This window comes from Rutidosis leptorrhynchoides, chromosome 9 (assembly GCF_046630445.1).
Source record: "Rutidosis leptorrhynchoides isolate AG116_Rl617_1_P2 chromosome 9, CSIRO_AGI_Rlap_v1, whole genome shotgun sequence".
NCBI lineage: Eukaryota > Viridiplantae > Streptophyta > Magnoliopsida > Asterales > Asteraceae > Rutidosis > Rutidosis leptorrhynchoides.
The window spans coordinates 333,657,755-333,729,843 of NC_092341.1; the positions used below are offsets into that span (position 1 = coordinate 333,657,755).

Below are 72,089 nucleotides of genomic sequence, written 5' to 3' on the forward strand. Positions count from 1 at the left end.
ATACAAACTACAATGAAAAATAATTATATCCTACACATCCGACACCCATACGTTGACGTACATATCAGAAATTTTAACTACATACATTCATAGGTTTTAAAGTTAAGAGATAAGTTACATCACAAAAGTTGATTACATACATTCATAGGTATTAAAGTTAAGAGGTAAGTTACATCACAGTTCATAGGTATTAAACCTACCATCGTTTACATTTTGCATTAGCTAACTATTACGAGCTTCCATTTACACCATGCTGGAGCTTCAAAAAACGGCCCAAACACATCCATAATTACACCAAAAGAGTCAAATCCAAACCACCTATCAACGTTATGAACAAAAGAAAGCTAAACTTGAACCACCAAAAGACAATTTACCCAAACAGATTTCTAAAGCGCGTGCTTTTCGTCTAGGACGAGGAAAAAAGTTTCCAGCCTTCGGGAGAACCCAATCATCAATGTATCGCCTGCAACGTACCCATTGTCAGCCAGAAACAGTAGCCAGCCCACATAAACCAATAGCTCTTTCTTCCTTGCACCTCTAGCTTAAATCACACCCTACATATGGATGTTGCCTTCGAGATCCAAACATGGATAGCTGCATCCAGCGTTGACCTCTCTAAGCTGATTCAATTCTGCAGGCAGTTCCCGAATCACACCAGGTTTAAATTTGTTAGATAGATGCAAAAAACTAATTATAATATTGGCACCAAATTGATGTTAACTTGCAAATAAAACGTATCGGTATCGTATTTTTTTCAGAAAGCGAAAGCCACCATCTTAAAACTGTTCATGTTTTGTGAAAATAAATGTTCTAAACATCACCACATAGAAACAATCACATTCTAAACTCCACTATCTTACTTGAATAAAAGTTTAGAAATATAAAGAAAATAAGCAAATGTTATTAACTAATCTCTCTTGGAATGTAACTAACTCACCCAAAATGTTCCTTGTGGGATTTTGCAGAAAACATAGGTAACATGCATAGTGCCCCAGATGTTGTATCTCTGAGCAAATGCTAGTTGCTCTAGAGCACGGGTTCAGGTCAGGCTTGAAGATGCTTCATTGTCTGCAACCACAAATGTTTATTCAGTTATTGTAATTTATAATTATATTCGATGTGAAGTTAAAATCATGGTAGCCTTTAAAGCATTCTGAATGTTGTAAGATCATGGCTACTTTAATAATAATGTGTTAAAACAGAAAGTAAACCAACAGTTTCGGTTACAAGTTTATGTTATAATGAAAGCTGAATACAAACATGTATTTTATATGTAACTTAAGGACACAAAATGCATTCATGGGATTATAAAACCCGAGTAAAATTTTTTAGGGTTTCATATCCACAAAAACTGGTTTGAATGTAAAGCATATGGCCAATTGTTAAGTAACCCAAATGGTGTTTGACAAAGGGCATTAAATTGGCTTATTTGCATGTATAAAAGTTGTAAAATCAGGATTTCGACAATAAACAGGTTTATAAAATGGAAACTAAGGTAATAATTATAAGCATTGACACATATTTAATAGGAACCATGTTGTGAATGGTTTATCCTATAAGTTAAGTTTACAATTAAAGTTGAATACAAACAATAAATGTATGTGCAAATTAACGGCATAAACTGCACCTATGACATTATAAAGTTTGAGTAAATGATTTTAGGGTTTCATATCAACAATCACTCATATGAATTCAGAGTGCATGAAGTAACCTAAATGTTGTTTGAGAAAAAGGAATAACCTAAATTCGCCATTGAAGGGGTTGAGTGTAGATGACGATTGTCTGGTAGTAAATGATGGCGTTTGAGAAGGTTTTGCAAGGAAAGAGATGGTGGCAGTTGAAGAGATCTTTCTAATCAAGTGCGTATCTAGTACTTGAGCAACTGAGGGGATGGTGTTTTAAATACTCGGTCTATTTCTAGGCAGATATTTTTAAGTGAACCGGATTCAAGTTTCCCTCTAAAATAGATATTTCCAAGGTATAAAATTTTTCCCCCTTTATTTTAGTGGTATTTGCAATTGTTGAACTGCTTTTTAGTTCTCAACCAAACTGTTTTGATTTATATGTTATTTCACTTCTTTTGTTTGATTCCTTGGTATGTTATAGTGCAAGTTTCTAGTATACTTAAAGCATTGCATAGTTGTGGAACAGGCACATGATCAAGTGTTTTAGGAATAACTACAAAGTGTTTTAGTATCATTTACAAAACTAACAAATTACTGACATTCATTAAACGTTCTGCATATTCCGACTTGAAAAGTCCATTACACTAAGGTTACAAAGTGAACATATGTTACACAATCAAGTGTTTTAAGAATGATTACAAAGCTAACAAAGTACCATAATTTACAACATAAAGTGGCTGACGATAGTCTAAAAATTCATACATAGTTATGACACACATACTTTACATACATTAGAAAAGGCCTTCAATCTATATGAAGGTACTTGAGTTGTTTTGGATTACATGTTAATCCCAAAAGATTGGCACCATGCAACATACTTCTTTTGTCCTTGTTTATCGCGAGGCTTCTTTGTTGTGGCCTCTCCTTCATCCGAATCTCCAGTAAATAGAACCCGCCTAACTGTTTTCTTTGATGTTCCTTGTTTTGTTTTTCGTTGTTGTTCCAACTGCTACGGTGGTGGAGTCATTATGGTTTCCAAGCCTTTTTCTTGTTGTTCCAACTGTTGTGGTGGTGGAGTCATTATGGTTTTCGAGCCTACGTTAAGAAAAATCATGACGTTTATTACGATAATTGTGTTACAAACACCAGCGCATAATTAGAACATGATAGAAATCTTAAAACACAAATAGAGTTACATTGTTTGATTATTTAGCGTAGGTGTTTACAATATTCGAAGGGTCAGAAAATAACAAACAATGTAAGTTTAGGATAAGTTGCTGGGCAACAATTGTTTGTGAGTTCACAATAATTGATATCTAATTAGGATCTAAGAAAGAGTAAGTGTTCATTTTTTTGACAGCTTCAAGCGATAGTTTTGAGACCCTCTGCAGTTTTTTTTTCAGCTGGCAATCATACAGTATGAAAAGTATACCTCATAGTATATAATAGCAATATTCAAATATTAGAGTGCTAAAAAGAAAGAGTCTGGTGGTTTTAAGAGGCAAACCTGTTACATGAGCGGTTGTCGGTATGTTAGATGGAGGTGTGTTCAGAACGGGTTCCGGAATTTCATCTAGCAGCCTCATAACGATGAACTCTGGATAGTTTTTCCTTGATTGCAAGTTGTAGCGAAACTGAAACATTTGTTTTTGCCCTGCAATTGCCTGTATGGGTGGTGGTAGGCCTGATCATACCCTTGGACTGTGACCAACTCTTCACATGTGTGGCCAACGATTTGGTTATCAGCATCCGAGAAGAACGTAAAGAATGCCATGGTTGACGTGTCATTGACAATTGTCTTGAAACAGTAGCTACCATATGTAAAAACAATATAGTTACACGATGCAACTATGATGCAGGCGGTATTATTTTATTTTTTTTTCCTTACGTGGGTTTAAAGGTTGCTTGGGTCTTATGGGTCTTGCAAGTGAATTTGGTAGGGTCATCTACATCCTCTGTCACTTTCAATGAGTAATCATTGCAGCTTTTGTAGAACCAATCCATGTTGCCACCCACTTGCTCGATAACGACTTCGCGGGTGAATTCTACAAACTGTTTGTAAAACATTTTAGATCCATACGATGATGTAATGTGAAGTATAATTTGAAAGTAGTAATACCTGCTGCTATGTCTGCAATGATAGGACATAGCTTTATGTAAATGTGAAATAAATGTTTATGTGTTTTGTATTCATCACAAGTTAGCATTGGTTTGTTTTGCATGTATGTATATATACTTTTTTTTTGGCAATGTACATGTTTTACACATTGTATTTACAGATGTACAAATATTTCTTAACATTACGCTTACCCGATAGTTGTTGAGGTTGTGCGTTAGCAGTTCCCTAATAGGAATCCTGTTTCGGTACCGTTCAATTGACAAGTCAGTCAACCTAATTCGATTGATGTCCAAAGGTGGGTTTGCTAGGTACCGATCTGTGTGCATGTGCGTTCACATCGTAGGAAACCGTTTTCAGTGTTATTACAAAAGCAGTAATAAGATTAAGGGTAGAAAGGTGCTTACTCTTGTATCGAATCGAGAAATTCTAGTATCCGTGGGTTAAAGTAACAGTGGGTGGCCTGAGAAGCGCTGAGTTGAACCTCTCCTTTACATTACACAAACTGTAATAAAAGTTAACGTTTGAGCATTTACAAATGTATGAGTAAGTCATGCTATTTGTTAGTGACTATGAAAAGGATTTTGGATTTTGATGCATACCACAATAGACCTTTGGTCGACATGAACTGACTGCTAAGATGACAGGTTTTTCCATAGAATCATACGTGTCTGCATCAAAAGCCATAGCTAGGTCATTCCAGAGGGTGAGCTGAATTGTATCACCGCTGCATAAATGTCACATTGTTTAGAAATGTTAAACGCAAACAAAGCGGTATACAATTAATAGCAGTTAGAAGTGCATTTACAAAATTCAAGTAAGTAATTTAATCATGTTGTTTGTAAAATGTAGGTGTAACTCACTTCAGGTTTGTGAGGTCGATCGTCCTTCGTATAACTTGATTACGGTTAACATCTCCCATCACTATCGGATCTTCGAGTCGTTCAATTCACCCGATGTAGTCTGTTTGTGTAAATAACATATTAGTTGGTACGCAATTTCTTTTAAACGTAGTTGTTATTACGGTGTACTTACCAGCAAGCACGGTAGTGTTTGGAAAGCATGTACGTAACTGATTATAAGCCACAAACTGGAAATAGTGCTCCGAAAATAGTGTCCTCGGCATAAGCTCAAAAGTTGTGTTCCTATCAAAAGAAAGGGTCGTTGGGCCGGGTAGCACCTTCTCCCACCTAGTTGTTGCGTGGCAAGAGAAATTTCATATCACATAGACTAAATTTAAATTTATTAGTTTATCCAAAAATTCCTTGTCAGAATAGCGCATGTTGACAAGCATAGGGTAGCTCTGCAGAATTATATATAAAATATCAGGTACACTTTTTAAATGAAGCTAAAAAAATATTGATGTAAAGGGTTGATGCAAGAATACCATCTCATCGATTAGCATGCAGTTTGGTGCTTGAGTGTGAAAATTGTAAGTTACCCACTTTCGGAAAATTCTCGCAGCGATAGTCCTATTTCTATCGCCTGGTGCAAGCTGTGCCAAGGCTGTAACTTTTGCCATACTGTGAAACCAAAAAAAAAGAAATAATATTATAATTCCAAAAAAATTATTTACTATATACATAATGTTCCTGCGGTCACGTTGTTTTAATCGGTAGTATGAGCAACCGGGGTTGCATCGAAGTCAGCTATTGTGGAAAGGAAATATGTGTAGACGATATTTTTCTTGACATTTGCCTCTTGGCCCTCATGCTATCTAATCAGTATTTTTAAACCATCTGGTGATGTAGCTCTTGAGAGCGCAACATACAATTGCCCGTGGCCAAAATTTGGTTTAGGTAGATAAACATCTATTTTGTTCAATGACTGGCCCTAGCTCTTATTTATGGTCATTGCATACGAAATTTTTAGCGGGAACTGCTGCCTTTTTAACACGTAAGGTAATGTTGGTTCTTTGTGGATGAGGTTCATCCTCGAGAAGAAGACCTTTTCACCAACCCTTGTGCCTGTGATAATCTCAGCTTCAACCACTTTAGTTAGGAGCTGAGTAAATATCATCCTGGTACCATTACAAAGGCCGCCTACGACACTAATATTCCGCAATAAAATAGCTGGTACCCCAATTTTTAGCTCGAGAAGATGCGGTGGCAGGCCAGGGTAATTTAGCGTGTTCAAGTATTCTGTTGGATATAGTAGTTCCGACTCACCACCATCATTCCCTTGTGGTGCAGTAGTATCATAACTTGCGTAGGTTGTAACCGGCCCATCAACCATATCGACGACCAACTTATTTATGGTGTCTGCTGCATCGTTTTTCGAGCAAACAATCACTTTTGTTGTAATTCTGCAGCATTTAGATTCTGCATCGTTTCACGAGGGTAGATAAAAGAAATTAGATTTGCCAACCCATTGTCATCATCAGGAACACAGTAGGTGTCAGGTATCTGTACCCAACTACTATTAACTGGGTCTTCCAAATCACGTGTTCCAACCTCGCCATTTCCAATATCCAGTAACCATGCGGAGAAAGCAGCATTCCTTTCTTTTTCCGATGGTGTCAGCCCTGGTTGCATTAATCGCATATTTTCGGTAAGTACAAACACCTTAAATTCCTGCCACAAATATGAAGATGTAATGCAACAACACACTATAGTCGATTTCTTTCCTTTTTTATGAACGGGTAATGTATGTTAAAAGTCACCACCGAGAATCATAGACTTACCTCCAAATGGCGAGTTTTTGTTGCTGAGAATATCTCGCAGGCTGCGATCTAGAGCTTCGAAGCATCGTTTATTATTCATGGGTGCCTCGTCCCACACAATAAGATCTGTGCTTTTGAGTAGCTTGTCCATCTGGGTGTTTTTGTTTACATTGCACATTGATTCATCGGTAAGGTCAATCGGTAGCTTGAATCGAGAATGAGCAGTTCTACCCGAAGGCAGTAACAAAGATGCGATTCCGGATGATGCCACAGCAAGAACAATCTTTTCGTTAGCCCTTAGTCCTGTGATTATGGCCTTCCATAAGAATGTCTTGCCCGTGCCACCATGACCATAAACAAACACAAGTTCTGTCCTGTTGTTCGAGGAAGCATCATGTATCAGCTCGTAGATTCTTTTCTACTTCGCATTCATCCTCGATTCTAGATGAATCAGCTCCTCATTAAGCGACTCACGGTCGTAGTTTCTCTCCTCCATGATCAAACGATTTGCAAGATCTAGTAGAAGGTGATCTGGTAGAGATGGAAATGCGACGTCGCTGAGTGTCTTTCCACACTGGTTTAAGAGAATTTCAACCTCATACAGAACATAATTATGTAGGTCATAACTGTTTATGTGTAGCTTTGCCATCTTCAAAGAGGCCGCTGCTCGTAGAGGTATGTCATCAGACATTATTTCCCAGTGCTTTTTGCAAAGAGCAAGCGGATTCGAGACTACAGAATACACCAAAATGTGGGTAAAAAGCGACCGTATCTGAGAAGATGTGGTGGATGCCGATGCTTCTTCTAGCACTATAGTCCATTCTTTATCATCACCAAGTAGTCCAGCTGCCTCGTAAGCAGAACGGTATGTCTGGTATTCAACCTGGTTTACGATTCTAATATCTACAAAGCTTGTTCAGCCCTTTTGATGGCACAAAAGCATTCTTAGGAAAAAAATCCTCTCCGAATGCGAGATGTATGTATGATATCCTTCCAATTGAAGGCTTGTTAATATTCGCTCTACGTTTCCAGGTTTTTGGTGCTTGATACCAAACAAATTCAGACGGGAAATCCAAATTGTTAGGTGCCTGCCAGTGGAAGAAGAGGTGTTATAACATAGCCACTCAGTTAAAGTAGTTTTCTTATTTTCTATGTTTTCGACAATATTTTGAAGCGATTGCTTGCCACGGAACTTCATAAGCTGCATATTCTCTAAATGGACAGCCAGGATCTGAACTGCCGGTTCGCGATGATGAATTGGGAAGTTAAAAATACGCCATCAAGCCTCATGCAGGAAAATGAAACGGGAATCTATAAAATTCTTAACTTCATCTACTGGTTGAGAGGCTTGTGGCCTCGTACGGCTGTTACTACCGACCGGTTTGGATATGCGAGCAGCAATGCGTTCGGTACCCTTTGAAATGTACTTGAACATGTATTTGATTAGGGTTGTTGAGCCGCAGCACTCAACATTTATATGAGCTTGGAAAGTCATACAAAGTAGCCTGTTGTAAGGAACTACATAACTGTTATCGAGATGGACCCCGGACCGCGTTGTATACACACCAGTATTACGCCTTCGGTAGTGTGCACGACCATCAGCATCAAAGAAGGTTTTGTCGTTGTATTTTTTTGGGAATTTTTTTGTGCAAGTAGGACCTTCCATGCACGGTGCAAATAGTTTTTTACTGTAGCAAATAAAATATGCTGTAGCAAGCGAAAATTTACTGTAACAAATAGTGTTTTACTGTAGCGAATAGTGTTTTACTGTAGCAAATAGTGTTTTACTTGTACATCTTTGATTTAATTGTATTTCTTCTTATATATATATATAAAATAAAAACTTACATCATAAAAAAAAACGATTATATAATTATCACAAGTTATGACGTTCGTGAATCATCAGGCAAACGGGGTGGTCAATTGTCTACATAAACTCATTTCAGTTAATCAAGTCTTAACAAGTTTGATTGCTTAACATGTTGGAAACATTTAATCATGTAAATATAGATATCTTATAATATATAATCATGGAAAAGTTCGGATCACTACAGTACCTACCCGTTAAATAAATTTCGTCCCGAAATTTTAAGCAGTTGAAGGTGTTGACGCAACTTCTGGAAATAAGTGTGGGTATTTCTTCTTCATCTGATCTTCATGTTCCTAGGTGAATTCGGGTCCTCTACGCGCATTCCATCGAACCTTAATGATTGGTATTTTATTTTGCTTAAGTCTTTTAACCTCACGATCCATTATTTCGACGGGTTCTTCAATGAATTGAAGTTTTTCATTGATCTGGATTTTGTCTAAAGGAATAGTGAGATATTCTTTAGCTAAGCATTTCTTCATATTCGAGACGTGAAAGGTATTATGTACGCCGGCTAATTGTTACGGTAATTCAAGTTGATAAGCTACCGGTCCGACACGATCCATAATCTTGAATGGCCCAATGTATCTCGGGTTTAGTTTTCCCCGTTTTTCAAAATGAACAACGCCTTTCCAAGGTGATACTTTAAGCATGACTATGTCACCTATTTCAAATTCTATATCTTTTCTTTTACTGTCCGCGTAGCTCTTTTGTCGACTTTGGGCGGTTTTCAACCGTTATTGAATTTGAATGATTTTCTCGGTAGTTTCTTGGATAATCTCTGGACCCGTAATTTTTCTATCCCCCACCTCGCTCCAACAAATCAGAGACCTGCACTTTCTGCCATAAAGTGCCTCAAACGGTGCCATCTCAATACTCGAGTGGTAACTGTTGTTGTAGGAAAACTCTGCTAACGGTAGATGTCGATCCCAACTGTTTCCAAAATCAATAATACATGCTAGTAGCATGTCTTCAAGTGTCTGTATCGTCCTTTCACTCTGCCCATCAGTTTGTGGATGATAGGCAGTACTCATGTCTAGACGAGTCCTCAATGCTTGTTGCAACGTCTGCCAGAACCTTGAAACAAATCTGCCATCCCTATCAGAGATAATAGAGGCTGGTATTCCATGTCTGGAGATGACTTCTTTCAAGTATAGTCATGCCAATTCTCCATTTTATCATCTTCTCTCATTGGTAGAAAGTGTGCTGATTTGGTGAGACGATCGACTACTACCCAAATAGTATCATAACCACTTGCAGTCTTTGGCAATTTTGTAATGAAATCCATGGTAATGTTTTCCCATTTCTATTCTGGAATTTTAGGTTGTTGAAGTAGACCTGATGGTTTCTGATGTTCAGCTTTGACTTTAGAACAAGTCAAACATTCTCCTACGTATGTAGCAATATCGACTTTCATACCCGGTCACCAGAAGTGTTTCTTGAGATCTTGGTACATCTTTCCCGCTCCGGGATGTATTGAATATCTGTTTTATGTGCTTCCCTAAGTACCATTTCTCTCACATCTCCAAACTTTGGTACCCAAATTCTTTCAGCCCTATACCGGGTTCTGTCTTCCCGAATATTAAGATGTTTCTCTGATCCTTTGGATATTTCCTTCTTCAAATTCCCTTCTTTCAAAACTCCTCGTTGCGCATCTTTTATTCGAGTAGTAAGGTTGGTATGAATAATTATATTCATAGCTTTTACTCGAATAGGTTCTCTGTCCTTTCTACTTAAGGCGTCGGCTACCACATTTTCCTTTTCCGGGTGATAACGAATCTCAAAGTCGTAATCATTTAACATTTCAATCCACCTACGCTGCCTCATGATCAGTTGTTTCTGATCAAATATATGTTAGAGACTTTTGTGATCGGTATATATGGTATATTTGACCCCATATAAGTAATGCCTCCATATTTTTAATGCAAAAACAACAGCGCCTAATTTCAAATCATGAGTCGTATAATTCTGCTCATGAATCTTCAATTGTCTGGATGCATAAGCAATTACCTTCTTTCGTTGTATTAAAACACAACCGAGGCCTTGCTTTGAAGCGTCACAATAAATCACAAAATCATCATTCCCTTCAGGCAATGACAATATAGGTGTTGTAGTTAACTTTTTCTATAACAACTGAAACGCTTTCTCTTGCTCATCCTTCCATTCAAATTTCTTCCCTTTATGCGTTAATACAGTCAAGGATTTTGCTATTTTGGAAAAATCTTGGATGAATCTTCTGTAGTAACCAGCCAATCCTAAAAATTGGCGTATATGCGTCGGAGTTTTTGGGGTTTCCCATTTCTCAACGTCTTCAATCTTTGTCGGATCAACCTGAATACCTTCTTTGCTCACTATGTGACCGAGAAATTGAACTTCTTTCAACAAAAATGCACACTTTGAAAACTTGGCGTACAGGTTTTCTTTTCTTAACAATTCTAGCACTTTTCTCAAATGTTCTTCGTGCTCTTGATCATTTTTAGAGTAAATAAGTATGTCATCGATGAAGACAATGACAAACTTGTCAACATATGGTCCATACACTCGGTTCATGAGGTCCATGAACACAGCTGGTGTGTTAGTCAATCCAAACGGCATAACCATAAACTCATAATGACCGTAACACGTTCTGAAAGCAGTCTTTGGAATGTCATCCTCCTTCACTCGCATTTGATGATAACCGGAACGTAAATTGATCTTCGAATAAATCGACGAACCTTGCAGTTGTTGAATAAGTCGTCGATTCTCGGAAGTGGATAATAGTTTTTGATGGTAAGTTTGTTCAACTCTCTGTAGTCTATACACAACCTGAATGTACCATCCTTCTTTTTGACAAACAAAACAGGAGCTCCCCACGGTGATGCGCTTGGTCGAATGAAACCACGCTCCAAAATTTCTTGTAATTGGCTTTGTAATTCTTTCATTTCGCTGGGTGCGAGCCTGTATGGCGCACGAGCTATCGATGCAGCTTCGAGTACAAGATCTATTTGAAATTCAACGGATCGATGTGGAGGTAGTCCCGGTAATTCTTTCGGAAATACATCGGGAAATTCTTTTACGACGGGAACATCATTGATGTTCTTTTCTTCGGTTTGTACTTTCTCGACATGTGCTAGAACAGCATAGCAACCTTTTCTTATTAGCTTTTACGCCTTCAAATTACTAATAAGATTTAGCTTCACGTTGCTCTTTTCTCCGTACACCATTAAGGGTTTTCCTTTTTCTCGTACAATGCGAATTGCATTTTTGTAACATACGATTTCTGCTCTCTCCCTTTTCAACCAGTCCATGCCAATTATCACATCAAAACTCCCTAACTCTACTGGTATCAAATCAATCTTAAACGTTTCTCTAACCAGTTTAATTTCTCGATTCTGACATATTTTATCTGCTGTAATTAATTTACCGTTTGCTAATTCAAGTAAAAACTTATTATCCAGTGGCGTTAATGGGCAACTTAATTTAGCACAAAAATCTCTACTCATATAGCTTCTATCCGCACCTGAATCAAATAAAACATATGCAGGTTTATCGTCAATAAGAAACGTACCCGTAACAAGCTTCGGGTTTTCTTGCGCTTCTGCCGCATTGATGTTAAAAACTCTTCCACGGCTTTGCCCATTATTGTTTTCCTGGTTTGGGCACATAGTTTTGTAGTGGCCCTTCTTCCCACATCCGAAACAAATAATGTGGGCATTATTTGTTCCTTTACCCGTTGGTCTATAAACTTCGCACTTCGTCGCACCATGACCCTTTCTATTACATTTGATACATGATGCCGAACAGTAAGTAGTTGGATGGTACCCTTCACACCTTTGGCACAGAATTTTCTGATTTTGATTGCAAGTGTTATTATTGAGATTGTTGTTGGAATTATTGTTGTTGCAGTTGGTATTGATGTTGGAACGATTGTTGTAGTTGTTGTTGTTGTTGGGATGGTTTTTGTTGCGTTTGTTGTTGCGAAAAATGGTGCGATTGTGGTTATGATTGTTGAAGCGATAGTTACTGTACTTGTGTGTTTGTGACTCTTGTCACTGTTTTCTTCCCACTTCCTCTTGACTTGTTTCATTTTGGCCTCCTCGGCCACCTGTTCTTTAATCCTTCCCTCGATCTGGTTTATAAGTTTGTGAGCCATTCGGCTTGCCTTTTGCATTGAGTTCGGCACGCTCGTACTCACATCCTCCTGAATTCTCTCTGGTAACCCCTTTACAAACACATCGATCTGCTCTTCTTCATCTTCGAATACTCTTGGACACAATAAACACAACTCGGTGAATCGTCTTTCGTACATGGTAATATCGAATCCTTGCGTTCGTAATTCCCTAAGCTCTGTCTTGAGCTTATTGACTTCATTTCTGGGACGGTACTACTCATTCATCAAGTTTTTGAATGTTGACCACGGTAGTGCGTAAGCAGCATCTTATCCCACTTGTTCGAGATAGGTGTTCCACCATGTTAACGTAGTACCTGTGAAGGTATGCGTGGCGTACTTTACCTTGTCTTCTTCAGCACATTTGCTTATAGCAAACATAGATTCGACCTTCTTGGTCCATCATTTCAGTCCGACTAGTCCTTCAGTTCCATCGAATTCCAGAGGTTTACAGGCAGTGAAAGCCTTGTAGGAGCATCCTACATAGTTTCCTGTGGAGTTAACTCCACTGCTAGACCCTGAGTTATTGTTGTTGTTTTGCATTACAGCCTGTACTACGGCTATGTTTACTGCAAGGAAAGCACGTAAGACTTCCTCGCTCATGTTCAAGTTCTGACGAGTCGTCGGTGCCATTTCCTTCAAAAATAGCCAAAAGAATTGAGTTAATCACATATAATTTTAAGAGTAGTCAATAGTATTTCGTAACATAATATGAACTTATTTATAAAAGCTTTTTCTTCATATTAGCGTTTTATAATTTTTCATTCGGGTAGTACCTACCCGTTAAGTTCATACTTAGTAGCTAATATATAATTCAACTACTACAATTCTATATGAAAAACTGATTACATTAATATTTCACATTCAAACTTTTATACAATATTTACAAACTTACAATACCGCTATTTTACATATAGCATGAAATATAGTTCACAATAACTTCGATACAAGGCAGTTGCGAAGACCATTCTAGTTTAACGCAAGTCGTTCAGCAAAGACAATCAAGGCACGTAATTCGTAGGTCCAGAAACAAGTCATGCATTTTGGTTTTACTAATACTATTTCTCATCCTTGGTCTTGTGGAGAGTAACCGTTATGGCCGTTGGCTAGGCAGCATGTTATAACGTCGTCAAAAGGACGAGGGTTACGTAATGCCCAACAGCCCCGTAATAATCTAAAAACCTTATTTCTCACCCTGACTACTGAATACGTCACCTGTGGGAAGGTTTTATTTAGAAGTTGCAACCCGATGTTCTTTTTCTCAATTTGGTGAGAAGCGAACATTACTAACCCGTAAACATTACATGCTTATTTAAATTGCATGTTTGAAGCTCTTTCTAATGCACGAAGTCCTATGTTGGGATATGTGGAGTCAAAATAGGCTCTCAACCCGTAGCGTAAAATTGCATTTGGGTTTCCTGCACTCAAGGCCTTAAAGAAAACACGGCGTAACTTAGGGTCTCCCCAATGTGATATACACCATCTATCGAAGGAAAGCCTTTTATAAACTAAGGCATGCCTGGAACATCTTTCAAATGTTCTACAAACTAATTTCACCATAAATAATTGTGCCGATGAATTCTGACCAACTCTAGCCAAGATTTCATCAATCATATCCCCTGGTAGGTCTTCTAAAATATTCGGTTGTCTATCCTTAACATCCATTTGTGTTTTTATACTGTAAAATAGACGAGGATTAGATTCGTAAAAGATAATTAATAAACAATACAAGCATTTTTTTTACATACAACATAAAAGTACAAGCACACTATAATACATATATTACACAGCATGATTACAACTCTTTATTTCGACTCACTTGTTTCTTCCTCCTCGGACTTAGTTCGTTTTGCTAATTTCCTAGGGATACATGGTGCTCCTCTAATACGAGCCGTCATTTTCACAAATGGTTTAGAAAAACCTGGTGGTTTAGATGTTCCCGCGTTATAGTTAAAATTTAAGAAGTACGGGTGTTTACGGTATACACCATCGGGGTATTTCATGTTAACATAGAGTTCATCGGTTTTTAACTCGGGTTTTTCTATTTTGATAGCTTTTCCCTTATTATTTTATTTTGCCTTATTAAATTGAGCCGAGGTAATTTCTATAACATTATCGGAATTCTCATCGGGATCCGATTTATCAGAAAATTGGTAATCTTCCCAATATTTTTCCTCTTCAGCGGAAACACCACAAACCATTTTTAACTTTGGTCCATTAATTGATGATTTTCTTTTATTTATCTATTTTTTTATCTATTTTTTTGTGGTTCCTAATATTTCTTCCTCTGGAACCTCTTCTTCCGGTTCCTCTTCTTCCAGTTCTTCTTCTTCTTCCGGATTTTGTGAATCTTCCCACAATTCATTTGACTCTTCATTATTATTAGGTTAGTCGATGGAATTTGTACTAGAGGTAGACATCTATCACACAATATCAAATACGTTAAGAGATTAATATATCACATAATATTTACATGTTAACAATATATAGTTTCCAACAAAAGTGTTAAACAAACGTTTTTCAAATAAACACGGTCGAAGTCCAGACTCACTAATGCATCCTAACAAACTCGGTTAGACACACTAATGCAAATTTCTGGTTCTCTAAGACCATCGCTCGGATACCAACTGAAATGTCCCGTTCATATCGATTATAAACGTTTCATATTAATTGGTTTTGTTGCGAGGTTTTGACCTCTATATGAGACGTTTTTCAAAGACTGCATTTGTTTTTAAAACAAACCGTAAACTTTATTTTGTCGATAAAGGTTTAATAGACATTACATGGATTATCAAGTAATGATAATCTAAAATACACTTTTACACACAACCATTACATAATGGCTTACAATAATATTATACATCAATTTATTTTTCGAATGCAGTTTTTAAACATTATCATACAAGCATGCTGACTCCATTTCTTGTCTTTAATTAACATGCAATAGCGGAAGCTCTTAATAATCATCTGAGAATAAACATGCTTAAAACATCAACAAAAATGTTGGTGAGTTATAGGTTTAACCTATATATTTATCAAATCGTAATAATAGACCACAAGATTTCATTTTTCCATAAATATACATCTCATATCAGGCATTTCGCAAACTGTATAGAGATAAAAATTCATTCATATATTGAACACCTGGTAACCGACCTTAACAGGATGCATATAGAATATCCCCATCATTCCGGGACTCTCATCGGATATGATAAATCGAAGTACTAAAGCATCCGTAACTCAGATGAGGCTTGTTGGGCCAAATAGATCTATCTTTAGGATTCGCGTCAATTAGGGGCCATTTCCCTAATTCTTAGGCTACCAAGCTAAAAAGGGGCATATTCGGTTCGATAATCCAACATAGAAAGTAGTTTCATTTACTTGTGTCTATTTCATAAAGCATTTATAAAACTGCATGTATTCTCATCCCAAAAACATTAGATATTAAAAGTGGGACTATAACTCACTTTCACAGATTTTTAATTCGCCGAGAATAAGACTTAACCATGGGTCGATTCACGAACCTATAAAAAATATATACATACATATGAAAGTATGATCGAAATATATTCTCAACATATTTTATTACGTTTTAACGATTTAAATTTGTTAAGTTAACAGTCCAACGTTAGTAGTCCACAATTAGTTGTCCATAGTTAGTAGTACAGAAATAAATTAATATATATTATCTCGAATCAATCCACGACCCAGTGTATACAAGTCTCAGACTCGATCACAACTCAAAGTATATATATTATTTTGGAATCAACCTCAACCCTGTATATCTAACTCGAGCATTATAGAGTGTCTATGGTTATTCCAAATAATATATATAGATGACGTCGATATGATATGTCAAAACATTGTATACGTGTCTATGGTCTATCAAGATTACATAATATATGTTAGAATACATGTATAATATATTATAAGTTAGTTAAGTTATGGTTAGTATGGATTTGTTATAAAATTTACGTAGCTAAAACTAGTAATTTTTACCAATTTTGTTTTACCCATCATTTCTTCGTTACAAATCCGTTTTGAGTGAATCAAATTGCTATAGTTTCATAATGAACTGAAATTTATGAAACTAAATAGAAAAAGTATAAGTTTATAGTTGAAAATACAGGTTATAAGTCATTTTTGTAAGAGGTAGTCATTTCCGTCGAAAGAACGACATCTTGATGACCATTTTTAAAAACATACTTCCACTTTGAGTTTAACCATGATTTTTGGATATAGTTTCATGTTCATATGAAATATCATTTTCCCAGAAGAACAACTTTTAAATTAAAGGTTATCATAGTTTTTAATTATCCAACCCAAAACAGCCCCCGGTTTTACTACGACGGCGTATGTCCGGTTTTACGGTGTTCTTCGTGTTTTCAAGTTTTACATCATTAAGTTAGCATATCATATAGATATAAAACATGTGTTTAGTTGATTTTAAAAGTTAAATCAGAAGGATTAACTTTGTTTGCGAACAAGTTTAGAATCAACTAAACTATGTTCTAGTAATTACAATTTATAATCTTCGAATAAGATAGTTATATATATATATATATATATATATATATATATATATATATATATATATATATATATATATATATATATATATATATATATATATATATATATATATATATATATATATGAATCGAATGATGTTATGAACATCATCACTACCTCAGGTATAGTAGGTAGACCTGCTGGAAATGATAAGAAATGATCTAGAGCTTCAAAGGATCTTGGATGGCTTGAAAGTTCTTGAAGTAGAATCATGACACGAAAACAAGTTAAAGTGAGTTTACTACTCGAATTAAGATTGTTATAGTTATAGAAATTGAATCAAAGTTTAAATATGAGTATTACCTTGAATTAGAAAGATAAACTACTATAAATAACAAAGATTTCTTGAGATTGGATGATCACTTGAAATGGATTTGCAAGATTGGAAGTAAGCTAGCAAACTTGAAAGTGTTCTTGATGTGTTCTTGAGTTGTTGTTTTGTAAATTGGTTTATGTATGGATTTATGAGCTAGATTGATGTAGATTTTGATGAAGATGATGAAGAACACTTAGAACAATGAGAGAGAACTTGAGAGAGAGTAGTCGGATGCATGAAAATTGAAATGAGAATGTGTTTGTGGTTGGTGATCTTCACGTGAATTAGAGGAGTCCATATAGGCTCCATTAGTTTGTTGTTTTGTTAGATATTTCATGCTAGTTGCCAAATGATGGTTTCCACATGTTTAAGTGACTCAATATGGCTGCTAAGAGCTGATCATTGAAGTGTATATACCAATAGTATATACATTTAGAAGTTGTGTATTGTACAAGTACGAATACGGATTGAATACGAGTAAATAGTGTTTACTGTAGTAAATATGTTTACTGTAGTAAATAGTATTTCACTGTAGCAAATAGTATTTTACTGTAGCAAGCGAAAATTTACTGTAGCAAATAGTGTTTTACTGTAGCGAATAGTGTTTTACTGTAGCAAATAGTGTTTTACTTGTACATCTTTGATTTAATTGTATTTCTTCATATATATATATATATATATATATATATATATATATATAAAATAAAAACTTACATCATAAAAAAAATAAAACGATTATATAATTATCACAAGTTATGATGTTCGTGAATCATCAGGCAAACGGGGTGGTCAATTGTCTACATAAACTCATTTCAATTAATCAAGTCTTAACAAGTTTGATTGTTTAACATGTTGGAAACATTTAATCATGTAAATATAGATATCTTATAATATATAATCATAGAAAAGTTGGGGTCACTACAACAATGCGGTAACCCTCTTTTCTGGAACTCAATGGTATACATAACTGAAAAAAGGAAAAAAAATGTTGTCGGCAACGTTTTAAAAAAATATAAACGGCAGAATCAACCAAATACAAAAGTAAGGGAAAACTATGTTGTACTATTACCTCCTCTAAAATCACCTAGCGGTCTCTCATCTTTTAAAAAAGCAACAAATTCTTTGACTTTGAAGCGGAAAACACGCGCGACAATATCAACCCGGTCTGATGTAGTTAGCCGAGGAAAAGGCTGCAGATACCGAGCTATTTCTGGCCACCTAACGTTGTAAGTAAAAGTGACAAAGAACTGTGGATTCCCAAAAGCACGACAAATGTCCAGGGCGTCAAGGTAGTGGTTGTACATATAACGGGGAAGATCGGTGAAAGAAGCTGGGAGAATAGTTCTACTGCCCACGTCTGAACTGGTCTGATCACCTCTGCTAATAGCGTCATACAAACCCGAAGGTAATCTTTTCTGATGTCTTTCTGTTTCTTCCTAATGTAATCCATCTGATCTAATTCAATACTACAATAGACCGTGACAACGTACTCTGAAAGAGTCGCCCCAGCCTCAACATGAGGCTGTAAGAATTGAATCTATCATGAAGCTGTTAGCAATAGAACATATTCATCGTCATTTTTCTAACCCGACCACTAGTGGAACCTAGAGCATCAACCAACTTTAAATTGGGATGGAAGCCTGGTTCGCCAAAAAAGAACATCAATGGGAATTGTAGCGCCATATACGACAGATGGATTTTGTTAAATCGCCTTGGGTACTCAGACCTTGGGTGGATTATTACATCGTAATCTGAAAATGCCTGCAGACCAGTATCAAAGACAATAGCCCCTATTGCAACAGAAGTAGGAAGGCTATGCTGGTTTGATCTAGTGACATTGAACAATCGAATCTTGAAAGTAGGAATCTCGTTAGCATTACATTTATCTATGGCCATCCGAAACAGCCTCACAAGCTCGTTATGAGAATTGAGCAAATGAATCTGTTTGCGCACAATATCTTCACAGATTCGATTTGAATCTCGGCCACCAAAATGGGCCATTCTATTTTCAACCTCTGTGTCCGTATAGTAGATGTAAAGCTGCAGAAACCTCGGGTGAGTTCCCGCCTGAGGGCACAGAGAACCAATCCAATGATAAATCTGGCCCAAAACTTTAAAAACATACAGAGACCGGCCGTCATTTATGGTTTCATCAATTCTAGCACCGAAAGAGGTCATACTGAACATCTGATTGTAAGCACGGACGTTATCCATGAAACCACGTGTTTCTAAAAGTTCCTTCAAAGCCTCAGGAGGTTCTTCATAGCTTGGTAACTGCACACGGTCGTTCTCACAGCAACAATGATAGTGGAGTTTTTTGTCCTTGAAGTATGATTTATTGTGCTCGACATGCCAAAACAGGGCTCAGCAATGGGCACAAACGTACGTGCAATCACCACAGTCACGATACAAAGGAGAGATAGCTGAAAAAAAGTGAAAAACAATTAAGACAACAAATCCAAGGGTCGGAAAACGGCTTAAAAAATACACAAAAATGAGGAAAAAACAGGGCAAGAATAATAAATATATGACAACACTGGCAAAGTATGCATAAAAGTGCTTACTAGAGAACCTCTAAAGAAACACAAAAAATTGCCAATGAGTGCAATGAGGGAAATACACCACCTGAAGAATCGAAAGCTGCAGACAAACTATATATGGATGTAACATCTCGCTGAAGTAATGGAGCAAGCAACTGCAGTGCAGGCCCGAAATTAACGACACCTAGTCAAAAAGGAATTCACAAATTCACAAATAAGATTTAAAAACAGCTAACAGTCACAGGAAAAAAAGAGACAAAAAATTTATAAGACTTGCAAGCATACCTAACGTATGATTGTAAGTTGTTGATGACGATGCTTCAAAATTACACCTGCGCAGAGACGCCCGCTTTGTCGTTTGGTGTACAGAGACCACATTTTCATGACCTATCCTAATCCATCTGGAAGAATACATTACATTTGGTTACATCGCGAGGTACTTGACCTCTATATGATACATTTTACAAACATTGCATTCGTTTTTAAAAAGACAAACTTTCATTACATCGAAAGTTGACGGCATGCATACCATTTCATAATATATCCAACTATAATTGACTTAATAATAATCTTGATGAACTCGACGAATCGAATGCAATGTCTTTTGAAATATGCCATGAATGACTCCAAGTAATATCTCTAAAATGAGCAAATGCACAGCGGAAGATTTCTTTCATACCTGAGAATAAACATGCTTTCAAGTGTCAACCAAAAGGTTGGTGAGTTCATTAGTTTATCATAAACATTCATTTCCATCATTTTAATAGTCCACAAGATTTCATATATTTAATTGTACACATAACCCGAGTACAAAATAACACGCGTAACCCGCGAATTAAAAATCAATCATATGGATTGAACACCTGGTAATCGACCTTAATAAGATGCATATAGAATATCCCCCAGTATACAGCGCGCATCTAATATACTAAATAATATCTCGAAGTACTAAAGCATCCATACCCTGGATGGGGCTCGTTGGTCCCGATTGATCTACCTTTAGGATTCGCATCATTTAGGGGCCATTTCCCTAATTCTTAGGTCACCAGACTTGAAGGGGCGATATTCGGTTTAATAATCCAACCATAGAATGTAATTTTGATACTTGTGTCTATTTCGTAAAAGATTTATAAAAGCAGCGCATGTATTCTCAGTTCCAAAAATATATATAAAAAGGGAGTAATGAAACTCACAATATTGTATTTTGTAGTAAAAATACATGTGACGACATTGAACAACTGAACAATGTGGGATTGGCCTCGGATTCATGAACCTATATCATTTGTGTATTTCTTAATATACATAATTATAATCGAACAATATATATATAAATTTATTAATTGTATACTTTTTATATTAATATATATATATATATATATATATATATATATATATATATATATATATATATATATATATATATATATATATATATGTTTCATATATTCGTTTTGTACATAAAAAGATATTTAAATTTTTGTTATGTGATATTTATTAAATATATTTATATAAATATCATTTATTTGTTAAAGTAGTATTTTAAGTGATGACAATAATAATAATAATAGTACTAATATTAATAATAATGATAATAGTATTAATAATTCTATAAATGATAATATTAATGATAATTTTTATATTAAATCTCATAATAATGATAATAATAGTAGTTTTTAATAAAGTGAATATTTTAATAGTAATGGTAATGAAAATAATGATTTTGATAATAATACCTAATATTTAATAACAATAATAATAGTTATAACAATCTTATTATTAGTGGTAATCTTAATGATAATACTTTTGTTAATAAAAAATTCTAAATGTTACTAATACTAATATTAATGATAATTATAATAGTTTGTATTATTTTTATATCAACAATAATAATAATAATCCTAATCATAATAATACCTATATCAATATTAATAATACAATAATAACACTATTAATACATAATGATGTTACTTAATAATACTAAAATGATAATATTAAAAATCATATTATTAATCTTAACATAACAATAACAATAATTAATAAAGGTCATAATATCACTAATAATGTTTATGATACTTTTAATTATGATGATAATAATAATAATAATAATTATAATACTAGTTGTAATAATAATAACTAATGATAATAACAATAATAACAATAACAATAATAGTTTATAATAACAATGATAATAATAATAACAATAATAATAATAATAATTAATAATGATAACTACCTTTAAAGCTTTTCCAAAAAAAAAATGGCACGAACCGGACTCGAACCCGTGACCTCTCTCTCACCCAACACCTCCCTTAACCAGTCGAGCTGTTTGATTTTTCTGAATTAAACCCAGACCTTATTTATTTAAAATCGTTATTCTGTGTTCTTATTCTTCTTCTTCATTAACAACCCAAATCGATCAGACCATAATCCATCATCCTAATTAAGTTAATTGTTTGGTTCTAACTCATTCAGATGAAACAGAAACGTTTATGATTAATTTAAGTTAGATTTTATAATAGAAAACAGAAAAAGAAATCTAACAAGTCATGCATTTGAAACTTATGAACTCTAACATCAAAGTCGACTTTTTAGAATGTTTTGGACCATGAGTATAACATGAAATATGTTTGAAATCCCTCTTAAAAACTTTCTGGATCGTTAATTTAATATAAAACACCAAACTGATCTTTAATTTCTCTAAGAACAGAAACGTTTGACTTTTTACAATTTACATTTGACTTCAAAATTCGAACGCGTTTGAAAGATTTGAAACACAAAACTTTGCAGAAAGATTGTTTAGGATATTCCTAACAAGATTGCATTTATGGATTTTAAATTGGGATTCAATTTCAAATTTTTGTTGAAAAGGATGAAGAACAGAGAACTTGAGCTTGTTTTCTTAAAATTTTTGATTCAATTCAATCGGGTAAAAGCTAACAGGGTTTATGATTGATAATAGTAATACCGTAACGAATGATTCAATCTATATCATTGAAGAATCATTTATTATATAGCCAAAAGAGTATCGACAAGGTTAATCAAAAGGACAGAAAAGAAATAAAAAAATCGATAGCAGTTGTTACCAATTGTGTACAACTGATATTGATACGTAATTAACTTAGACAGAAACAAAATTGTCGAGCAGTAGAAGAAGAAAAACGAGTAAAGCAGATGTGACTTCTAACAGAATATATTTATCTGTATTGTATTTGTGATGACCCGGAAATTTCTGACTAAATTTAAACTTAATCTTTGTATGATTAATATTTCCGACGCGATAAGCAAAGTCTGTAAAACTGAATCTCAAAATTTTTGAACTACTTTCATATATTCAAATACCTTTCGGTTGTTCTCGACGATTCGCGAACAATTATATGTATATAGATACATACATATATATATATATATATATATATATATATATATATATATATATATATATATATATATATATATATATATATACTATAACTTGAAAACGTAACAATGTATTAATTGTTTGATACCGTACATTAAACTTATTGGTTTAAATATTTATTTGAATATATATGATAAGTTGGAATATTAATTGTATGAATAACTTGCGACGTATATTTAAAACTTGTTTATGAATGTTGAAAATATATATAAACTTGGTCATAAAACGATTTGTTATTATATATATATATATTAACAAATAGCGAGACAATGATTTATAGAAGTAAATGACCAAAACGCTCGAAAGTTTAAGATACACTTTGAATGATATAGTTTATTGATAATTTAAGACTATATTTTGACAAAAGTACGAGTCACAAAATGTAAATTGCAAGTTTTCTAAGCGTATGAAAATGCGTTCGAGAAACCGAAACCGGGACATAAGTTGAGTGACATTGTACGAGTCATCGGAACGAAAATTACAAGTTAACTATGCACATGAATTTAATATAATATATAATTAATTATTTAAATTATATATATTATATATATTATATTTAAATATGTCGACGAACTAGCAAACAAATATATTTTGAGCTGGATCAGGCGGCCATGCGATCGCATGGAAAATACACTAAAAACCCATGCGATCGCATGGGCATCAGATTCCAAAAAGTTGCCTATAAAAGGTCAGTTTCTGCTCGAGTTGTTCTTACACATATACTACTCCCTCTATAATATTATTATTATTATTATTATTATTATTATTATTATTATTATTATTATTATTATTATTATTATTATTATTATTATTATTAAGATTAATATTATTATTAATCTTATTATTATTAGTAGTATTTGTATTATTATTAGTATTATACATAAAATACTACGACGAGGTCATGAGCGTGTCACTTTCAAAATGGGTTTTCAAGCAGGATAGAGCTAAGGAAACTATGGGTTATTACTAAGGAGGTTTTGGGTATTGTTCAAGGGTTTTGCTCGTGAGTCAAACTAGAATTTATCATCTCTGTTGCGTCTACGTACTTTCCTACAATATTGAATCACAATATTGATACGTAAGCATTTATATCTTATCTATTATATATTAATAGTGTATCCCTGACTAGTGCTCAAGTATATAAGATTATGCATGCTAGTATGATTAATTTTGTCGTTAAATAGTATATGATAGATCACAAATTTATTACATATATTACTGATATAAGGTATATGATATGCATGTTTTTGGAAAGCTGACGAAAAATCAATAACTTTTCATTTAGAGATCGCGTAATTTCGATGAACGAATTAAAAGATATGGACAACTGAATTATGATTAACATTAATTGAAATGCTTTTGAATCTGCAATTGATATTTAAACAACTTGTTTATACGATTGATAATTTGGATTTTCAAATATTACTAATCGAGTAAATGAATTTCTATATAAGGCACGTCTCGATTTGTTGAACAATTGTCAAAATTGACTGTTTTATCATATTTTAAAGCTTTATAAAACTATAGTCTAATTATTCAAGTATTGGGAAACCATGTGAAATGTTAAATTATTTTCGATTACCATGATCATTCAAACTATAGTATAGATTTTAAAAGATCATATTGGGTCAGGTTGACTTTTTGAAATGACTTTTGATAACTTTTGTATGTCAATCTCGAGCATTAGGATTGTGATACACTATGGCCTGACCTTGCTTGATAAACATTTATTGACCAACATATGTTCTCTAGGTTGAGATCTACGGTTATTTGGTAATCCGAGTTTCGGTCACATTTTGGTGAACGACTTTATATGCTGCTAAGGTGAGTTTCATTTGCTCCCTTTTTAAATACTTTTGCAATCTATATTTTTGGGCTGAGAATACATGCACTTTATTTTAAATGCAATGGATACAAGTACATACTAAATTCTACACCGAGTTTGAACCAAAAATCCCTTAGCTTTGGTAACTAGTAACTGCCAGTTATAAGAACTGGTGGGCGCGAGTAGTTGTATATGGATCCATAGGGCTTGACATCCCCGTCTGTTCCAGGTATAGAAACCCTAGCCTGAACTATAAAACAGACGTATGCTATTTGAGTTTAGTACACGTTGGTTTGCGTGTATTGTACATGTTGGTTGCATGTATGTTAAAACAGGGGTACTTATTATATATACGTTAAATTTTAGTTACCAGGGTGCTCAATCTTGTAGAATATTTTGATAAACGTTTTTGGATGAAACAACTAAAATCTTGTGATTCACCTTTATATACAGATTATGCGCAACATTAAAACTATGAACTCACTAACCTTTGTGTTGACACTTGTTTGCATGTTTATTCTCAGGTTCCCTAGAAGTCTTCCGCTGTTTGCTTATATGTTAGACAAGCTATGTGCATGGAGTCTTACATGGCATATTTTTCAAGGAAACGTTGCATTCACCAAATCATCACCATGTATCTTATTTTGACTGCATTGTCAACGGAAGTACTATTGTAAACTATTATTTATGGTGATTGTCTATATGTAAAAATCATCAGATGTCAAAAATCTTTGATTTAAATATTCATTTATGGTGTGCCTTCTCAAAAGAATGCAATGTTTACAAAACGTATCATATAAAGGTCAAATACCTCGCAATGAAATCGATGAATGACGTGTTCATCCATATGGATTTGGAGCGACCGTCACAGTTGGTATCAGAGCGTTGGTCTTAGTGAACCAGGTCTTGCATGAGTGTGTCTAATGATAGTTGTTAGTATGCATTAGTAAGTCTGGACTTCGACCGTGTCTGCATGTTAAAAGTTTTGCTTATCATTTCTTGTTGGAAATTACATGCTTATCATTCTTAAGTCTAGACACGTTTTCCTGCATTTATTGCATAAACAGTGTATAGACAAAAATTCATATCTTAGCGTATCTGTTACTGTAAACTTTTCCTGACATCTTTCGAAAATTTCTCCGTGATTTATGGAAGTTGGTATTATATATACATATGTAAATTATGTATTGAAGAATACCAAACTAAATTCTATAATCTAATTCATATCAAAAATCATCTCCCTAATTATACAAGATGGATCCCGTATCTAGTTCAAATTCCTTAAACTCTGACAGCTATTCCGATATGGATATTCACCTGAATTCCGAAGACAGTGTAACCGGAATGGATCAACCAATTAGCCATCATCTATTCTGGATGAATTAGGGATGGGTTCGTAGTCTACTTAATCATTGGAGACAAGAAGAAGGTGATCCCTTCCATCCACCACATTGCCCTCTTGGCGAAGAACCTGAAGCACTTACCGACAAACCTGTTCTAGACACCATTTTCTCTCTCATTTCCAGAGTATCTCGTCACGATAATATACTATCTCAAATTATGGATCTTATTCATCCGCTCGTCCGAACCGCCAATCATCCCGGTGTAGTAGAAGAAGTCAACGAGCTTCGCGCTCGGGTAGTGGCTTTGGAGAATATGGTGCAAAGGTTACAAGCACCAGCAGCATCACCGGCATCAACAGTACCACCGATAACAACACCAACAGTACCATTACTACCACCAACAACATCTGCATCGCAAACCTCAACTTCACAATCTATTCCACGAGCATCAACGTCATACGCACCGTAGTTACCAAGAAATACCAGCAGCAATAACCGATGAAGTATTAACTCATTTCCCCTGAAGAAATTTTATGTATATTTAATATATATGAATCAAAATAAATCTTTTTGTACTAAGCTATTACATGTGAATCTTAACTGGTAGGTACTACTCGGTTAGTTCATATTACAAATATTCAATGATGTACATCCTTCCTTAACAACTTAACCATTGTTAACTACAATCTCTGTTTCAACCCAATTAATTCCATTTCATAATAAACCAAGTGTATTAATCAATTACATAATTGATTTTACATTTTCAATTTCGATATACTCGAAACTTTCCAGAAAACATCATATGTGCCTTGTAAGGTTCACAAAAATTCCACGAGCACCAACATCCTTCACCGAGGAATATCAATAAGAATAAATAATGAAGTGTTGATTTCATTAGTGAAAAACTCCGCAAAGATTATGTAATCTTTAATGTTTTAGAGATTAATCATTTCTAAGTCAAGCCGAAAATCAAATGAGCTTAATATGATATTAACTCATTAAATCCGTATTACATCTGAAGAAATATACATACATATATTTTCATAAAGACTGTAATAAAAATTCTTTTGTACAAAATATTACTTGTGAAATCTTTAACGGGTAGGTAATTCCCGGGAAATATATAAGTTCACAATTAATATGTTTTACTGTACATTCTTCAACTTTGATTCAAAAAATTATTAACTATGCTCACAGCGATATACAATCATTTCCATACAAATTCAATTACATATTCTGATATTGACGGATCAGAATCCAAGTCAAGATTTAACGGGTGACATCATTCTTAGATCTCTACATCTTTCAAAGCTATACTTTGACTTCAAAAATGTGAAAGATCCTTTAGCATTGTTATTACTGAAAATAATATTGCAATCCCTTTTCAAAGTATCTAATTTACCACACTTTCAACCAGTCAACTTCGACTTTTCAGATTAACCTTATTATAACCTTGACATATACGTTCTTGTTACTGGGGAACCTTTCATGTTCCACCACATTAGCAGTAAATTTACCAACAACTTTACTCATCTTTGACCTTTCGAAAAATCCTTATACTCATTGAAACCCTATCATGTACTCATCCACATCTTGTAACGGTAATTTCCATACCAACTACCAGGAATTAGCAATCAGTATTTTGAATCTCGCAGCATTTTCTACGACAACAGTTATATATAGATAACATCTATCTTCTAGACTTACATACTTCGAAGGTGAAGTTTCTGAAAAACATCCCAAACTATGAACTAGTTCTCTGAAATTGGGACAATGCTGATGAAGCAGCAAAAATGGTAAACGACTTTAACAGTAAAAAGTTTGATGATAAAGAATACTATGGTGGTAAAGCTGAGAAAAAGATAAGGTTTGGAACTGAAAAACGGATTGAGCAGACCATGAAGGAGGCTGTGGACAAATCACAAAGACTAAATCTACCTTCAAAGAATCCAAATGATTTAATGTCAGCTAAAATCATTAGCGAATACCTTGCTCCTTACTCTAAAACCTTTACGGACAATATTCTTCATCATCATCTTATCTTAAATATTCTAAGATATCATCGTATCTCCCATTATAAATATCCTCCATATTTCTGAAGATATTTTTCAAAACCATTCTTATCTGAAATCATTACCTCTTCGCGCTATCTGTGTTACATCATAAAAGAAACTATTTTAGTTTCTAAAATCTGAAAAATTCGAAAAATGGATGTTTTGAAGTAATGTTGGGAACTGGAGCATGAGTTAGTATAATATAATGACACTTGATCAACGTGATTATATTACAGTAAGTCATGCTGAGTTTCTAATGGAATGTGATAAAGGTTCACAGATCATACCCTCATCATGAACCATGTTACATAACTCTTTCATTCTATTTAATCTCTAGAAATATCAAGAAAATATTTTTCTTGATGATTCGGTCATTTCCATGAATTCTGGTAATTTGACAAATCAAGATCGTGCTATTACCATTTCTTTCTTAGAACATTAGTTATGTTCATCTGAAACTTCATACCTACGAATTCTGGACCATTATCCGCTTGACTTAAGGTCAGGAAGAGAAAACGAAAGCATGAAGCTCCGAAATTACAACCCCGAAATTACAAATCGTGTATATCAATGCGTATAGCAATATAAAGACACGGGAGAATGAAAAACACTATAACTCCAAGGTAATAGTAGAATAAAATAACTTCTTCTGGTGGCAGATGAAAAAGAAGAATGAATGATACGATAGCCAAAAAAAATATCAAGAATCAGAACTGGATTAAGCATTTCACAATCTTTTGGAAGTATGAAATAAGGAAGAAGATGTAGGAGTGGTGAAAATAATGAAACGAAAGTGGTTAATTTATAGCAAAATATCAGACATAACAATCGAGGCAGATTACGCATTTAAAGGAAATCTTAATTTCCTTAAATTTCGAAGAATCAAATCTTATTTAGATTATGAAGATTTTCTATTCCTTAAATTCCGGAAATCAATCGTAACTATGTCAAAAGTTAAGACGAATCTCTATTCTTTCATTTCACTCTTTTACGATAACTTCTCTCATACGCTTCGAATAATCGGATTGTTTTATCCATATTATTCAACGGTGATAAAACTCTATTTATCAACATATATACGGCATGAAAACATTTTTATTGTTAGTCATGACGACCTCACTCAAATTTCGGGACGAAATTTCTTTAACGGGTAGGTACTGTGATGACCCGGAAATTTCTGACCAAATTTAAACTTAATCTTTGTATGATTAATATTTTCGACGCAATAAGCAAAGTCTGTAAAACTGAATCTCAAAATTTTTGAACTACTTTCATATATTCAAATACCTTTCGGTTGTTCTCGACGATTCGCGAACAATTATATGTATATAGATACATATATATATATATATATATATATATATACTATAACTTGAAAACGTAACAATGTATTAATTGTTTGATACCGTACATTAAACTTATTGGTTTAAATATTTATTTGAATATATATGATAAGTTGGAATATTAATTGTATGAATAACTTGCGACGTATATTTAAAACTTGTTTATGAATGTTGAAAATATATATTAACTTGGTCATAAAGTTGAAAATATATATTAACTTGGTCATAAAACGATTTATTATTATATATATATATTAACAAATAGCGAGACAATGATTTATAGAAGTAAATGACCAAAATACTCGAAAGTTTAAGATACACTTTGAATGATATAGTTTATTGATAATTTAAGACTATATTTTGACAAAGGTACGAGTCACAAAATGTAAATTGTAAGTTTTCTAAGCGTATGAAAATGCGTTCGAGAAACCGGAACCGGGACATAAGTCGAGTGACATTGTACGAGTCATCAGAACGAAAATTACAAGTTAACTATGCACATGAATTTAATATAATATATAATTAATTATTTAAATTATATATATTATATATATTATATTTAAATATGTCGACGAACTAGCAAACAAAAATATTTTGAGCTGGATCAGGCGGCCATGCGATCGCATGGAAAATACACTAAAAACCCATGCGATCGCATGTGCATCAGATTCCAAAAAGTTGCCTATAAAAGGCCAGTTTCTGCTCGAGTTTTTCTTACACATATACTACTCCCTCTGTAATATTATTATTATTATTATTATTTATTATTATTATTATTATTATTATTATTATTATTATTATTAAGATTATTATTATTAGTAGTATTTGTATTATTATTAGTATTATACATAAAATACTATGACGAGGTCATGAGCGTGTCACTTTCAAAATGGGTTTTCAAGCAGGATAGAGCTAAGGAAACTATGGGTTATTACTAAGGAGGTTTTGGGTATTGTTCAAGAGTTTTGCTCGTGAGTCAAACTAGTATTTATCATCTCCGTTGCGTCTACGTACTTTCCTACAATATTGAATCACAATATTGATACGTAAGCATTTATATCTTATCTATTATATATTAATAGTGTATCCCTGACTAGTGCTCAAGTATATAGGATTATGCATGCTAGTACGATTAATTTTGTCGTTAAATAGTTTATGATAGATCACGAATTTAATACATATATTACTGATATAAGGTATATGATATGCATGTTTTTGGAAAGTTGGCGAAAAATCAATAACTTTTCATTTAGAGATCGCGTAATTTCGATGAACGAATTAAAAGATATGGACAACTGAATTATGATTAGCATTAATTGAAATTGCTTTTGAATCTGCAATTGATATTTAAACAACTTGTTTATAAGATTGATAATTTGTATTTTCAAATATTACTAATCGAGTAAATGAATTTCTATATAAGGCACGACTCGATTTGTTGAACAATTGTCAAAATTGACTGTTTTATCATATTTTAAAGCTTTATAAAACTATAGTCTAATTATTCAAGTATTGAGAAACCATGTGAAATGTTAAACTATTTTCGATTACCATGATCATTCAAACTATAGTATAGATTTTAAAAGATCATATTGGGTCAGGTTGACTTTTTGAAATGACTTTTGATAACTTTTGTATGTCAATCTCGAGCATTAGGATTGTGATACACTATGGCCTGACCTAGCTTGATAAACATTTATTGACCAACATATGTTCTTTAGGTTGAGATCTACGGTTATTTGGTAATCCGAGTTTCGGTCACATTTTGGTGAACGACTTTATATGCTGCTAAGGTGAGTTTCATTTGCTCCCTTTTTAAATACTTTTGCAATCTATATTTTTGGGCTGAGAATACATGCACTTTATTTTAAACGCAATGGATACAAGTACATACTAAATTCTACACTGAGTTTGAACCGAAAATCCCTTAGCTTTGGTAACTAGTAACTGCCAGTTATAAGAACTGGCGGGCGCGAGTAGTTGTATATGGATCCATAGGGCTTGACATCCCCGTCTGTTCCAGGTATAGAAACCCTAGCCTGAACTATAAAACAGACGTATGCTATTTGAGTTTAGTACACGTTGGTTTGCGTGTATTGTACATGTTGGTTGCATGTATGTTAAAACAGGGGTACTTATTATATATACGTTAAAGTTTAGTTACCAGGGTGCTCAATCTTGTAGAATATTTTGATAAACGTTTCTGGATGAAACAACTGAAATCTTGTGATTCACCTTTATATACAGATTATGCGCAACATTAAAACTATGAACTAACCAACCTTTGTGTTGACACTTGTTAGCATGTTTATTCTCAGGTTTCCTAGAAGTCTTCCACTGTTTGCTTATATGTTAGACAAGCTATGTGCATGGAGTCTTACATGACATATTTTTCAAGAAAACGTTGCATTCACCAAATCATCACCATGTATCTTATTTTGACTGCATTATCAACGAGAGTACTATTGTAAACTATTATTTATGGTGATTGTTTATATGTAGAAATCATCAGATGTCGAAAATCTTTGATTTAAATATTCATTTATGATGTGCCTTTTCAAAAGAATGCAATGTTTACAAAACGTATCATATAGAGGTCAAATACCTCGCAATGAAATCGATGAATGACGTGTTCGTCAATATGGATTTGGAGAGATCGTCACAGTATTCGTATATATATATCTGAATATATATAAATAACTGGATTTTCTTTTATATCTGTTTAGACATTTATTTATATAGCTGTATTTTATATAAGTGTATTTATATATGTATATCCGTTTATGTATATCTATTTTATTAAATTTTTGTAATATTAGTTATTAATATAATTCTATAAGTAATTTTAATAAGAATTCTAATAATATTAGAAATATAATATTGCTAGTATTAATAATAAAATTAAAAAAAAATATGATGCTAATAATAATAAAAAATAAAAATAAAAATGATAAGAATACTATTATCATTGATATTAATAATACTAATCATAATAATATTAGTAATAATTATAATATAACGATTTATATATATATTCATTTTCATTTTGATAATTACTAATGTAGATGTTAATATTGCAAGTAATAGAAATACTATAACAATTTGTTTATATCAAATTTATATCTATAAATTTTATAATTAAGATAATAATATTAATAGCACTAGTATTGATATTACATTGAAAGTAATAACAATATTATTTCGACAATTATAATTAATTAAATATATTAGTATTACATATTATTGATTATGTAATTTAACTATATAATATACAAATAACTTATAATGAGTAGTAAATTTTTTTTTTACACAATATAACATATATTACAATATACATATAATAATACTTATGTATAGAAATCATATATTTATAATGATTCATTTTAATTACCTTTTAATTACTCTGTATTAAATTTTAAAGTTTAAGTTATATTTTATTAATCCCAATTATTCTTATATATATATATATATATATATATATATATATATATATATATATATATATACCAATTTAGTTACGATAACTGTTCGTGAATCGTCGGGAATAGTCACAGGTTAGATGAATGTATAACAACAGTTCAAAATTTTAGATTCAAATAAATAGACTTTGCTTCTCGTGTCGAAATCAAATAAAAATTAAGTTTAAATTTGTTCAAAAATTTCCGGGTTGTCACACACATCATTGGGTTCATCTGTTCTATCATCCTTTTTTTTCTTTTTCTCGTGCCTCTCACCATTACAATCAACAACACAATTATGAAGACAAAAAAAATAACAGCATTATAGAGACGAAGCATTCCATCAACGAACGGTACCACATACTATCGATGGAACAACATAACCCATAATAACAACACATTAAATAAAAGAAACGGTGAAGAAATTAACGAGAAGGATGAACTGCAATCGCTCGAGCCTGAATTAAAGCCAATAATTTTTAAAGGTGTTAATATGAATTAATAAACCCTATTGTAATTTATTTATAAGATTACAGGGGAAAACAATTATAAAAACATAATATAAATGAATAAATTCCATTTCAAATATTTTATATCTGGCTAAAACAAATTTAAATGACTAAGTGTGACTGCTAAAAAGATGCAAGGTGTGCTTGAAAGTATTCTGCTCTTCAGTGGAAGTTGAAGAGAATGCCATAAAAAACATAACCATGCTTTTTCATATGTTGTTTGTAAACAAAAGTTTAGGAAGTTCTAAATAACAAATTTATGTTAACTATTCAAACTAATTTGCAAATAATGGTGCAAAGTAGTATATGATACATATAAATATAACCTGTCAAAACATACACAGATACAGAGATATTTTCAATGGAAGTTAAATACGTTTAAAAAAAACATAAACATGCCGTTCGGGAATTTTGCAATGGAAGTTAAAAAAAAAACACAAACATGCTGACTTGAAGAGGTTCTAAATAACAAATATATGTTCTGTCAAAACATACACATATACAGAGATATTTTCAATGGAAGTTAAATACGTTTTAAAAAGAAACATAAACACGTTGTTCATGAATTTTGCAATGGAAGTTTAAGAAACACAAACCTGAAGAGGTTCTAAATAAGAAATATATGTTGATTATTTAAACTATTTTACACATCATAATTCAAAAGCATCTAAAAAATTAACATAAACATAGTAAGTTAAAGAAGTTGTAAATCATGTGCATTTGATACACACAAATCGAACCTATTATCAACATGCAGCAATCAATAATACTAATTAATTCAATAGCAAGCATTAATCAAGAAATAGAATACCAAATACCTTTGCTGGTAAATCGAAAGGTGGAATCGACAGAAAATGGATCTTGGCTTGCAATGCGAGAACTGGAATTAGAGTTGGAGAAGATATTATTGTTAAATTGATAAAAAGAAACAAAGAAGCATGTTGTCCATGAAGGCCCGGGTGTCCAAGGTATGGGAAGTATGGCGCAGCGATACTTCTTTGTACAGATGATGAAGCAACCCCTCGTGCTGCTTTTTTTTTATAATATTTCCGGTGGCGCCGGACCGGTTACCACTCCTTTCCCGGTTCGAAACTTGGCCGGTCGACATAGGGCAAAAGGTGAGCAAACTTGGCCGGTCGACATAGGGCAAAAGGTGAGCAGTAGACGTATGTGAGTGCAAGGTGAAAACGTGGACCAATGGGAGAGAAAGATTCCCAATTGTATTTAGTATGTGGATAAAATTATTAATTAATATTCTATTTTGAAAAACATGAAGAAAACAGAAAATTGAAATGCACATTGAAATGCAAATATTAGATTTTTCATGTTTGCACATTATACAAAAGTTAAATTACTTAGGCAAAGGCACGGAGCCAAGTAGTAAACTATGGTAAACTTTAAAAAAATGCAGTACAATAGAAATGTCAAGTCGATCATTTATATACAAACATGTCAGCTTGAAATGTATTTCGTTACTACTATAAACTACACATAAACAAGTACGATAAGGAAAAAAACTAGTTAAAAATAAAACAAAACAAATAGCTTTAAAGTTCATCTAACTTTTATCAGACATTTTATTATAATTTTTTTTTTGAAAGGCATAAGAATTTTATTTCAATATAAATATGAAATATGAATGTACAAGTACTATTACATCCCAATGTTTCTCAAATAACAACATGTACTAGTGCTCCTGCGGCAAAAGTAGAGATGGCACCTGCAGGTAACGGGCATGGGTTCTATATACAAACGACCTGCTCATCGGGTTTCTTTTTTACACGAGAAACCCGTTACCCGCCCGCGGGTAGAACCTTTTCGTCCATGCCCGTGACCCGTGGATACCTGTGACCTACGGGTAACCCGCGTGTAGTAATAATATACAACTTTTTATTAAAAAATCCAAATAATTTTATTAATTATAAAACTACATGTGCAAGCTATATGTAAAGCGACGTAAAAATTAAATTTTTTACTTGTATATAATATTATACTTTTAATCATTATTCAATTACAAGTAAAATAACTTTTAAATTTTATAATTGTAAGTATAAACTCGTGGGTAAATTAAGAAAAGTCTCACGTATTCACGCGTCGGGTTTTACCCATGACGGGTAGTATATACCCACGACCCGCCTGCGACCCGTCGGCGGGTATAAATTTTTATCCGTACCCGTGCCCGCGGGTAAGATTTAATAATTTTACCCGCCCATCGCGGATCGGGTACCCGCGGGTCACGAGTTTTTTCTCACCCATTACCATCCCTAGGCAAAAGTGTTGCTACTGTAAACACTTAGCATACTCAAAACAAGCACTCTCAATGCTACTGATCAGCAGTATATTCTCGGAATCAAACAAAACCACTTAGATGAAGATTTTTGAATTGTGAACTCAATTGTGCCAATCGATAACGCTATCTTTGTTTCGTTTTGCAATCCACTTGAAGGTTTTGACTTAAATTTCGTTAAGTGCAACCGGCACGTTCCAACTTTTGTTTGAAAAGACCTTTTGGTTTCGGTTTTTTCAAATTAAATAAGAACATGCCCACACGACCGCTTGCCAAATAATTTTCCCCACATAAGTACTCGCTTGTCCCATATCAACAAAGAGATCCCCAACGTTGTAATAAGGTACCCCTCCCCGACCCCACCAATCGAACACTTTGTCCCAAACCTCAAGAGCATGTTTACACAAAATTAACGAATGGTTAACCACCTCCACATCGTCGTCACTCACAAAGTGGACACCAAACCGAATGGAGGTCAATCCCTCTTTTATTATAAATAGTTATAGCTATAGCTACAGTTATTAATTACAAGGACAAACATAAGCGATTTATATATATATATATATATATATATATATATATACATATATATATATATATATACATATATATATATATATACATATATATATATATATACATATATATATATATATATATACATATATATATATATATATATATATATATATATATATATATATATATATTTTTGTGTGTGTGTGTGTGTAGGGAGAGGATCCATGGAGAACTTAGATAGGTGCATATGGTAGGTGAATGTGCATTAATATATGAGTTTTCTAGGTTCTCTCCCACTCTTAGTTCTTTCTGAATTCTTTCACTATATATATATATATATATATATATATATATAGGGGCAGGATCAATGGGGAAGTAATCAATCGGGGGGAAGCGGAGGGAAGCAAATTTTTTTTTTATTTTTTCATTTTTTTGGAATTTTTTTCCAGGCATCAAGATCACACGAAAATATGAACATTTAGAAAAGACACTTCGTGATGAATGTTATTATTTAGGCGGGAAAACGATCGACAAAAATAACATTCAAGATAATATTGTTCGTGAAGAATGTTAACTTTTTTTTTCCATGTTTTGTGAAGTAAAATTTAGCCCGATTTAGAGTTTAGGGTTTAGGGTTTAGGGTTTGGTATTTTGGGTCCATAAACCCAAAACACCAAACCCTAAACTCTAAACCCTAAACCCTAAACTCTAAACCGTTCGTGTTAAAAACTCAATCTAAATCCTAAATTTAAACCCTAAACCCTAAATTTCTAAACCATAATATCTAAACCCTATAAACCCTAATATCTAAAACCTCAACATACGCTCGAAAAACACGATAATTGTTATATATTAGTTCTTCGAGTGTTTTTCCGCCAAAATAAAAACATTTATCACAAAAGTGTCTTTATTAAATGTTCATATTTTCATCCAATCGATAATGTTCGTGAACAAAGTTTTTCAAAAAATGAAAAAAAAAAAGATTTTGCTTCCCCCCGCTTCCCCCGATTGGTTACTTCCCTCTTGATCCTACCAATATATATATATATATATATATATATATATATATATATATATATATATATATATATATATATATATATATATATATATATATATATATATATATATATATATAACAAATTATAGTAGAGAACTTAAAAAACACTTTAAAAAAGAAAAAATTGTTTGAAAAATGCATTTAATTTTCACCAATTTTCTATTGTATGCATTGAACTTTCAGATATCCTATTGTATGCGTTTCACTTTTAAATCTCTACTATTGTATTTAACCTGTTATAACATGTAAACTTTTAGGTCACCTCAATTTTAAAACTATATTATTCATCTCTCGTGTTTGTAGATATTGCATCATTTGTACATTATAATACTCAAAGAAAAAACAAACAAAAATGAAACACAGATCTAATAATGTAATTACCACTAAAACAACAATGTCTTTATCAAACATTAAAACCAAAATTTATCTATCCAAATCTAAACTTAAAACTAACACACCCACTGCCATCGCATGCAATCACCATCATCACCGTGCTGCCGTTGTCAACCGCCAATGATGCCACCGTCGACGTTGCTGTTGAATGGTGATTCATGTCAGGAAATAACATATCTCTAAACATCACCAGATGCTTTCATAAACAAACCATAATCTATGATATAAAGAAAGAAAACATAGAAAAAAATTGAAAAAATAGAAGGACTAAAAGAAAATAAAAAAGAAGAAAATTTCAAAAATTGGAGAAAGAAGGAGAGTTTTTTGCTTTTTCTGGTTAAAAAAAATATGTAAAAGAACAAAAGAAAAAAGGATTGATTACTCAAAATCAATCTCATGAACAGCTTCAAACACTTATGCAAACTGGACAAATATCACAAATTTAAAGATTTAGTGGTTAATGTTTAAGGTAGAAAAGGAATGTTGGAAACTAAACTTGATTTGGGCTATTTGTTTTGGATATGGGCTTGCAAGTATACAAGTATATGGATCAAGATTGTAGTCCAATATCTAGAAACTTCATGTAATGTATAGTATTCAATGTGTGTAGAATAATCATGTAAAAATATCTAAGTCTAGAAAATACTTAGAAAATATCTAGATATTAGTTGATGAAATGTTCTAGAATGTTCCATTGTGTAGTATAAATAGAGGGTTTCACTCTTCATTTGTAATCAAGCAAAGCAATAAGCAATAAAAAAAAGTTTTCAAGATAAATCAAACTTCTAAATTATCAATCATCTCTTCCACAAATAATATACCTAGCCTCCTATTTCCAACAAATTGGTATCAGAGCTTGGTTCGACAAGATGATGGCCAACAATGTCATCACGTTTCCTCGCCTCACAAAGGATAATTATGATCGATGGAGCATCCAAATGAAGACCTTCCTAGGTGGACAAGACTTATGGGAGATTGTGGAGGAAGGCTATGAGGAACCTGCAGAAAAAGGTCCTCTCAGCAAGGAGAAAAAACTATTGAAGACCAACGATCAAAAGGCTCTTTCCATCATCCAAAAAAGTGTAGATGATGGAGCTTTTGAGAAAATTACAAGGGCTACCACCGCCAAGAAAGCTTGGGAGATCATGGAGAATTCTTATAAGGGAGTTGATAAGGTGAAAAAGGTTCGACTACAAACACTACGAGGTGAGTTCGAATCCTTAAATAAGAAAGACTCAGAATCAATTTCTGATTATTTTACAAGAGTCTTGGCTGTTGTCAATCAATTAAAGAGGAATGGTGAAACTTTAAGTGATGTAAGAGTCATTGAGAAGATTCTTAGATCATTAGATTCAAAATTCGACTATATAGTCATAGCCATCGAAGAATCTAAAGATCTAGAATCAATGACTATCGATGAACTCATGGGTTCACTACAAGTCCATGAAGAGAGGTTCAATAAGAAAAATAAGGAGCCTTTGGAGCAAGCTTTACAAGCAAAACTATCTTTCAAGGAAGAGAGCAGTGAAAAGACTCATCAACTGAGTCAACGAGGTCGTGGTCAAGTACGTGGCCGAGGACGAGGACAAGGATATATCAAATATGGAGGTTATAGTTCTTACAGAAATGAAGAAAGAAGTTAAAATTTTCACCCGACAAGAGGTCGCGGGAGAGGCTACACAAGTAGAAGGCCAAGGTATGACAATTCTCAAACCAAATGCTATAATTGTCATATATTTGGCCACTATGCTTCAGAATGCGAGAAGTCAAACAATTACGTGCAAGAAAAGGGAAAATTTAGTGCAAGAAGATACCGAAGCAGTGAAAAACACTTTGTTACTAGCATGCAAAGGTGAAGATAATGGAGAATCAATATCTCGACACGGGTGCAAGCAACCATATGTGCGGTGACAAAAACATGTGTGTGGAGTTAGATGAGGTAATTAGTGGAAATTGGAAATATCACCTTCGGAGATTCCTCTAAAGTCCCGGTTAAAGGCAAAGGTAAGATCCTCATCCGCTTGAAAAATGGAAGGCATCAATTTATCACTAACGTGTATTATGTGCCCAATATGAAGACAAATATACTGAGTATTAGATAACTCTTAGAGAAAGGCTATGATATTCGCATGATAAATCGTAGTCTTTATCTGAGAGACCAAAAAGGAGGTTTGATTGCTAAGGTGCCAATGTCAACGAATATGATGTTCTTGCTAAATATTCAACATGACATTCCAAGATGTTTAAAAGCATGTTTTAAAGATAATTCTCGGCTTTGGCACATGAGATATGGGCACTTAAATTTTGGAGGCTTAAAATTATTATCAAGTAAAGGAATGGTGAAGGGTTTGCCTCCAATTAATCATCCGGATCAAATATGTGAGGGATGTCTTCTAGGAAAGCACTTCCGAAACAGTTTTCCAACAGAAGCTTCTAGTAGAGCGAAGAAACCTCTAGAGCTTATTCACACGGATGTGTGTGGACCCATAAGCCCACAGTCTTTCGGTAAAAATAGATATTTTCTTCTATTCATTGATGATTTTAGTCGAAAGACATGGGTCTATTTTCTAAAAGAAAAGTCGGAAGCTTTTGGAATGTTCAAGATGTTTAAAGCGTTTGTGAAAAATCATAGTGGTCTCACCATAAAGGCGATGAGATCCGATCGTGGAGGAGAGTTCACATCTAAGGAATTCAAGGAATTTTGCGACAACAATGGCTTACGACGCCCTCTAACTCTTCCGTATTCACCTCAGAAAAATGGTGTTGCGGAAAGAAAGAATAGGACCATTCTTGATATGGCCCAGAGTATGTTAAAAAGCAAAAGGATGCATAAGGAGTTTTGGGCTGAGGCAGTGGACTGTGCGATCTATCTAGCAAATCATTCGCCAACTAGAAGTGTCAAGAACACAACGTCCATTGAAGCTTGGAGTGGAAGGAAGCCTGGCATCTCACACCTACGAGTGTTTGGTAGTGTGGCATATGCTCATGTGAAAAATCAGAAGAGGACGAAGCTTGATGATAAAAGCGAGAAGCTTCTATTCGTGGGCTATGACTCAAGTTCGAAGGGTTACAAGCTATACAATCCCAAGACCGGTAAAGTAATCTCAAGTCGAGACGTGGTGTTCGATGAAGAAGAAACATGGGATTGGAATGTTCCCGAAGAGGAGAACTACGACTTTCTCCCTTATCCATTCGAAAGTACTGCAAGGAACGAAGAATATCTAGAAGTTCATGAACCTTCTAGTACACCATCTCCGCACTCTCCACGTACTCCAACCACAACACCTAATGAAGTGACACCAATATCAGGAGGAGAATCAAGTAGGCTATAACATCACACAAGGAGCATTAGAGAGTTGTACGAGATAACCCAGCCTATGGAGGATCTATCATTGTTCTGCCTTCTTGCCGATTGTGAGCCAATAAGTTATGAAGACGCAACAAAAATCCAAAAGTGGAAACGTGCTATGGACGAAGAGATTTAAGCAATTGAGAAGAATAAAACGTGGGATCTTGCCACACTACCAAAGGGACATAAGGCTATTGGTGTAAAATGGGTGTACAAGGCCAAGAAGAATTCCAAAGGTGAAGTTGAAAGATATAAAGCAAGGTTGGCGGTGAAGGGATATAGTCAATGAGCTGGCATAAACTATGAAGAGGTATTTGCTCCCGTCGCTCGTCTAGAAACTATAAGATTGATAATCTCACTTGCGGTTCAACATAATTGGAAGATTTATCAAATGGATGTCAAATCTGCGTTCCTTAATGGCCACTTAGAAGAAGAAGTCTATATAGAACAACCTTTGGGATACATCGTGAAAGGCCAAGAGAATAAGGTGCTAAAATTGAAAAAGGCCTTATACGGGTTGAAGCAAGCGCCTCAGGCATGGAATAGCAGGATAGACAAGTATTTCCAGCAGAATGACTTTACGAAATGCCCCCATGAGCATGCCCTCTACACCAAAGTTAGCAATGATGGAGATGTTATGATTGTGTGCCTATACGTGGATGACTTGATATTCACCGGTAGTAATCCCAAAATATTTGAGGAGTTCAAGAAAGCAATGGTTCGGGAGTTCGGGATGACTGACATTGGACTTATGGCTTACTATCTTGGGATCGAGGTGAAACAAAAGAAAGAAGGAATATTCATATCCCAAGAAGGTTATGCGAATGAGGTGCTCAAGAAGTTTAAGATGAATGACTGCAAGTCAATGAACACACCGATGGATTGCAATCTCAAATTGTCAAAAGATGATGAAGGATACTTGGTGGACCCAACATAATACAAGAGTTTGGTTGGAAGTCTGAGGTACCTAACCTGCACGAGGCCAGATATTATCTACGGAGTTGGACTAGTAAGTCGATACATGGAAGCACCTACAATAAATCACTTGAAGGCGGCCAAGAGGATACTTCGCTACATCAAAGGTACGATTGACTATGGCATGTTTTATTCGCCTTCTGATCACTTCAAGCTAGTTGGATACAGTGATAGTGATTGGGCTGGAGACATAGATGATCATAAGAGTACGAGTGGTTTCGTGTTCTATATGGGAGATACGGCGTTCACATGGAGCTCAAAGAAGCAACCCATTGTGACTCTGTCAACGTGTGAAACCGAGTTTGTAGCAGCAACATCGTGCACATGTCATGCAATATGGCTCAGGAAGTTACTAAATGAGCTTAAGTTTTTCCAAAAGGAAGCTACGGAGATATATGTGGATAACAAGTGTGCGATTGCTCTAGCAAAGAATCCAGTCTTCCATGATCAAAGCAAGCACATCGATACGAAATACCATTTCATCAGGGAGTGTGTTACAAATAAAGAGGTGCAGACAAAGTACACGAAGTCATTTGACCAAGTTGCTGATATTTTCACAAAGCCTCTAAAACACGAGACGTTTCAGAGACTACGAAATATGCTAGGAGTAACTAAATCAAGTTTAGGGGGGGCTGTTGGAAACTAAACTTGATTTGGGCTATTTGTTTTGGATATGGGCTTGCAAGTATACAAATATATGGATCAAGATTGTAGTCCAATATCTAGAAACTTCATGTAATGTGTAGTAGTCAATATGTGTAGAATAATCATGTAAAAATATCTAAGTCTAGAAAATACTTAGGAAATATCTAGATATTAGTTGATGAAGTGTTCTAGAGTGTTCCATTGTGTAGTATAAATAGAGGGTTTCACTCATCATTTGTAATCAAGCAAAACAATAAGCAATAAAACAAAGTTTTCAAGATAAATCAAACTTCAAAATTATCAATCCTCTCTTCCACAAATAATATACCTAGCCTCCTATTTCCAACAAATCGTTTCAGAGAATACGAAATATGCTCGGAGTAACTAAATCAAGTTTAAGGGGGGTTGTTGGAAACTAAACTTGATTTGGGTTATTTGTTTTGGATATGGGCTTGCAAGTATACAAGTATATGGATCAAGATTGTAGTCCAATATCTAGAAACTTCATGTAATGTGTAGTAGTCAATGTGTGTAGAATAATCATGTAAAAATATGTAAGTCTAGAAAATACTTAGGAAATATCTAGATATTAGTTGATGAAGTGTTCTAGAGTGTTTCATTGTGTAGTATAAATAGAGGGTTTCACTCCTCATTTGTAATCAAGCAAAGCAATAAGCAATAAAACAAAGTTTTCAAGATAAATCAAACTTCTAAATTATCAATCCTCTCTTCCACAAATAATATACCTAGCCTCCTATTTCCAACAAGGAAATGTCTGAATTTGCTTTTTCTACTTTCAAAGCAAAAGAGGAAGAGATTGCGAAGAAGAAATTAGAAGTTAAAAAAGAAATGTCTGAATCTACTTTTTTTTTTTTTTTTGCTTTATTGTTTCAAAAATTTGTGATATAGGTTTTTCTGGAGTTTTTAGGTTTGTGGGTTATTAATAGTTGGCTTAGTTTTGACATGTTTTGAGGGTTAATTTTGCTAAATGCAAATTAAGATTTCTTCCCTTTTTTTTTGGTTATATCTTTACTTTCCGTTGTATATGGAGTGTTTCTAGCAAAGATTATTTACTTTATACAGCAAAGATTATTTATTTTAAAGATTCAATTGGTGTTCATATTTTTAATCTTGGTAGTTAGAGAATGTGAAAAAGAAAATGAGTTTTGATTTGGGAAAATTATTGTTCATATATATATATATATATATATATATATATATATATATATATTTGATTTTGGCAGTTAGAAAATATGAAAATGCATTGTTCTGATTTAAAAAAAAGGTTATGATTTTGAAAGAAGATGATGAAGATAATTGGATTTAAAAAGGTGGGATGAATTGTTATGAATTTTGAAATTTAGGGACTGAATAAAAAAAATGATGCAAATCGCAAGAACTAATTCAGTAATTATTTCTAGTAATTATTTCTACATATTGACCGGTTACTTGAGAATAAGTAATTCAATGCATACAATAATATAAATTTAAAAGTTGAATGTATAAAATATGAGATATGAAATTTGAACGCATACTATAGAAATTTGGTGAAAATTGAATGCATTTTCAAACAGTTTTTTCTATAAAAAAAAAAAAAAAAAAAAAAAAAAAAGTGACCAGTTAATTAGAAAAGTTCGGGAAGACCATAAAACTCCTTTTTCTAATTTACATGCTCCCTCATATACCTCGATTGTCTTTTTAAATCATTCGCATTGAAGTTTATCAACTAATTAGAGCAAACACTTAACAAATCGAATCACATTCTTGAGCCAAATTCTGCAATTTCAATCAAAAGTTATTATAGGGATGAAGAAATTGATTGGAAATTATCCGTATCTATTGTGCATTTGCGATGACTTACGAAGAAATCATTTGATGCATACCCCTTTGCAATATAATAAGGTTGAGTTTCTTTTAGTGTTAGGCTGTTAGCCATTGAAATAGAAAATAGTTTGTTTAATATATTTTTGTTACTATAATTGCGAAGTAGGATGCTTTATTGTAGTATATACTTTAGTATTCAAATCGATTTGGGAGCGACTGAACAATATAATGACAATGTCCTTATACAAGTTTTAAACATAATATTTTGTAGCTATACTAGCTGAGTTTAGGCTGTGCAAATGCACAGCCCATAATTGTAGTTGATTTGGTTTTTAATAAGGTTTAATGCTTGTTAATAATATATAATAATGTTTTCTTCTCGGAGATATTACTGTATAATTACAAACAGATTACACAACATATACCAAAACAGTTCAAGGATACAAATTAAATTGCATAGCAATATCAAATGTGTCTACCAGAAAGAGGTTATACGGATTGATAGTAAGATATGTTAATTAACATAAGGAAAAGATTGTCGTGACAACACAAGGAATGTCTTTTGTACTCCGTAATAATTATTGTCAAAGTATCTTTCAACAATAGAATCAACCCAATGGTTTGATGTTCATGCAACTCGGACGCTTGTTTAGAGCCTTTCACAACCAGCTACAAAATTTACATCGTACATTGATATCAATCATCAGCTATATATGTTCTTTACTCTTATATAGAACTTTTAAAAAAATTAACCAAACACTTACGTATATATTTAAGAGATGATCGTCATAATAAAGAGCATTTGCCTACTACACATATGCATATGTTGATGTTTATATGCATACATGAAGCCTATCCTCACTCATGCACAACTTGCAAGTAATTATAATGCGTATCTTTTAACTAAAAATTCCAAACAAACACATTTAGAACTCTACAAAGATAATTAATATCGATATTTAAAGGGCACACAGTCGTTCTATCTATGGAGTAATTAGTTAAATGCAATCTAGCTATCTACATACAAATACTATGAACTTTAAAGAAGGTTTTTGGGAAAATGAAAATCTGATGAGTCAAAAGCATGCTAGAATCTGGAAAATTAGAGTCTGAAGTTGCAGACTCTGATGTTTACTGAAGTCAATGGTTTGAGATTTCTTGATGCCTAAGCTAAGGAATATTCTGGAGATATGTTTAAAGTTTAAGAAGATTTGTTTTGATTCGGTTTTATCTCCAGAAGATTAACTCTAGAGTTATTTGCATATTAGTTTAGTTTTTGAGTTTATCTTTACCTTATTTATAGCTAAGTTGTTTTGGAAACCAAATCTTTAGATTTGGTGTTTATCTGTATAAATAGGGTCGTATGGTTTGCTTTGAACTTGTATCTTTGCACGATCAACATTAACAATTTTATATTTCATTATCGTGTTCTCTCAATTCTTGCACTAATAATTCTTATTTATCGTTTAATTGAGAGTCTGGTGTTCATAGTTCAATTACTGTGAACTAATAACTGGTATCAGAGCGGGTAAGGTGTAAATCCTATTACAGTAATCTTTACAAACGATCCATATTTTTATAAATATGTCTACCAGTAACATTCCTACTCCAGTTATGGCTGGAAAAGGTGTGCCAATATTCGATGGCACAGACTTTGCAACTTAGAAATTGAAAGTCCTATGGTTTATAGGATCTATTCATGAAGAAGCTGAGCATGTTCTTACAACAGGACCCATTATTCCTGGTTCAATGATAGCTGTTGTTCCTGCCACATATACTGTTGCTGCACAACCTGCCTATTTTCGTGAAACACCAAGAGAAAGGTGGACTGAAGCAGAAGCTATCAAGTTCAAACTGGATAGCAAAATAAGGAGTATTATTGGGAATGTTGTTACTGTTCTAATTCTCAGAAAGATCAGTCACGCCAAGACTGCTAAAGCTATGTGGGATCTGTTGCTTAATGACTATGAAGGAGTCACTGTTGTTAAGACTCAGAAGAAAAAGAATCTGATTAGATGTTATGAAAATTTTTCTGCTCAGCCTAAAGAATCTTTGAGTGATCTTCATTCAAGATTTCAGGTTCTGATAAATGATCTTGAAAGTGTTGGGGTAGAGAAAACACAACAAGTGTTGTGTCAAAAGTTCATTGAACTGTTACCTTCAAACTTTGAATCTGTGATTACATCTATGGTAATCAGTGAAAAGATAGATAACTATGAGTTAAGTGAATTGTTTGGTATACTGTCAAACTTTGAGGAAACTCAACTAAAGAACAAGATCAATGCTAAGAAAATTGCTAAAGATCCAGAAGCTGCATTGATGGCTACCACAAAGAAGAATAAGCAATTATTCTCTAGTTATTCTAGCAAGGTTGAATCTGAGAGTGATGAAACTTCTGATGATGATAGTGAATTTGATGAAGATGAAGAGATCAAAGATCTGGAAGTCCAGATGGCTCTTTTGACTCAAAGGATTGAGCAGAAAAAGTTTGGTTATAAGAAGGGTAAAGGCAAGGGTACTTTTGATCCAAAGAAAGCTAAATGCTTTAAGTGTGGTAAGATAGGACACATAGCTGCTGACTGCTGGTCTAAGAGTGAAGGAGGTGCTAACTCCAACAAGTTTGTTGACAAAGCAAGAAAGTACAAACTTAAGTACATGAAGTTAAAGAGTGAAGCAGAAAGATCTAAGAACAAAGAACAAGAGAAAGCTTTGTACACATAAGCATGGGAAGATGAAGACTCATCATCTGATGAGGAGGAGGATAAGTGTCTTATGGCTATAATTGATGGTAGTTCTAGCAAGTTTGAGGAAGATCTGAAAGCTATTGAGAAGATGGATAAAGACTCTACTTGTAATAAAGTTTCTGCTTATAAGGTACAAAACTTTGTGAACTATCTTGATAATGAAAAAGTGAGAATGTTTCAGTACTTGCTGCTTGACTTTCAATGGTGTTTAGATGATATTGATAGGTTAAGAATACAAATTTTTGATCTTAAAAACACTATCAAAGACAAAGATGCTGAAATTAAAATCTTGAAAAAATGTGAGGTAGAACTTGACACATATAAAATGGCATACACATAAGAAACTAAAAGGTTAAATATTGAATTAGGAAGATCAATTAAAAGGTCAAAACATTATGAATCAATTTGTAAATCTTGGTGTGTATCTTCCAAAAAGAATTCTGATGCTATTGCCAAACAAATTCAAAATGATGTCAAAGCTATACTAGGTAAAAACTACATATTAGATAATAATGTGGAAGTTGATCCAAGTGTATTCAAACCTGACATTCTACCAAACACATTTGTAAAATTTGATAGTGACAAAAAGATTTTAACCAATGCTTTTGTAAGGTTATTAGATCCTGTTAAACCATTAGAGTCTGAACTTTTGAAACCTTCAGACTCTAGCATTTTAGTCTCTCAAAATAATAGTGTATGTTCTGACCTAGAGTCTAACACCCAAGAGTCAAGTTGCAATAACAACTCTGGATCATCCTCTGAAACTGACACTTGTCCAGATCCAAAAGTGTTATCTAAAAGAAGGTCAAAGTCAAAACAAGCTAAGACAATTAAAAAAAACTCAAAAAGGAAATTTATAAGCTCAATGAAAAAATCAAGAGTCAAGAAAAACCTTCAGTTAAAAGAACATCTTGTTTTCCTAAGGAAATTAAGAAGATATGGAAATCCAAAGTTTGTGAAAATAAAAGTGTCTTAAAATCTGTTAAGGACAAGTTGATCTGGATTGGAAACAAAGCTTTTGTTTGGAGAGTGAAGAGCACTCCAATTGAACCCACTGAAAAGTGGGTTCCCCTTAAAAACTAACCATTCTCTTTTGTTTGTGTCTTGTGTAACAGGGTAACATGTGGTATTTGGATAGTGGTTGGTCAAGACACATGACTGGCTGCAAAGAGCATCTTGTAGGGTTTGTTGAAGAAAAAGGTCCTTCTGTAAGATATGGTGATAATTCAGTTGCAAAGACTATTAGTTATGGTACTGTTATAGCTGGAAGTGTTTCATTTAAGAAAGTTGCTTTAGTTGAAGGGTTGAAGCATAATCTGCTAAGTGTAAGCCAAATTGCTGATGAAGATTGTGAAATCAGAATAAGAAAGAAAGCTGGTATTATTTATGATCCCAAAGGAAGGCCAACACTTGTAGCCTGGAGATTTCAAAATGTGTATATGCTGGATCTAGATTCTATTGATGCTGGAATTGAAACATGTATGTACTCTCAGACTGTCCTTGAACTTAATTGGCTTTGGCACAAAAGGCTTTCTCATCTCAATTTCAAAAACATTAATGAGCTTTCCAAAAAGAAGCTTGTAAGAGGTCTGCCTCAACAGCCTTTTAAGAAAGATAAACCTTGTTCTGCTTGTATTATGGGTAAACAGACCAAAAAAAAGTTTCTCTCAAAAACCCTGGCTACTATCAGTGATCCACTTCATATGCTTCACATGGATCTATTTGGACCAATGAACACTAGTAGTTTGGGTGGAAAAAGATATACTCTAGTGATTGTTGATGAGTATTCTAGATTTACATGGGTTATTTTCTTAGCTTCAAAAAGTAATGCTCCTGAAGAAATCGTCAATTTGATCAAGAGAGAGCAGGTTCAAAAAGGTGTTCTTGTTAAACAATTGAGAAGTGATCATGGTACTGAGTTCAAGAATGTTACATTAATTGATTTTTGTGAAGAGTCTGGAATTGGTCAAAATTTCTCTGCTGTTAGAACTCCTCAACAAAATGGAGTTAGTGAAAGAAGAAATAGAACCCTTATTGAAGCAGTCAGAACCATGTTATGCCAATCAAATGTTGCTCTAAGGTTTTGGGCAGAGGCAGTCAACACAGCATGTTATACTCAAAATAGGTCATTGATTGTGAAGAAACATGGCAAAACTCCCTATGAGTTATACCATAAAAATGTGCCTACTATTCATTACTTACATGTATTTGGATGTAAGTGCTATATTTTAAATCAAAGAGATCAGCTTGATAAGATGAGGCCAAAATCTGATGAAGGTGTATTTATGGGATATTCTTCTGTTTCTAAAGCTTATAGAGTTTATAATCAGAGGAGAATGAAGATTGAAGAATCCATTAATGTTTCCTTTGATGAAGGTTCTATAGAAATGGATCAGACATCCAGCACTGAGCAATCTGCACTTGGTGAATTGTCAAATTTAATTTCTGGAAACAGTGTTCAGACTCTGGATTCAGAGTCTGAGTCAGATGAACCTAACTTGTCTGGGTTAAGAAATGAATCTGCAGATAATACTCACACAGAAGAAGTTCCAATACCACCGTGGATCATGTTGTTCCTACTAGAAAATCATCTAGAAATATAGTCCCTCCAAAGCATCTTGAGGATTATATTGTGAATCCTACTGGTTTGCCTAAACCTAGTTCTTCTTTTCAGACACCTGTGTCTAATTTTTCTATAGCAAATTACTGCTTCTTTTCTTGTTTTCTTTCACTAATTGAGCCTAAAGAAGTATATGAAGCATTGGCTGACAATGATTGGGTTGAGGCTATGACTGAAGAATTGACAGAATTTGAAAGGAATGATGTTTGAGAATTGGTTCCAAAGCCTGCTGATAAAACTGCAATAGGCACAAAATGGGTTATTAGAAACAAGGTTGATAAAGATGGTATTGTCATCAGAAATAAAGCAAGGTTGGTTGCTCAAGGGTACAGACAAGAAGAAGGAATAGACTATGATGAGACTTTTGCTCCTGTTGCTAGAATTGAAGCTATTAGACTGTTTCTGGCATATGCTGCTCACAAAGATTTCAAGGTGTTTCAAATGGATGTGAAGAGTGCTTTCCTGAATGGTAAATTGCAAGAAGAGGTGTATGTGAAACAACCTCCTGGTTTTGTAAGTAAGAAATTTCCTAAGCATGTTTACAGATTGAAGAAAGCATTGTATGGTCTGGAACAAGCTCCCAGAGCCTGGTATGATACCTTGTCAACATTTCTTCTAGAAAAGAACTTTTCCAGATGAGCCATTGACAAGACTTTGTTTATCAAAAAGGACAAAGGTGATGTGTTACTTGTTCAAATTTATGTTGATGACATTATTTTTGGGTCTACAAATCCACACTTAAGAAAATGGTTTTCTGACATTATGTCTGAAGAGTATAGAATGAGTAATTTATGTACTTTAAACTATTTTCTTGGGTTGTAAATAAAACAGAATTCTAAAGGCATTTTTATTAACCAAAGTAACTACATTTCTGATATGTTAACTAAATATTGTTTTAAAAATTGTTCTACTTTAAGAACTCCAATGAGTGTTTCTGAAAAGCTTGATAAAGATGAATCTGGGAAACTCACTTGTCAATCAACCTATAGAGGTATGATTGGATCTTTGCTATATTTAACTGCAAGTAGACCTGATATAATGTTTGCTACATGTCTTTGTGCACGTTACCAATCTGATCCAAGGGGGTCTCATTATAAAGCTGTGAAAAGAATTTTTAGGTACTTAAAAGGTACCCCTAACCTGGATCTTTGGTACTTTAAAGACTCAGGGTTTGATCTAATTGGTTACACAGATGCAGACTATGCAGGTTACAAATTAGACAGAAAAAGCACTTCTGGTGGATGTCAATTGCTAGGTGGAAAATTGGTCAGCTGGTCTAGTAAAAAGCAGAATTCTGTGGCCACTTCCACAGCAGAAGCTGAATATGTTGCTGCATGAAGTTGTTGTACTCAGTTACTTTGGATGCAACATCAACTTTTGGATTTTGGGTTAACATTGACCAAAACTCCAATCATGTGTGACAATGAAAGTGTCATTGCTATTACTGAGAATCCAGTATTTCACTCCAGAACCAAGCATATTGAAATCAGTCATCATTTTATAAGGGATTGTGTTGAAAAGGGCAAAGTGTTTTTAAAGCATATTGGCACTAAGGATCAATTGGCAGATATTTTCACTAAAGCACTTCCTGAGGAAAGACATTTTTATCTTCTTGGACAACTTGGAATGTTAAATCCATCAATTGAAATGTTGTCCAGTGATGATACTCTCTAAACTATTGTTGTAAAAAAAAAAAAAAAAAAAAAAATTAGAGTCTGGATTACGTCATATTCAGAGTCTGGATGACACCATGTTATTTAGAGTCTGGAAAGGTTTACTCTGTTTGTGTATTTTTACTGTAAACTTGTTTCCTTCTTTGGTCAATAAAGGTTTTCTTTATTTGGGTTTATAAAGTAAAAAGTTAAATTTTGAAGGGGGTTAATGGAAACTTTTTGAAATTTTTGTGTCAGAGGTATTTATATTTCCCCTAATTTTCTTTCTTAAAAATCTTCTTCAAATTAATCTTCAAACATAAACCCTAATCCCTCTCATTCGATCATCATCTTCTTCAAAACCTCTCTCGTTTTCATAATTCACTCGTGTTCTTGCAAGTTTTTGATTGAAGCTAATGGCAAATACGAAGTTCATTCATTTTGTTCTTGTTCTAACCGATAACATGATTAGGGCAAAAGAAATCAGAGGAGAGAAGGATGTGCAGGTTTCAGCTAACAATAGGGTTGCTTGTGCTACTATTCCTGCTAATTTTGCTAATGAAGGGTATGAGGATTTGGTATTGTTCATGCGAAATCACCCTTTAAAGGAAGCTTTCTTCAAGACAACTATCATGTTTCCAGAGATGTTAGGCGAATTTTGGTACACCTGTGTTGGAAACAGAGAAGCCAGATCTATCACTGGTACTTATCGAGATGGTAACAATTCTTTAACTATTACAGAAAATCATTTAAGAATTGCTTTGAATCTTCCTGTACAGGATAACATTGTTAGAATTGTGTCAAGGTCTGCTATGAGATCTTGTTTTCCTATGGTTAGTCAGCCTGTAACTAATTCTTCTGTTAAGATTAGTATGTTCTCTCCAAGGTGGATGTTTTTGTTATATAATGTCATTAGAAGTTTGAGCTTCAAATGTGGTAGTCTGACTGAGGTTAATGATTATGAGGCACATCTATTTCATGCAATAGTCACAGGAAGGAATATTGATTTTGCTCGTTTAATCTTCAATGAGCTCTTGGTTCTCACTGAAAAAACTCCAAGAGATCATAATGTGCCTTTTATCAGATTTTTAAGTTTAATGTTTGAGCAAGCTATGACACCTGCTTTGTATGATGGACTTAAAGTGTTTCGTGTGTATGAGTATACTTTTATTCCAGAATGTAGTGTCCGAATGTTTCACAGCCACATTGATGATCAAGAGGTAGCTCTTACTCCTGCTATATTGCATTGGGTCAATCTTGGCAGTGCAGACCAACCTACAGATTCTGAGCAATCAGGGTCTGCAGGGGCATCTTCTTCAGAATCTGAGCAATCAGGGTCTGCAGGAGATCACAACAATGGCCAACCATCTTTAGAATCTGAGCAATCAGATTCTACCCCCACACAAACTCCACCCCATATTGTTTCCCAAACAGAGCAGGCTGAAGACATGGGTGAGGAAATCCCACCTCACTCTAACCCATCTTCACCCACTGCTGCTGAGAAAATTATCCACTTAACCCACATTATGAACCCACCAGTTCATACTGAGAATACCACCATATCTAAAACCTTAGATACTACAGCACTTGTGGATTCACCTCAAAAATTCACTAGGAAGAGTGCTGCACGTACTGCTCCACCATCTCTACTAGAGGTTGGTGAGAGGAGTGCTTTGACCCAACCTGAACCTGATAGGTTAGTTAACTTGGATACCCACATTACAGTCACTGAGAAAACCCACTCAGTTGACTTACATGAAGAAGTCCAAATCCTGGACTCAAATAACCAAATTCAACAACCTACTGAAATGGCCAAGCCAACTGCTACCCCAGACTCAAGTCTGCCACTACTCACTCCAAATATTCTATCCTTACACATACTTGCCCTGGCTGCCAATATCACACTCAGGTCACAGGGTGAGATACAGGCCTCAAAATCTTCTATGTCAAAAGATCAGCTTTCTTTACAACATGAAGGCTGTGAGGACATACCAACCCTACCCTTATCTTCTGGCACTACTTCTCAGACTGAGGCACCAGTCATCATGGTTGGCCTACATCAGGCTTTGACCAAGTTGACTAAGGAGTTTGATGACAAGCTCTCTGGTGTGCAGTCTAAGATTAATAATCTTAACTTTAATAATAATTTTGTTTCAAAAGATGAGCTGTTGGAGGTAAGGAGGTTGGTTGGGGATATGCAGGGGTTGACTAGTGCAGGTGGTTCAGGGTCTGTTACAGAAATTAATCACAGGTTGGCTGAGCTGGAGAAAAGGATGGTTGGTGTTGATGAACTGAGACAATGTTTTACTGGGTTTGCTTTTGATATTTGTTCCCTCAAAAATCAACAGACTGAAATTTGGAAGGTCATATCTTCTCTGCCTTTAGATGATGTCAAAAAGGGGGAGAAAAGAAAGAGGTCAGATGATGCAGGTACTGCAGATGCAGGTTTTGCAAGTGTTGAGGGGGAGCAATCAAAGAGAGCTCAAATTGAGGGGGAGCATCAGGTTGAGGGGGAGAATATAACTGGTAGGGGTGTTGGTGATACTCAAATGGTTGATGTTGGTGGTGTTGGTGATATTCAGGGGAGTTATAGTGCTGTTGTAGTTGCTGCTATGCAAAGGACAGAAGGTGATCTAAGGGTTCAGATGAACAAGAGATTTAGATTCAGAAGATATGAAGGTGATTTTGTCGAGGTTGAGGTTGATAAATCTGAATTTGAAGGTGTAACTCTACTGCTAACAATGACACACTTACCAGATAGGAGATTAAGAGTTAAAATAAATCAAATTGTTCGTTTGGGTTTTTGTGAGTGGAAAGGCATAGCTGTGTGTATCAAGGAGTATGCAGGAGATCAAGTTGTTGTAAAAGAAGTGTTGAAGAGAGTTTATATGCTGGTACATTTGGTGTTTGAAGAAGGGTTTATAAGTTTTAAGGATTATGAGGTGTTTTGTGGAATGTTTGATTTAGTGATGAAAGAAAGAAGAGCTAAGGGACATGTTGAAAGGTATGCTGTCCCTGAACATTTAGAGTTTGTTGATGATAAGTATGTTGAGTATTTGGATGGTTTGATGTTTAAGACAAATGGAAATCAAAGGATGCTGATTAGGGTTGATCAGTTTGAAGGGGCTGGTATTGAGATGTTGATCAGTTTATTATCCAGATGTGAGACAGAGTAAACTTTTCCTTTTAGGATTCAATTGTTGAATCACTTGTATAGCAAGCTATCCATGTTGAAGAAAATTCCTCACATGAAGAACAAGTGTAAGCTTATCGAAAAGGAGTATGCTAAGGTGGTTAATTAGGTGTACAGGTTGTTTTGTCATCATCAGATATGGGGAGATTGTTGGGAAAATGAAAATCTGATGAGTCAAAAGCATGCTAGAATCTGGAGAATTAGAGTCTGAAGTTGCAGACTCTGATGTTTAAGAAGATTTGTTTTGATTCGGTTTTATCTCCAGAAGATTAACTAGAGTTATTTGCATATTAGTTTAGTTTTTGAGTTTATCTTTACCTTATTTATAGCTAAGTTGTTTTGGAAACCAAATCTTTAGATTTGGTGTTTATCTGTATAAATAGGGTCGTATCGTTTGCTTTGAACTTGTATCTTTGCATGATCAACATTATCAATTTTATATTTCATTATCGTGTTCTCTCAATTCTTGCACTAATAATTCTTATTTATTGTTTAATTGAGAGTCTGGTGTTCATAGTTCAATTACTGCGAACTAATAAAGGTTCACAAGTTAAAAGCCACCACCACGTACGAGATCTTCATGCAACTTCAGCGATACCTTCACCACCAAGCCACCGCCACTACAATAAACACTGTCAGATCATCGCCATCGATAGAATAAATCATCGACGACTGCCATAAACACCACCTAACCACCGCCACCAATTGAATCAATCATCTAAACCCGCCGTCTTTTTCACAAACAACAGTGGGATACTATACAACTTCGTTATAAAGTTGGGTAGAGAGATTTGGGTATAATCTTTGACACGAGCAGCTTTGATAGAGAATTGAGTAGCTTCTCTGAAGAATATGTAATTGATATGAGTTGTACTACGTAATTTAAATAAAAGAGGCTAGGCTACGCGTATATGGTGGATATGAGTCATCAATTGCTAAACGACACGTCAATAAAATTGAAGCTAACCGTGAACAAGAAGGAAGTGGTGTAATTGATATCCTGACGCGTGTAAAATCTTCCAGTAGAAAAAAGCGCATAGTGTGATGTTACAGTGAATGCTAAAGAGGTGTTACGTGGCATTAAAATGAATCTATCGTAAACATGAAGTCTACTACTGCACGGGATATTTTTCTCCCATGAACAACCAGTAAATTACAAAAGTAACCCTGCTACAGTAAAAACCCCTCCCTTTTTATGAGTAGGTAATTTATAACATACATATTATTTTAATATATACTCATGCATACAAGTTTGGCGACATGGATCATTTAACACACAAGTTTCCCAGGGCCCAAATTATTGGGTTGAGCCCATATTCTCGTTCAACCACGAACCTAGTAAATATTTATTGAAAATGCGAACATTTGTGGCGGTTTCTTTTCGCTATAACAACATAATTTTAATTAGGAAACAAAAATACTAAGACACCAAAATGTACAATCACCAAACAACTACAAATAAATCCTATAAAACAAACAAAAAGACGCATAACCCCCATGACAATGAAACACTACCAAAAAAACACACCTAACAACCATGTATAACTTTATCAAGCAAATTAAAGGTTAGTACAATATTAGTCATACGTATCAATACTTAAATCTTTAACATCAATTTTATTGTTAGCCCAACTATCTTCAATTTAGACCATAATTATTAAATATGCTATTAAAATCTTGGATGCATAAACTTCCATATACTCAACTATTAGGCATTTAGGCCTATATACACTCATCTATATGCACAAAACTTGTTAGTAATAAAATGCATAACAACCCTTCGTGCACAAGACTTCGCAAAGGAAATTTGGGATAAAGTGTTTCGGTGGTTAGGAATTAACAGCAACCCTTCGTGGACTCTAAAAAAATACTCAAAGCTAACGTTCTCGCCAATGCAGGAACAAAGCTAAGTATTCGTCAAGCTTGCATTGAATTGGGTTAGTGCATATATGATTTAGCGCAATCGCAACCATAAAATGTTTTGAAAATCGATCTCAACAGTCCCGATGACTTTCCATGACATCCAAATAAGGAGCTTCGAATGGATATCGAATCGTGGGAAGAACCTTGAGCTTGAATGGTTGCAATGGTTATTGAATTCAAATTACTTTGACGACAAAGGATAATCAAGGATAATCATCCTCCTCGAGTTGTATTCTAGAATTTCAGTGTATTTACTTTCGTTGGTTAGTTTTTTGCTCAGGAATTTCTCGGATTCGTTTGGTCATGCTCATCTTAAACATGACCATTATAACATTGTAATTTAATGATTAATAAAAGTTACTTTTTTAGAAGGAAAAAAAAAACAGAAAAAAAAAATGCAAAACATGTAGAAGTAATTTTAAGTTTGATTACACATGAAAGATATGTTTAAACTTAAGTTATTCATATACTACGTATATAATATCAGCCTAAGTAAGTGGGTCGGTGGCTACAGTACGTCATGCTGATGTCAGCATGGCGTCAGAAACTTCGTCTTTTTTTCTTTTCTTTTCTTTTTGTAAATTTTGTTGAGAATATTTTTTTTTCGGTCCAACGAAGTGGGCCATTCAGGGCCTCCTACTAGTTACTTATATTCACCATTTGATATATCATATATGCTACTCGGTATTACTCCGTATATTACATTAGCCAACTAAAGATATGATTTGTACAAAATCAAAGTTTGGAAATAAGGAAACATAAGATAGTGAAGCTATGTGCTACAGATTATATATATGGCTTAAGCATGTTTTTAATTTGGCCAATTATTCAGGCACATAGATTTGTACTACGTATCATACTATATCAACATTTTGAAAACATAATCATTGAACTAAAATTGCTTATTATTGTGAGAAAAGGTTGACAACCAGCAACTGATTGGCCCACAATTGCCTTGCCTATTCATGATGTGGGGCATGACTGTATATGGGTGTGATCAGGGCTTGAACCTCTGACTTTGTTTTTCGGCAAAGAAGCCCCCACTTATTACCGATTAGACTGCATCACATTGACATATTACTTAGACTACTGCTATTAACCCTAGCGGTAGTGTGTAGTCATATAGTATACTTTTTGGGTGATAGTGACAATATCATGAATTGAAGTGAAGTTAAATAAATAGGAGAACAAATTTTAGTGTTAAATTTGAGTGGATCGATTTTGAGTGATTTGGTAAAATTTGATTCAAGTTTAGTGAGAACAAAATAAAAGAATAATACTCCGTATATATAATTATGTATTGAGAGGGAAGGTCCTGAAAATTTTTATGTCCCGTGCGGACAATTCGAATTAGGCCCTATATCACTTCGGATGACCGGTTCAAAATAGATGAGTTGAAAAGATCGTATAGTGTGTTGCTAAGTGAAAGAGAAAAATAAAATTAAAATCCCTTACAACATAAGATTTTAATTATATGTAATATGTCACTGGCAATGTGTTTATTTAGTTAGATTGACTATGAGTCACTGACGGACATCATGCATATTCCTATAGTTTTAATCCAATGACCCTATAGTTTTTATAGCATTACATGTATAATTCATCATTAAACAAAGTATGTCTATTACCATATTAACTATTAGACAAAAATGATAAATAGTATGGGGTATTTTTGTCATTTTGTCTTTTTTTTTTTACTAACTTCCACTTTGCCAGACAACCCCTCACACTTTGTTCAAACATTAAAACCGGCCCCCAAACAGGGGGTAAAGTGTAACACCCGCGTTTTGGGCCTAGATGAAATGACCATTGTACCCTTGGGTATGGTGTAATTAGTGATTTTTAATAATTATATGTTTATAATTATTTGGTTGTTTAGTTGAGACCAGTTTGTGACAAGGGTCACAGAACAGATTCGTTTGTTGAATTTGGACTCCGTTAGTGCCTCCTAACGAAGTACGAAAGATATTAGATAACTGGTAAATACCCGTGTGTCGTGGGGTATGGGTTTTAAACCCCTTAAGTGTATGTATCTGCTTCTTTCACCCATTTTCTAGACTTTTCCTAATTAAGAACGTACCTAACTCCTTCATCCTCTCAAACCCTAAAGATCAAAGCTTGTTAATTTGTTGAATTCGAGCTAGTAATCTGTTACTTGTGTGTTGGTGATCATCACAAGGTAAGTGCTTCGTCGATTCATGCTTTGATTCTTGTTGAAATTGGGTTTTTTTGTGTTCTTGACTAAAAGTGTGGAATTGGGCTTGGATCTTCATGAAATATGTTAGTTATGCTTAATTGATGTTAGAAATAGGTTGTATATATGTTTAATAACTTCCATGTGCTTAAAATTTGATCAAAATCGCTCAAAAATCGAGTTTTGGGTGAAAAATGTTCGAAATCAGCAACTCTTGTGAAATGTCCCGTTCTTATTGATTAAAAACGTTCCATATTAATTGATTTCGTTGCGAGATTTTGACCTCTATATGAGACGTTTTTCAAAGACTGCATTCATTTTTAAAACAAACCATAACCTTTATTTCATAAATAAAGGTTTAAAAAGCTTTACGTAGATTATCAAATAATGATAATCTAAAATATACTGTTTACACACGACCATTACATAATGGTTTACAATACAAATATGTTACAACAAAATAAGTTTCTTGAATGCAGTTTTTACACAATATCATACAAGCATGGACTCCAAATCTCGTCCTTATTTAAGTATGCGACAGCGGAAGCTCTTAATAATCACCTGAGAATAAACATGCTTAAAACGTCAACAAAAATGTTGGTGAGTTATAGGTTTAACCTATATATATCAAATCATAATAATAGACCACAAGATTTCATATTTCAATACACATCCCATACATAGAGATAAAAATCATTCATATGGTGAACACCTGGTAACCGACATTAACAAGATGCATATATAAGAATATCCCCATCATTCCGGGACACCCTTCGGATATGATATAAATTTCGAAGTACTAAAGCATCCGGTACTTTGGATGGGGTTTGTTAGGCCCAATAGATCTATCTTTAGGATTCGCGTCAATTAGGGTGTCTGTTCCCTAATTCTTAGATTACCAGACTTAATAAAAAGGGGCATATTCGATTTCGATAATTCAACCATAGAATGTAGTTTCACGTACTTGTGTCTATTTTGTAAATCATTTATAAAACCTGCATGTATTCTCATCCCAAAAATATTAGATTTTAAAAGTGGGACTATAACTCACTTTCACAGATTTTTACTTCGTCGGGAAGTAAGACTTGGCCACTGTTGATTCACGAACCTATAACAATATATACATATATATTAAAGTATGTTCAAAATATATTTACAACACTTTTAATATATTTTGATGTTTTAAGTTTATTAAGTCAGCTGTCCTCGTTAGTAACCTATAACTAGTTGTCCACAGTTAGATGTACAGAAATAAATCGATAAATATTATCTTGAATCAATCCACGACCCAGTGTATACGTATCTCAGTATTGATCACAACTCAAACTATATATATTTTGGAATCAACCTCAACCCTGTATAGCTAACTCCAACATTCACATATAGAGTGTCTATGGTTGTTCCGAAATATATATAGATGTGTCGACATGATAGGTCGAAACATTGTATACGTGTCTATGGTATCTCAAGATTACATAATATACAATACAAGTTGATTAAGTTATGGTTGGAATAGATTTGTTACCAATTTTCACGTAGCTAAAATGAGAAAAATTATCCAATCTTGTTTTACCCATAACTTCTTCATTTTAAATCCGTTTTGAGTGAATCAAATTGCTATGATTTCATATTGAACTCTATTTTATGAATCTAAACAGAAAAAGTATAGGTTTATAGTCGGAAAAATAAGTTACAAGTCGTTTTTGTAAAGGTAGTCATTTCAGTCGAAAGAACGACGTCTAGATGACCATTTTAGGAAACATACTTCCACTTTGAGTTTAACCATAATTTTTGGATATAGTTTCATGTTCATAATAAAAATCATTTTCTCAGAATAACAACTTTTAAATCAAAGTTTATCATAGTTTTTAATTAACTAACCCAAAACAGCCCGCGGTGTTACTACGACGGCGTAAATCCGGTTTTACGGTGTTTTTCGTGTTTCCAGGTTTTAAATCATTAAGTTAGCATATCATATAGATATAGAACATGTGTTTAGTTGATTTTAAAAGTCAAGTTAGAAGGATTAACTTTTGTTTGCGAACAAGTTTAGAATTAACTAAACTATGTTCTAGTGATTACAAGTTTAAACCTTCGAATAAGATAGCTTTATATGTATGAATCGAATGATGTTATGAACATCATTACTACCTTAATTTCCTTGGATAAACCTACTGGAAAAGAGAAAAATGGATCTAGCTTCAATGGATCCTTGGATGGCTCGAAGTTCTTGAAGCAGAATCATGACACGAAAACAAGTTCAAGTAAGATCATCACTTGAAATAAGATTGTTATAGTTATAGAAATTGAACCAAAGTTTGAATATGTGTGATGACCCGAAAATTTTTGACTTATTTAAACCAATTCTCTATACGATTTATTATTTTAACACGCTAAACAAAGTCTGTTAGATTGAGTCTCAAAATTTTAGAACTGTTTCATATATACAATTACCTTTGATTACTCTCGACGATTCATGAACAATTATATGTATGTATATATATATATGTACAAGTAAAAACCCTATTTGCTACAGTAAAACACTATTTGTTACAGTAAACCACTATTTGCTACAGTAAAACACTATTTGCTACAGTGAAACACTATTTGCTACAGTGAAACCGTATTTTGCTACACTATTTGCTACAGTAACACTATTTGTTGCTGTAAAACACTATGAGCCTAGGTCTGCTGGTTCTGAGAGATCACAAGCTGGTACTGATTCTACTGATATTGATCAGCAACCTTCTGTTGCTGCTCACTCATCTGAACCAGCTGATGATCAAGATGCTGTGTGTTCTACAACCAGCTATTTGATGAACCAGCATCCGATTGAGCAGATTATTTGCTACAGTAAAACACTATTTGCTACAGTAACACTATTTGATGTCGACAAACTACCAAACAAAAACAGAAAAGGCGGCCATGCGATCGCATGGCAAAAACACTGAAAACTCATGCGATCGCATGAGCTACAGTAAACGGAAAAGTAATATAAATACGCCTGTTTTGCTCGACGAATTATCACATATTTTTTTCTTCAGTAATAAAAATTTATATTTAAATTATAATTATAATTTTAAATTTAAGTTTAATAATAATAAAGTATATTCGAGGGTGTTTTAATTCGGGTTTTAAACCACTTTAAGCTAAGGAAATATTGGGTATTGTTCGGGGTATTGTTCTTGAATCCAAGGCCAACCATACAGTCGTCTACCATCATTACGTCTACGCAATTTGCCTACAATATTGAGTCTCAATATTGAACTGTGAGTTTATAGTCTCCCTTTTTAAATACTTTAAATATTTTTGGGCTGAGAATATATGCAATTTATTTTAAACGCGATAAGACACAAGTACATACTAAATTCTACACTGAGTTAAACCGAAAATCCCTTAGCTTTGGTAACTAGTAGCTGCCAGTACATAGGATATGGACTGGTGGGCGCGAATAATTGTATATGGATCCATAGGGCTTGACATCCCCGTCCGAGCTAGAGCACTAGCCTTTTAACGGACGTATGTTATTTGAGTTTAAGACACGTTGGTTTGTGTGTATTAAAACGAATGGGGTAATTATCACTATAGCGTTAAGTTTAGTTACCAGGGTGCTCTGTTACGTAGAATCTATTGATAAACTTTTGATGAAATCTTGTGGTCTATCTTTATATATGTTTATGACTCGAGCAATTAAACCTATAACTCACCAACATTCGTGTTGACTTTTTAGCATGTTTTATTCTCAGGTCCTTAGAATGCTTCCGCTGTGATGTGCTTGTTGCCTGCATGGAGTCTCTCATGCTTTGTACAAAGTTTATTGCATTCAAAATAAAACTGCGTTGTGTAATAAATAATTGGACTGTGATGTCAACCTGTAAATTAAAGACTTATGTATTTCGGGGTTTTGCTTATACCTAAGCACTCGCCCACATGTTTATAACTTTCTATGTTTAGAAAGTTACTTATTTTAATGAATGCAATATTTTATCAAAACGTATCATATAGAGGTCAAAACCTCACTGTGGAATCAATGATTAATGTGCCGCGTCAATAGCGATTTTGACGGGTCGTTACAGTTGGTATCCGAGCTTGAGGTCATAGGGAACCAGAAATTACATTATTGTGTTTAACTGGTAATTGTTAGGATGCATTAGTGAGTCTGGACTATGACCATATCTGTTTTTCCTGATTTTTGCTTATTATTTGGTCAAAAACATTATATGTGATATATTTATATGCTAACGTAATTGTTGTTTCAATTATATGATAGATGACTTCTTCTAATCCTATCATTTTGTACGACTCGGAATCGGACACTGAATCTATTCTATCCACAACTGAAAAGGGCGTTCCAATACCTATTAAAGAAGAAATTGTGTTAGCCGGGGAATCTCAACTCCCGGTAAACCCAGAGGAGGTTCCAGCTCCACCCAGCTTTAGTTTTCCGGAGCCACAATATCGTTGGCATGGACCCATGATCCCTGGAGTAAAAGAGGATCGTCCATTTCTAAACAAATATGGACATTGGTCCAGATATACCGCCGACGGGCGGGTTGTGCCGATTACGCCTGGCAGATTTCGGTTCATGACCACCGGTACATATTCTTGCAGTTCGTCATCATATTCTCCTACACATGACTCAGACAGTTCGTCATCAGACGAGATCAGTAAGGAGGAGGATTTCGCTAATGAAATAAAAGAGATCACTAAGGAGAAATTCCAACTTGCTATAGATAATAAAAACAACCACAATAATAAAATGTCCTTAATTATTAAAAAAGAACAGGACCATTCGATCCGTAACCACCCTTATTGTATTAAACCCACTGAGGCAACGGGTACCTCAAAACCCCAACTAAAAATAAAATACACTGCCAGAATGTCTGTCGGACCATGTGCACACAAACAATTGGCAGAGAGAACCAAATGGGAAGAAGTTTCTGATAGTTCTGAATGAACGACCTCGCAACCATAAATCTTCCATGCGCTGTTTTATTGCTTATGTGTGCTACTCTATCTTGTTATGTAAAATAAGCATATGTAAAATATCAGTATTGTATGGTATTGTATTATTTTGGTTTATTAATAATAAATGCATGGAATAATTATTTGTATTATTACTACTTATTATTATTATTATTATTACATAATAATGTAGTAACTCGCTATAATTTTTTATAGTGGAATATTATTAGGATTTTAGTAGTTAATTCCTTGTACTAGCTATTATGTATGAACTTAACGGGTAGGTAATACCCTAGAAATAATTATAAAATGCTAATAAGAAGAAAAGGCTTTTATAATAATTGGTTCATATTATTAATATGCTACGATTAACTATTGACAACTCATTTTACCTATAATATTCTATATGATTAAATTATATCTGTTGTGTTTATTGAAGAAACATGTCTCAAATGTCGGATGCTGAGTTTGAGCAACTAGTCGAGAAACGTGTGAATGAAAGAATTGATGCAACCGAAGCAGCAAAAGCAACAGCCGAAGCAGCAGCCAAAGCAGCAGCCGTAAACACAAACTCACGAAACGGATGCTCATACAAAACTTTTCAAGGATGCAAACCACAGACGTTTAGTGGAACCGAGGGACCAGTCGGTCTAACCCGATGGTTTGAAAAGATGGAGTCCGTTTTCAAAATCAGTAATTGTGCGAACGGAGACAAGTCAAAGTATGCTTCGTGCACGTTGCAAGATGGTGCACTTACTTGGTGGAACAATTATGCTAAAGCAGAAGGAATAGATACGGCATATGATATCTCTTGGGAAGAACTGAAAAAGATGCTAATCGAGGAGTACTGTCCTCGAAACGAGATCAGAAAAATGGAATCTGAGTTACGTAATCTGAAGGTTATCGGCGCGAATCTCAATAACTATGAAAAGCGTTTCATGGAACTAGCCTTGTTGTGTCCCGAATTGGTGCCAAACGAGAAGCGAAAGATAGAAATGTATATTGACGGTTTATCGATCAATATCAAAGGAAATGTTACATCGTCCAAACCAAATACGATGCAGGAAGCCATGACAATGGCACACCAACTCATGGACCAGATCACAGAGAGTTCGATTAAGGCACCAATTACCGAAGTCAAGACAACTGAAGGAAAGAGGAAATGGGAAGACTATAAGGGCAAAAGTACTCACCTGAAGAAACAAGAAACTTTTAAAGGTAAACAAGATGGGGCAACTGCAAGTCCAAACTATAAGGGACCTCATCCGTTCTGCAAAAGATGTTACACACATCATGCAGGCTATTGCCAAGTGGTCTGTGATAAGTGCAACAAGAAAGGACATGTGGCGAAAGATTGTTATGCCACTGTTTCTGAAGTAAAGACAAAATCGACCGATGTCAAGAAATGTTATGGATGCGGGAAGTCTGGTCACTTTATAAATCAATGCCCTGATAAGGAGAAGAACAAAGAACCCGCACGTGGGAGGGCATTTAATGTTAGTGCCAGTAAAGCACGTGAGGATCCTAATCTTGTCACGGGTACGTTTACCGTTAATAATCAACTAGCTTCTATTATGTTTGATACGGGTGCTGATAGAAGTTATATGTGTAAAGACTTTAGTTTTAAACTAAAATGTGCATCATTACCTCTAGACGATAAATATACTATTGAATTAGCTAATGGTAAACTGATAAAAGCCGATAAAATTTGCCATGGTTGCGAAATGAATCTCGCTGGTGAAACCTTCAAAATTGATTTGATACCCGTAGAATTAGGAAGTTTTGATGTAATCGTTGGCATGGACTGGATGTCCAAAACAAGAGCGGAAGTTGTTTGCGCTGAGAAAGCAATCCGCATCCCTCGTAAGGATGAAACGTCATTAATGATTTATGGGGAGAAGAACAACTCAAAACTGAACTTTATCAGCTGCATGAAGGCCCAGAAACTTATAAGAAAAGGTTGTTATGCTATTCTGGCACACGTAAAGAAGATCGATACTGAAGAAAGAAGCATTGATGACATGCCGGTTGTAAGAGAATATCCCGGAGTATTTCCAAAAGAATTACCGGGGCTACCTCCACTCAGATGTGTAGAATTCCAGATTGATCTCATACCAGGAGCTGCACCTGTAGCCCGATCTCCATATAGACTTGCACCTTCAGAAATGCAAGAATTACAAGACCAGTTGCAAGAATTATCGGACCGTGGATTTATTCGTCCTAGTTTTTCACCTTGGGGTGCTCCTATTCTGTTCGTCAAGAAGAAGGATGGATCTATGAGAATGTGCATAGATTACCGAGAATTAAACAAATTAACGATCAAGAATCGGTACCCATTACCGAGGATTGATGATTTGTTTGATCAATTGCAAGGATCAAGTGTTTATTCCAAGATTGATCTACGCTCCGGATATCATCAGCTGAGAGTGAAGGAAGAAGATGTTCCTAAAACCGCGTTCAGAACCCGTTACGGTCACTATGAATTTCTAGTCATGCCTTTTGGATTGACTAATGCTCCAGCAGTATTCATGGATCTAATGAATCGCATCTGTAGACCGTATTTAGACAAATTTGTCATTGTTTTTATCGACGACATATTGATTTACTCGAAGAACAAGGAAGAACATGAGCAACACTTAAGACTGGTACTAGAGATACTCAAGAAAGAAGAATTGTACGCAAAATTTTCGAAGTGTGATTTCTGGTTACAAGAAGTACAATTTTTGGGACATGTTGTCAGTAAACATGGAATTAAAGTTGACCCTGCCAAGATCGAAGCCATTAGTAAATGGGAAACACCGAAGACTCCAACACAAATCCGCCAATTCTTAGGTCTTGCTGGTTACTACCGAAGATTCATTCAAGATTTCTCTAGAATCGCCAAACCCTTAACTTCATTGACTCAAAAGGGAAAGAAGTATGATTGGTCCACGGAACAGGAATCCTCATTCCAGTTATTAAAGAAGAAGTTAACGTCTGCACCCATTTTGTCATTACCGGAAGGAAATGATGATTTCGTGATCTATTGTGATGCTTCACGCCAAGGTTTAGGATGTGTATTAATGCAACGCACAAAAGTTATCGCATATGCCTCACGACAACTAAAAATTCATGAAAAGAACTATACGACACACGATTTGGAACTTGGAGCTGTAGTTTTTGCACTCAAAATATGGAGACACTATCTATATGGCACCAAGTGTACAGTGTACACCGACCATAAGAGTCTTCAGCATATTTTTGATCAAAAACAACTCAATATGAGACAACGTCACTGGGTAGAGCTGTTAAACGATTACGATTGTGAAATCCGTTACCACCCCGGAAAGGCTAATGTTGTAGCTGATGCCCTAAGTCGAAAAGAAAGAGTAAAACCTCTTAGGGTCCGAGCTTTGAATATTACAATTTGTACCGATCTCACAAAGCAAATTCAAGCAGCACAGTTAGAAGCTTTAAAAGAAGAAAACGAAAAAGGCGAAATGAGCAAAGGGTTAGAAAAACAACTTGAAGTAAAAGCCGATGGAACCCTGTATTTTGCTGGTAGGATATGGGTACCAAAACATGGTAACCTAAGGCAACTAGTACTGGATGAAGCACACAAAACGAGGTACTCAATTCACCCAGGAAACGGGAAAATGTACCACGATCTCAAGAAGTTTTATTGGTGGCCTAATATGAAGACAGAAATTGCTACTTATGTAAGCAAATGTTTGACGTGTGCAAAGGTCAAAGCTGAGCACCAAAAGCCGTCAGGATTACTGCAACAACCGGAAATTCCGCAGTGGAAATGGGAAAGAATAACCATGGATTTCATTACGAAATTGCCAAGGACTACAAGTAGTCATGATACTATTTGGGTGATAGTTGATCGTCTAACTAAATCAGCTCACTTTCTACCAATAAAGGAGACAGACAGTATGGAGAAATTAGCACGCCTATATTTGAAGGAAGTAGTTTCCAGGCATGGTGTACCCATCTCTATCATATCTGATCGCGACACTCGATTCACATCACGTTTCTGGCAGTCATTACAAAAAGCATTGGGAACTCGATTAGATATGAGCACCGCTTATCACCCACAGACAGATGGTCAAAGTGAAAGAACAATACAAACATTGGAAGACATGTTACGGGCATGCGTGATTGACTTTGGAACCAGTTGGGATCGACACTTACCGTTGGCAGAATTTTCATACAATAACAGCTATCATACGAGCATCAACGCAGCGCCATTTGAAGCACTTTACGGTAGAAAGTGCAGATCTCCTATATGTTGGAGTGAAGTAGGAGAAAGACAACTTACTGGACCAGAAATTATTCACGAAACCACCGAAAAGATCATTCAAATACAACAGCGATTGAAAATGGCCATGAGTCGCCAAAAGAGTTATGCTGATGTAAGAAGAAAACCGCTAGAATTTCAAGTGGGCGACAAAGTCATGTTGAAAGTGTCACCCTGGAAAGGCGTTGTACGATTCGGTAAAAGAGGAAAGCTAAGTCCTAGGTACGTAGGACCCTTTGAAATCACCGAAAGAATTGGAACAGTTGCTTATCGATTAAAGCTACCGCAAGAACTTAGTAGTGTTCACAACACATTTCACGTGTCAAATTTGAAGAAATGTTTAGCTGAAGAGGATGTCGTAATTCCTCTTGACGAAATACGAATCAATGATAAACTCCATTTTATCGAAGAACCTGTTGAAATCATGGACCGTGAGGTCAAACAATTAAAACAAAGCAAAATACCGATAGTTAGGGTTCGTTGGAACGCAAGACGAGGACCCGAGTTTACTTGGGAACGTGAAGATCAGATGAAGCAAAAGTATCCACATTTGTTCACTGATATCGCTCATGAAACAGGTACTACTCAAAATTTCGGGACGAAATTTTCTTTAAGGGGGAGGTACTGTGATGACCCGAAAATTTTTGACTTATTTAAACCAATTCTCTATACGATTTATTATTTTAACACGCTAAACAAAGTCTGTTAGATTGAGTCTCAAAATTTTAGACCTGTTTCATATATACAATTACCTTTGATTACTCTCGACGATTCATGAACAATTATATGTATGTATATATATATATGTACAAGTAAAAACCCTATTTGCTACAGTAAAACACTATTTGTTACAATAAACCACTATTTGCTACAGTAAAACACTATTTGCTACAGTGAAACACTATTTGCTACAGTGAAACCGTATTTTGCTACAGTGCTACAGTGAAAACGACTTTGCTACAGTGATTTGCTACAGTAAACACTACTTGCTACAGTATACACTATTTGCTACAGTAACACTATTTGTTGCTGTAAAACACTATGAGCCTAGGTCTGCTGGTTCTGAGAGATCACAAGCTGGTACTGATTCTACTGATATTGATCAGCAACCTTCTGTTGCTGCTCACTCATCTGAACCAGCTGATGATCAAGATGCTGTGTGTTCTACAACCAGCTATTTGATGAACCAGCATCCGATTGAGCAGATTATTTGCTACAGTAAAACACTATTTGCTACAGTAACACTATTTGATGTCGACAAACTACCAAACAAAAACAGAAAAGGCGGCCATGCGATCGCATGGCAAAAACACTGAAAACTCATGCGATCGCATGAGCTACAGTAAACGGAAAAGTAATATAAATACGCCTGTTTTGCTCGACGAATTATCACATATTTTTTTCTTCAGTAATAAAAATTTATATTTAAATTATAATTATAATTTTAAATTTAAGTTTAATAATAATAAAGTATATTCGAGGGTGTTTTAATTCGGGTTTTAAACCACTTTAAGCTAAGGAAATATTGGGTATTGTTCGGGGTATTGTTCTTGAATCCAAGGCCAACCATACAGTCGTCTACCATCATTACGTCTACGCAATTTGCCTACAATATTGAGTCTCAATATTGAACTGTGAGTTTATAGTCTCCCTTTTTAAATACTTTAAATATTTTTGGGCTGAGAATATATGCAATTTATTTTAAACGCGATAAGACACAAGTACATACTAAATTCTACACTGGGTTAAACCGAAAATCCCTTAGCTTTGGTAACTAGTAGCTGCCAGTACATAGGATATGGACTGGTGGGCGCGAATAATTGTATATGGATCCATAGGGCTTGACATCCCCGTCCGAGCTAGAGCACTAGCCTTTTAACGGACGTATGTTATTTGAGTTTAAGACACGTTGGTTTGTGTGTATTAAAACGAATGGGGTAATTATCACTATAGCGTTAAGTTTAGTTACCAGGGTGCTCTGTTACGTAGAATCTATTGATAAACTTTTGATGAAATCTTGTGGTCTATCTTTATATATGTTTATGACTCGAGCAATTAAACCTATAACTCACCAACATTCGTGTTGACTTTTTAGCATGTTTTATTCTCAGGTCCTTAGAATGCTTCCGCTGTGATGTGCTTGTTGCCTGCATGGAGTCTCTCATGCTTTGTACAAAGTTTATTGCATTCAAAATAAAACTGCGTTGTGTAATAAATAATTGGACTGTGATGTCAACCTGTAAATTAAAGACTTATGTATTTCGGGGTTTTGCTTATACCTAAGCACTCGCCCACATGTTTATAACTTTCTATGTTTAGAAAGTTACTTATTTTAATGAATGCAATATTTTATCAAAACGTATCATATAGAGGTCAAAACCTCACTGTGGAATCAATGATTAATGTGCCGCGTCAATAGCGATTTTGACGGGTCGTTACAATATGATTATTACCTTGTATTAGAATGATAACCTACTGTAAGAAACAAAGATTTCTTGAGGTTGGATGATCACCTTACAAGATTGGAAGTGAGCTAGCAAACTTGAAAGTATTCTTGATTTTATGAAACTAGAACTTTTGGAATTTATGAAGAACACTTAGAACTTGAAGATAGAACTTGAGAGAGATCAATTAGATGAAGAAAATTGAAGAATGAAAGTGTTTGTAGGTGTTTTTGGTCGTTGGTGTATGGATTAGATATAAAGGATATGTAATTTTGTTTTCATGTAAATAAGTCATGAATGATTACTCATATTTTTGTAATTTTATGAGATATTTCATGCTAGTTGCCAAATGATGGTTCCCACATGTGTTAGGTGACTCACATGGGCTGCTAAGAGCTGATCATTGGAGTGTATATACCAATAGTACATACATCTAAAAGCTGTGTATTGTACGAGTACGAATACGGGTGCATACGAGTAGAATTGTTGATGAAACTGAACGAGGATGTAATTGTAAGCATTTTTGTTAAGTAGAAGTATTTTGATAAGTGTATTGAAGTCTTTCAAAAGTGTATAAATACATATTAAAAAAACTACATGTATATACATTTTAACTGAGTCGTTAAGTCATCGTTAGTCGTTACATGTAAGTGTTGTTTTGAAACCTTTAGGTTAACGATCTTGTTAAATGTTGTTAACCCAATGTTTATAATATCAAATGAGATTTTAAATTATTATATTATCATGATATTATCATGTATGAATATCTCTTAATATGATATATATACATTAAATGTCTTTACAACGATAATCGTTACATATATGTCTCGTTTAAAAATCATTAAGTTAGTAGTCTTGTTTTTACATATGTAGTTCATTGTTAATATACTTTATGATATGTTTTCTTATCATAGTATCATGTTAACTATATATATATATATCCATATATATGTCATCATATAGTTTTTACAAGTTTTAACGTTCGTGAATCACCGATCAACTTGGGTGGTCAATTGTCTATATGAAACATATTTCAATTAATCAAGTCTTAACAAGTTTGATTGCTTATCATGTTGGAAACATTTAATCATGTAAATATCAATCTCAATTAATATATATAAACATGGAAAAGTTCGGGTCACTACAGTACCTACCCGTTAAATAAATTTCGTCCCGAAATTTTAAGCTGTTGAAGGTGTTGACGAATCTTCTGGAAATAGATGCG

At 34.3% G+C, this 72,089-nt stretch overlaps 1 protein-coding gene across 1 annotated transcript; it reads right to left on the bottom strand.

Annotated features, from left to right (window-relative positions):
- Positions 1 to 7,682: 7,682 nt before the first annotated feature.
- Positions 7,683 to 44,959, bottom strand: LOC139869080 (uncharacterized). Its single transcript, XM_071857407.1, has 9 exons — positions 44,885 to 44,959; positions 44,596 to 44,603; positions 20,131 to 20,246; positions 19,870 to 20,029; positions 19,688 to 19,781; positions 18,893 to 19,579; positions 18,783 to 18,827; positions 18,375 to 18,741; positions 7,683 to 8,110 (listed from the first exon to the last, which is right to left on the bottom strand). The coding sequence occupies exons 1-9, from the start codon at positions 44,957 to 44,959 to the stop codon at positions 7,683 to 7,685; spliced, it is 1,980 nt and encodes a 659-aa protein (XP_071713508.1).
- Between the last annotated feature and the right edge of the window lie 27,130 nt (positions 44,960 to 72,089).

Excerpts from the sequence above, each read along its gene's own strand:
- LOC139869080 (XM_071857407.1), bottom strand. The coding sequence starts at position 44,959 with ATGGCTAACAGCCTAACACTAAAAGAAACTCAACCTTATTATATTGCA. Across the intron at positions 19,580-19,687 it reads ACTGTGGTGATTGCACGTAC|TTACCAAGCTATGAAGAACC; the intron begins GTTTGTGCCCAT and ends GACCGTGTGCAG. Across the intron at positions 18,828-18,892 it reads TAGGTTCCACTAGTGGTCGG|CCTCATGTTGAGGCTGGGGC; the intron begins GTTAGAAAAATG and ends CAATTCTTACAG.